Source organism: Vigna umbellata, chromosome 9 (assembly GCF_029865625.1).
Source record: "Vigna umbellata cultivar VRB3 chromosome 9, Vumbellata_1.0, whole genome shotgun sequence".
Taxonomy (NCBI): domain Eukaryota; kingdom Viridiplantae; phylum Streptophyta; class Magnoliopsida; order Fabales; family Fabaceae; genus Vigna; species Vigna umbellata.
The window spans coordinates 12416072-12488160 of NC_142173.1; the positions used below are offsets into that span (position 1 = coordinate 12416072).

Here is a 72089-nt window from a genome sequence, read left to right on the forward strand (position 1 = left end):
ACTTGATTTACCATTCACTGTATACATCTAAAGTCATTATAAAAAAAATAGGTTTAATACCCAATTTTGTCCTCAGTTTGGTTCGGAAATCTCAATTTAGTCCCTCATTTTAAAAGTGTTTGAAATGAGTCTTTTCTTTTAAAATTTCGAGTCAAATTAGTCCCTTCCGTTAAATATAAGCAGACGGAGTTAATGGAATGATGATCTGGCAGTAATTAATGATTAGGTGTCAAAACACAACTGTCTGCGTGCTTACGTGGTATTAAACCTTAAATTTATATATGAAATGGCGAAAACACCCTCACACATCCACCTTCACCTCACTTGCTACTCACTCACACTCATTCTCACTCTCTTACTCTTCTTCTTCGTCTCGTCTTCGTCACCTTCGTTTCAATCACACCTTCTTTTTCAAAATCACATTCTAGGGTTAGGGTTTCCGCATTATGATGTGAAACGATAGCACGCCTCGTCCACCATCTCCTCTGAAACCCTCCCCTTCGCCGCGATCTCCGCTCCTCCTACCATGGGAAACTGCTGCAGATCCCGGCCGCCGTGGCCCGCGAGGATGTCAAATCGAGCTTCTCCAACGCAGACCACCATGGCAAGCGCGGTTCCGGGGCTGAGGCTGTCAAACAGAAGGCGCCGATCACGGTCCTCGCTGGCGTGCCCAAGGAGAACATCGAGGACTGCTACCTCGTGGACCGCGAGCTCGTTGTGACTTACCTCTGCATCGACCGTGACACGCGCGAGCTGCTCGCTCGCAAAAGCATCTCCAAGCGAGGTTGCTCAGGAAGCTCAGGACGGCTGTCGACGTCGAGGATGTCCGCCGCGAGGTTGCCATCATGCGCCACCTTCCCGAGAGTCCCAGAATCGTGCCACTCCGCGAAGCCTGTGAGGACGACAATGTCGTTCACCTCGTTATGGAGCTCTGCGAGGGGGGTGAGCTCTTCGACCGGATTGTTGCCCGCAGCCAATTTCTGAATAAAATCCTTTCTTCCCCAATTAAAAAATCATTTCTGAATAAAATCCTTTCTGCGATTTTGTGGTTTGTTTCTGGATCTTCCTACGAGAAGACGAACTCACGAGACGAAGGTGATGAGGCGCGAGGTGGTGGCGGCATTGGGGCACTTATGCGTCACGGCTTGCACTTCTTCGTTATTCTTCATCCTCATTTCTCCTAAACCCCAAATTCAGAAGCCCTCCAAAATCCCCTTATTACCCTTTCGTCTTCTCCTGAATTCCCACCACAAAATCCAACAAAGACGACAACCACAAAACCCCAAACCACAACCGCTTCGACTTACTCAAACTCTCGGTAACCCTTACCGTCATCTCTGCCTTCCCTGCAGCGAAATCGTCCAGCTCAAAAGAAGGATGGGATGGGAAGCTGAAGCACATAATCAAACCTATTTCTGCGAGATTGAGACAGTGGTTCTGGTTGTTTTGAATTATTCGAGAGTTTTGAGGACCAATTAAAAAAAATCTAAATTTTTAATAAAACCCTATCTTCAGAACACGTCAGGACGCACACAAGCAAATTATGACACGTAACCAGTAACTGATGCCAGATCATCACCCTATTAACGCCGTTTGATTATATTTAACGGAAGGGACTAATTTGACTCGAAATTTTAAAAGAAAAGACTCATTTCAAACACTTTTAAAATAAGGGACTAAATTGAGATTTCCGAACCAAACTGAGGACAAAATTGGATATTAAACCAAAAAAATATATGTATTTCAAATTAAAAATGTAGAAATAAATATTTGATTTAAAAATCATAAAAACAGAACATACGTATAAAATTGCTATAAAAAGAATAATGTGAAATATTTAAAACTTAGTCTCAACATCTCATAATTTGGCCTTAAGATCTATAAATTTATTAAACTATTGCAAGTTTATATCAACAAATCAGAGTGGCGCAGTGGAAGCGTGGTGGGCCCATAACCCACAGGTCCTGGATCGAAACCAGGCTCTGATAAAAAGAGTAAATTTTCTTACTTTTTTTAAACTATCGAACTGTTAAACCTATTTCACCCTTACAATACCTACCTATTCTACTGTATATTATGTATATGTTTTATCTATTCAATTCTTGAATTACAATTATATATTGTATTCTTTGTTTGTGTCAAATCCTATGAAAATTATTAAGAAAAATTATAATCTCATAATTCATTTTTGTATTTATTTTAAGAACAAAATTATATCTTTTTGAGAACATAATTCTAACGGTGAGTTTTTGAGACTTGAACAAAAAAGTAGTATGTTTCAGTAAAATACATTCAGATGAAAAGCATTTTGACAATTGATTAGCCACAACCAACCTCATTATTCATCTAAAAGCTTTTAGGTAAAATAACGAGTATGAGTATTAACCAACCACCTTTCCAATTTTGCATGTAAAATGGTCTTGTTGACCAAAATTGCAGTATAATAGTATATACAATCACTGTGTAAACCAGATTATCATGTTACCCTCATTTCTTCTAAAACTTCCCCGTTTACATGTGTAAACTATCAACTATGGTAGTCCTAGAATGTCTAATGAAGTTAAGCCAATGGTCAAAATCTATGTTGATGAACCAGTAGCTTCCTTTGGTATCAGAAACAGAAAAGCAACTGGGATGAAATTGCACAAGGCACGAATTATGATGCCCAAGAGAAGATTGTCAAATGATCCTGAATCAATGTTCAACACAGAAGCCAAACCAGCACCCAAGAAAGACCCTAGTGTGGTTCCCAAGTTGTTTATTGACATGAAAAGGGCAAATAAAGTCCCTTCAATTCCTGGAGGACATAGTTGTCCAGATAAGATCAAGAAAGGCATAAACCTGCAGAACATTTTTTTTTTCAGAAAAAATGACGGTTAGAAATTGAAACTAAGTGTGTAACTCAAAAATTAGTTCAAATCATTGTGATTCCAGCAGCAAAAACATTTACACTATCAGTGTATTCTAGCAGTTGAATAGCCTTTCAGATCCTTGAAGTGTATGTCGTCTTTTGTCTAATATAAAATCTATTATTCACATTAGTCCCTTAAATGGATGGAGTTAACTAACTCTTAATTTTGTTGGCATGGGATGTTAAATGACATGTAACTTTCCACCATGTCTTTCACAGGAGTGTCAAGTTTGCAAGGACCAAACTAAATTATAATTAAAATTAATATTTAATGATCAAACAAGCTTTTCTTTTTCTTTGTCTTGAAACTAGACCTTCTTCCTCCTTCTTCATCTTCTTCTTCCTTTTTCTTCTGTATATTCTCCCATTTCTTCTTCTTTTTTCATCTTTTTAATATTCTTGTTCTTCTTAAAATCTCAATAAAACATACTCGTTTTCTTCTTGCCCCTTCCTTTTTTTTCATTAACGGGTCTTATTTTCAGACACTGATTTTGAATTTCAACACATTTAGGGACTAAACAGAAAGCCCCATATACTACTGAGGATCTGAAAGGGTATTCAAAATACTCAAATTATATGCATAAAATAACAAGTTTTTCAAGCTTATTATGTTTTTATCTTGGACGTAATTTTCACATATACAGCCATGTGCATCTTTAACTAAATAAAAAGTGAAGCAGTAACTAACTTGAATTGATTGATTCCATCCACAAGAGCTGAGCCAAAAAGCACCATAATCTTGTCTGAGATGCCAAAGGCAATATTTTTCCTAGAAACTACCACAATCTGCAGAAGACTCAAGAAGGCCAACCCAATATGGGCATACCTGTTTGTTATCAGGATGAAACCATATCAGTATGTTAAATATTCATTAGTTAGCCATCCACAAAAGAAAAATAATCCTTAGTTTCTTACATGAGGATTTTTCGTAGGGTCATATACTTTAGGAAACGATTATAGATGAAGGTTCCCAGCATAAGTCCCAACCAACCAACAACCTTTGCAGTCCCAAGGAAAGATGCTTCTAACTTTAAAACCTCCGTATCAAAGTAGAAGATGACAGTTGAAAGATCCGGAATGGTAATGTGAGCAAGGAAAAACCAAGACATAGGTCTGCCCTCAACAACATACGACAAAGATTATTAGTGACCAATGACCATGTTATAGCATATGCATGACATGAATTAGCTTCACTAGGTAAGGCCTTACACAAACGCACACATGCAGAAGAGTATAAAAATGTAAAGCATAAATATCTCACATGTTTTTACTAGTGTTCTGTTAAATTACTTGTTAGTTTGTGTAGAAAAAAATTCAGGTTACCAAGTTCAGATTACTTGGTTCATTAAATATTGTTGAGTTATTAGGTTCTCCGTTTCCTGGATTCTTTCCCATGCATTTCTGTATATAATTCAGGGTACCTTATATTAGAGATTTTAGGATAAAAATGATATCAAATGTTCAGTGTTCTTCAACAAATCATTCACCCAAACTAATTCACAGTTCTGAACCATTACAGAAAATCATTTGATGGTAACATCTCTTTGTTTCTAGAGTCAATAGGAAAAAGGATGCTAGAGATTATGTTAATAGTACTCTTCTTTCAAAGATATAAAGGTCATGATGTGAAGAAAGATGGAGATAATTATTTTAACAGGCTGCAGTTTACATAAGTAACCTTCCGTGTCTATGTAGTTAGATGGTTGCAGAAACTAGGTGAACATGTTTAATATCCGAAGTAAGGAAGAGGTAAGAGGATTCAGGTTGCAGGTTTACTCAAACTATACAGATAAATAAAACACTCAGAATTGAAAATATTCACACCAGACAAAAACTTTAAATATTACGTTAGTTACCTCCAAATCATTGGCTGTCTAAATGCACGACACAAATCATAAATAGCTTCTTTCAAAGAATGGAACCACTTTGATACCAGGAGTCCTCTTTCTTCAAAGTCCTTGAATTTCTGCTATTTACTGATCTCCCCTTTGCGTTCTTTTTGCCCTTCTTTCTTCTTCTTGTGCTGCTGTGGGACGTTTTGTTAAAGACTACCTTCATCTAGAATATTCATATGTGAATCTGTTACAGTTGAATCCTCTGTGAAATTTTCCTATTTAGTGAGTTCTCATCCACAAAACAGCATGATAATAACTGTATGCATGGTAGCACACAGAATAGAAGAAAAATAGCATCTATCGCAAATTGGATAATGCATATCCTCCTAACAAACTCCCACATATTCCTCCCAAAGCCATAGAAAACCATGATATTGACTGGAGATCTCCTCCAAAGGAGGCCCTGACCAACAAAGCATGAACTTAATCAGGCTGTAAGAAAAGCATTCAGAAATATTACATGAACAAAGATCATACTCCAGAGTCAAACGAAGGTTAGATACCAATATAAGATATAAAATATCCACCATTAAGGTTCAGAAACCCTCTAGGTCAAACCTTATCTATGGGTCTGATAACTGAACTAAGGCTAAGTTAAAGGTAAGGAACAAAAGTTACAAAATTAAATCTGTATTGGTAACAGCCTTGATTAATCCATTATATTGAAAGATTAGAAATTTGTGTGTTCACAGCAAGAGCTAACTATATATAATTCAGTTTCAGTGAGATGGGTGACATGCTAGTATAAAATCAATATAAAAGTTTCTGGCAAAAGAATATAAAATATTTCAGTGTCTATTAACTTAAACATGGTAGCAAACAATTAGAAATGATTATAAAAAACACTCACTCCCTGTTCCTTTTCAAAATTTCATTTAAGTGATCAAGAATCAACACGCACACCATTGACATTAACATGTTCACCATTGATCACACAGTATTTGATTTTGTCTTTTATCCTTGTTTTGAAGATTGAAAAAATTGCAAACAGGCTACAAATTTTGAACTACAATTCTAATGTTCTATGCATCTTTTTGTTTCTGCATTTTTGTTTATTTGTTGTTCCATATTTTTGATTTACCAATACCTCTATAGGTAGGAACACTATTCAATATGAAGTTTGTCTGCAGAAAATGAGAATCAGGAACCTGTGATACAAACATACCGGTCAAATCTTACTGCCTCGGCTATCATTGCATCAACAACAACATCCGCCATGGCTGAGCCCAAGTTTTGTGCAGTCAACAATACCATCAGGTGCCATGTTGAATCCCTCAAGGTTGAATTTAAGCCTAAAACCAACCATGGCACTAGGGAAAGCACAGTAGCAATCACTAAGTAGGGACTCCGTTTTCTTCCTTTAATTGGAATGCAATCAGAGAGTATTCTGTGTATCAGTAGCCAAATCAGATTGCAAGGAGATAGTGTAAAATTATTCAGTAAACTAACAGTTACACATATACAACGGCTAATTAAACTGCAGCTTTTAACAGTCGACACACTTCTGTAGATTGGAGAGGTACATAAAAACAATAGTAAAATTTCTGATGATGAAGTTACTCTTCACACTGAATTTAGAGGTTACTTATTCATCCATAATTTAGGATATTGCATTGTGCATCTGTGTCACATTTTTTTCCCATTTGATGTGAAGATCTGTCATTTTGAAAACCTCGAGCTTTTGCTTTAATGAAATGGAAAAAAAAAATTACAAAATCTACCATAAGATAGAGAATACATTAGTTTTATAATTACTACTTTCTATGCATGACAAACCTCCCTCTTATTGGTGTTTCTAATCAATTTGAAAAAGCAATGATCCATACCCATATAACGGTTTAATGCTCCATGGAAAAAACGCTACTGAAAACACAATTGGGAAGCTGAAGGTGACAACTTCAGATTATCTTTAAGCTGGTAGGAAATCGCTGTCCACACAAAAGACCTAAAACCCTGCATTAATTAATTGAAAGGATAAAACAAAAATGCAAGATATTAGTTACCCTTCCAGCAATCCAATATCAGCGGGTAAAATCATAAAATAATCATTTCTCAGAAAACGTAAAAAAAGCCCTGGTTCAGAGAAATTGTCCACGGAAAAAGGACAAAACAAATGAATTGACCAGTAATACCCATTTTAAGAAAACCAAAACGAAACGGTCAGAATCAGATCTTAAAGAAAAGGGGAAAGTAAACTAAAACCACCATCAAATCCACAAAAAAGTTAAAAGTTTAGATGAAAAGAAGACAAAGGGTGGAGAATAGAGACCTGGGTGAAGTAAATCAAGCAAATCAGCCAAAGAAAGACAGCCCCAAATGCAGCATTCAACTGCTTCGTCCATTGGATCATTGTCGACACAAAACCTCACTCTTCGGAACCCTTTTGCTTGTGCCTTCTTGGGTGTTCTCAGTTCTCACTACGAAGATGGTGCTGATTCATTCCAGTGCTGTGTTTCAAAGCAGGGACAAAGACAACAATTTCCGTTTTCCCTCCCAACGGTTTCAACAGGTATGTGAGTTATTCATTTTGACGGTTTTGTCCCTTCCCATTACGTTTGAAGTTCGCTTCAACGGGGTTATCTCCGTAATTTAGTTGTATGACTTACACGTTCATGAGTCGAACCAGATTTTGCCACGTTTGCAACAGGGACCCACTGGAAAGTGACAGTGACAGTTTGACTTTTTTCTAAAATGGCCTTTGATTGGCCAATATATTTGTATTGACTGTTCTTGTATTTGAAAGTCTAATTCTCATACTTTAACATACCTTTTAATTATTCATTTTTACCGAATAAATTTTATTGATTTTTTTTCTATAAGCTCATCTCAAAACAATATTTCTTCAATTAAACATATGGTAATATTATTTACTACAATAAATCTGTTCATGTAAGAATTCCGTTATTAAAAAATCAAATTCATAACGTGAAATAGTATTATTAATACTAAAAAATAAATTGAAAATTTAACTTTTGAAAAACAGAATTTTCAACCGCGCATAATATATTTAAATGTTAGAAACCTGATTGGAATTTGGGTTTTAGAAGGTTGAATTTCCAGCTATAATCAATGTCGTCCAACACAGAAAATATACTAAGAATTTGATCATGAGAAATTTTTGGTGAAATTTTTCATTTTTCTCCAAAAATTAATGAAATAAGAAATAAAAAAATTAAGGAAAAAAATAAAAACCTGACGTTAATTTCGACCAATTTTTCAATTTTAGCATTCGTTCATAATGCAAATTTGGCTCGATGGAACCGAATGAATTGGGAAAATTTTTGTTTGAAATAGATTTATTATAGAAAAAATAAATAAAATTGTACTATTAATCATACAATTGTGTGATATTTTCAGAGATATATACTTTCTTTCAAAAAGGTATTATCCACTTTATTTACCACAGTAAACATGTTTATTGTTCAATGTCAGAATCATGGAGCAGAATTTATGATCATTCTAAGATCAGACTGAATTTAATTTTCTAAAAATTGAATATTGACATGGTTTTTTACTTTTAGTTTTCACGGAAAAACACAAAGAAGGAATTTTTTAAATATAATTAGTAAACTATAAAAGAATCAATACAATTTTTTTTAATTTTTGAAAATTTTAAATGACAATGAATTTAAAATTAATTTCAATAAAAAAAATAAAACAATAAAAAATAAAAACGTTATATTAAAATAGTAATTTAAACATAATAGAAAGGAAAACCATTAAATGTTTAAATGCATTATTCATAACGGTTAGGAATAATAATATATCATTAAAAGAAGAAATAAGAACAATATATAATTTTAAATAATAAATATAAAAAAGTATGTTTAAAAATAAATAAGTGATAATTATTTTAAAATTTATTAATCTTAATTTTGAATGATTAATAATTAATATAAATTTGAAAGTAAATGAATGTTTGAACAATAATATAAGGTATGGATTTGAAATATTAAATTCATAGAATAATTTATTAATTGTGACAAATTATTAAAAACTTTACTTGTCTTATTCGAATGTACTTATTGGTCAATTTAAATGAGGTTCTTTGCCTAAACTAAAAAATAAAAGGACCGTTAAATGATTAATCCAAATTAAGTTACATAAAACTGAAATTAACATTAGACAATAAGAAAATTATTCTAAAAGTTATTTCTACCGCCACATATTTGGTCACACTAGAATAAACATGTAGTAATATTGTTAAAGCTTTAATTTCACATTATTAATGTGCTGTTTTAAATTAAATTACTTTCTCTATAATAATAATATCAATACAGTTTCAATTATATTTTTCATACAACATATACTTACAAATTAATTATTATTTTTATTTCAATCACTATTATGTGAAAAAAAATACAAGTTTTGTTTTATGCAAATATTTTGAAATTAAAATTAATTTTTTAAATAGCGAAGAATTTTACACTTTTAATTTAATATTAACGCAGCTTTTGACAGTATTTTAAAAACTATTAAACATTATTTATATGATATTTTAGAACTGACTACTTTAATATCTTTTTAACTTTTATCAAAAATATAAAATCAGTTATTTTATGAGCTACAAATGTTTCATATCACCTTTTAAAGTATCAACCTACTGAATCGAAGCATAAATAATAAATGTACTTTTATCTGACGATGACCAGTTGCACATTGATTACGATTTTTTTTTTTAGTTTCTGAACAATTTTTAAGTATGAGTTGAATATGCGTTCATTATATTTAAGAAGACACATGGATAACAGCTATCTATCATTAAATAATTAAAATAAAATATTTGGTATGATCACCTTCTTTAACTTAAGAGAAAGACTATGCACTATGTCAGTCTTCTAAATAATATATATTTAGAGAAGTTATATTATCATCACCCTAAAGTCATAAATGTTAGTCTAATTGTTTGGAAGTTCCACTTGTTTTTTAATATTATAGTTGAATTAACTCTACAATATATTTTAAATATCTATTGTATATATTATGATGCTTCTAAACTTAGAGAGAGAACATCTCTTTAACAAATTTTAATCTATCTATAAGGTCTCATGGTTCTTTTACGATCATAAGAAATTTAAAAGGAAAAAAAAAATAAAGATTATATAAGATACAAAAAAAACAGAAGAAATAGAAACTGTGATCAACAATATATCTATAATTCGATAACAACTCAGCAACTTTACAACATTTCGATAATAACACAGTTATAGTTCAACAATGCAGAATGAAGAGCTTATCAATCTCCTCATGAATAGATATTTTGTAGTCCCAACAACTCGGAACAAAGGGTTTGGAAGAAGGAGGAGGTGAGGTTTTAGTTATGAAATAATTTGATCAAACCCACAACAACCTTTTCATGAACGAGATGACAATCAATCTTGATATACTTGGTCTGCTCATGGATAATCGGACTAAAATCTATTTATATTGTTGATTAGTTATCACAGTAAAGAAGCGTTGTAAAGATATGAGAAGTTGAAAATCATGAAATATAAAGGTCAAGAACTAGAGTTCACAAGTCGTGCTTGCGCTAGATCGATGTTCTGCCTTAGAGAAACTACAAGAATCTGTTTGTTGTTTCTTGGAGCACTAGGATATAAGGGAGTTATCTAGGTAAAATAGTGAACCCAGTGATAGAGTGTATTAGGGCATGTGGTCCAATCAGAGTCGTAGAAGGCTTTAAGCTGAAAAGTATATTGTGGTGAAGAAAAATATCAAAACAAGGGTACCTATGAGGTATCTAAGAACATGAGTTACAACTTGTTGATAGGTAGAGTTGGATGTGGAAAGAAATTGACTAAGATGGTTGACAATAAGGTTATATCAAGACAGGTGGTGGTAAGATAAATGAGCTTTCCAATAAGGCAGGAAGGATTGTTTAGGAACCATAGGAATGGGCACGAGTGAACTATCAAGCAAGCCAGTTTCAACAACCAGATCAAGAACATACTTACGTTGGCTAAGTGAATGCCTTTGGAGTTGCAGATGACCTCAAGACCAAGGAAATATTTCAAATCTCCAAAGTTTTTAATACAAAAGGTGGAATGAAGGAGGTTGGTGATATGTTGAATTTCATCGCCGTTATTTCCAATGATAATGATGTAGCCGACATAGATTATGAGCATTATAATTTTTTCATTAGTGTGTTGTAGAAAAAGAGCGTGATCAAAGAGACAACATTTGTAATCATGGGAAAGTAAAAAATGTGTAACTTGGCATACCATTGACGGCGCGCTTGCTTGAGACCATGCAATAAGCGTTGTAATTTGCAAACTTGAATTTTAAAGAGGTTTTAAGAGTAGGTAGAATATTCATGTAGCCATCAACATTTGCGTGAGATTTTGTGACTCTGAGATAGCTGTCACCTTTGGTTGCCAAGACCTGTCCAATGATTTCAAAATTTTTACATTCAATTCATCAACATCAAAGGTCTTACCCAAACCGGTTAGATGATTCACTATGTGAGTGAAGCGCTTTTGAACATCAGAAATTGATTCTCTAGACTGAATTCTAAACATCTCATACTCTTGGATGAGCGTGTTCTTCCTTACACGTTTCACATCATCAATGCCCTCATGTGTGACTCTGAGGACTTCCCACATTTCCTGTGCTGTCTTACAAATAGAAATCCTATAAAACTCGTCAAGTACAACAGCAAATGAAATAATATTACGAGCCTTGATATCAAATTGAGCTCTTCTGTTTTCCTCAGCAGTCCAATTAAAATATGGTTTTTCTACTTCTACACCATCAACAATACTTTTTGGAATATAAGGACCATTTAGTACAACTTCCCAAATGCCTTTCCATTTTGACTTTCCAGAAGGCATAGTTATCACTAGTAAAAAGTGGTTATATGTTGATGGAAGCACCTTCGGCATATACTTGATTTTTATGACCGGCCATTTTCAAAAAATTTGAAAGAATATCAAAGCAAGCTCTGATACCAATTGTTGGAGTTCTAACCTTTGAACCTTGAGCCTTATGTATGTTTGATAAACCTTTTTTTGAAAATCTTTACCTTGAGTTGAGTTGAGAACATTTGATGAGGTATTGACAAAGGTTCAAGTTTGGGGTTGCTGGAAAGATTGAGAAAGGGAAAAGAAAAAGCATTGAGCTAAGTAGTGAGTACTTGAAAAGAAAAAGCAAAAGAAAAAGAAAAATGAAAAGAAAAGAAAAGAAAAGCTCAATGCAAGGGAAAGCTGGGAAAAAGAAAGAGAGTTTGTGCTTGAATAATGAAATCATAAATGTCTTTCTTAACTCAAAGATTTTGCTGACTAGAAAAACCAATTTCCTTCCTAGCCCAGCCATGTTACAAGCCATAAAAAGCCCTTGTGATGAGAACTTGCTTGTGAATTTGTTTAATTGTGGTTAAATGAAAGGCAAAGTTAATTTGTGTGACATTGTGATAGCAGAGTGAAAAAGACACCAACACCTCACTATACACTTTTTAGTTGAGTGATACACTTTTGAGTGCTTGAGTGATACACTTTTGAGTACTTGAGTGAAACACTTTCCTTGGTGAGGAGTAGTTCTTTGAATTTCTGATTACATCTTTACTTGGTTGATTAATCATTCTTAAGGATAGCATCTGTTGAATTATGTGAGCATCACATTGATTTTGATTGGGTTAAGGCATTTGCACCTCTTGACTGACATCCTTATGCTAAGTTGATAAAAGTGATTTATTGTCCTAGAAGAAAAAGGTTTTGAAAAATGTTGAATCATTGTAGTAATTGTTCTGAAAAGCTGAGTTACAATCTGTTTTGCTTGAGGACAAGCAAAGTTCTAAGTTTGGGGTTGTGATAACGTTTTAAAATACTGTTATCTGTGATGTAATTTTGACATTAACCCTTTTCTGCTAGAAACTTGCTTGGAATCGTGTTTTTCTATTAAGTTGTGTGAATAAGAGAGTTGAGGTTGAACTTAATGATTTTATGACTAAATTCCCTTGTTTTAGTAGGTTAATGAAGTGATTTGGAAGAGGAGTCAAAGTATGAAGGAGTCAGAACTCAAGGAGCGAGCAAAACTGCAGAAAAAGAGAAAAAACGTAGTGCTGAAAAAATCTGCGAGGCTTGGGCGCCCCTCAGGGGGCCTTGAGCACTAGAAGTGCACCGCACACCACCTGGGCACCCCTTTTGGGCGCTTAAGCGCCATAAAGTAGCATTCGATACCCGGGCACCCCACTTAGGGCGCTTGAGCACCAGTGACATGGGTCGGACCTTATTTCTATTTTGATTCGACTCTATTTAAAGGACCCAAACGCCCTAGGTTTTGTATCTTTGGCAGGAGGAGCGCAGCAGCACACTCTTTCACCCTCTGGAGGCCAATTTGGATGCGGGAGCTTCTATCTTCAACTTTTAGGGTTTTTCTATCTCATTCTTTTCCATTGTTTATCTAGTTTCACCATGTCTATAGTGAACTAAACTCTATTTATTGTTTGGGGATGATGTAACCTTGTGAACTCTCATGTATTTGAATTGATTCTTTATAATATAGGCTTTTTCATTAATTGTTAGAGTAATTGATTTGTTACAACGCTTTCTTTGTTTAACTCATTCAATAGCATCATTTATGAATTACATGAATGCCGGGAGGTTCCTTACAACTCAGGTTCTTGTTGAATTACTCCCAAGAGTAATATTTCTCAAGGATGAGGGTATGAGTCTTGGTCATCTTAAAGTTCTTGATCTTCACATTTAATTACTAGGAATGCTAGAAATTGCATGAACTAGTGATTAAGGACAGGCTTCTTTCGTCAAGGAATCGAGTTTAAGTGATTTAGTGAGTGACGTTAACATTAATGCATAAAGAAGAATTCTTACATACATGAGAGGGAACTTGGCGAAATCTAACCCCAACAACATACTCATCTCATATTAAACAACATTTGTTTATCATTGTGCTACTCTACTATCAATCAACTTGCATTCATATTTAATTTTCTGTTTTTGCATTTGAAACCAATGATCTTATTTTCTTTAAGTCTTAATTAATCAAGTTATCACACGAATGTCTAGTTCTGAGAGTCTCTTGGGACACGATACTTGGTCTTACCATTTTATATTACTTATGTGATTCGGTACACTTACCGATCCATCAACAACGAATGGGAAGGAAACTTCCTTCGACAAACGAACCGAAAGCAAGCAGCGAACACTTTCCTTCGATAGACGAACCGGAACAGTGCATCAAAAAATCTTCCTTCGACAAACGAACCGGAAGAAAACAACTCTGTCAACTTAAAGAGAACCGCTCCAACCTTTGACACACAAAGCGCAAGCTTCTCCTATTCACAAGACTTGACAAGAGCAGGAACTAGCACTTGAGAACTTCCTCAGATTTCACTGTATTCTCAAATTCGCAAAGTTGTCTTCTATAGTGTTTGGCAAAGAGATATTTAGCCTACTGGTCCAAAACTGAAAAGACACATTACAACTTCCAGTCATAATCGATTATTGTAAGTAATAATCGATTATGTACAAGACTTGGAACAATTAGGATATTTAACTCTTCGACCGTTCAGCACCAGTGAAGAATCATGCTGAACGCTAAAAAGCTGTAAGGAACCTAGACGAACGGCAAAAGGTGATAATGACTTGAGCTGGATGCATTTGAAGCCCGATAACAAGTTGAAACACAGACCGAACGGCAGAAGGCCATGAGGGCTCAAACCGATCGCTAGAAAGCTGTGAGGAACCGAGCCAAATGACAAAAGGGATAAGGGGTTGAACCGAACGACATCAGGATGTGTCGAACGGTCGAAGAGTTAAATATCCTAATTGTTCCAAGTCTTGCAGATAATCGATTATCACTTACAATAATCGATTATCACTAGCAATTGCAATGCGTCTTTTTAGTTTTGGACCAGTAGGCTATATATCTCTTTGCCAAACACTTTAGAAGACAACTTTGCGAATTTGAGAATATAGTGAAATCTGTGGAAGTTCTCAAGTGTTAGTTCCTGCTCTTGTCAAGTCTTGTGAATAGGAGAAGCTCGCACTTTGTGTGTCAAAGGTCGGAGCGGTTCTCTTCAAGTTTACAAAGTTGTTGTTGCTGGTTCATTTGTCAAACGAAGCTCTTCCGATTCGTTTGTCGAAGGAAGGTTTTTGCTGCACTATTTCGGTTCGTTTGTTGAAGGAAGGTGATTTTATTATTTTTATTTTCTATTCACTTTCATTGTAAATGTGAAACTGTTTTAGTGAAAAGGTTAATCACTATTCATAGTGATTAATGATTGGACGTAGAATCTTTTGATTCGAACAAGGATAAAAATCATTTGTGTGATTTTTCTACTCCTACTTTCTTTACATTTTCTACGCGTCAAATGTTTGATAAAACGTTTAATAGAAAATTAAAGGAACCATTTTTTTAAATTGATCGAACAAGTTCTTCGCTTTTAAACAATCTGTATCGTACTCTGTTTTGATATTTCCGCTGCTCAAAATCGGTACCGATTGTTTCAACAATTGGTATCAAAGCTTGCTTTGATATTCTTTTAAATTTTTTGAAACTGGCTGGTCATCAAAATCAAGTATATGTCGAAGGTGCTTCCATCAACAGACCACCACTTTTTACTAGTGATAATTATGCCTTCTGGAAAGTCAGAATGGAAATGTTTATGGGGTCTATTGACAAAGGCATCTGGGAAGTTGTACTAAATTGTCCTTATATTCCAAAAAGTATTGTTGATGGTGTAGAAGTAGAAAAACCATATTTTAACTAGGCTATTGAGGGAAAGAAAAGAGCCCAATTTGACATCAGGGCATGTAATATTATTTCATCTGTTGTTGTACTTGACGAGTTCTATAGGATTTCTATTTGTAAGACAGCACAGGAAATGTGGGAGGTCCTCAAATTCACACATGAGGGCATTGATGATGTGAAACGTACAAGGAAGAACACGCTCATCCAGGAGTATGAGATGTTTAAAATGCATCCTGGAGAATCAATTTCTGATGTTCATAAGTGCTTCACTCACATAGTGAATCATCTAACTGGTTTGGGTAAGACCTTTGATGTTGATGAATTAAATGTAAAATTTTTAAATTATTGGACAGGTCTTGGCAACCAAAGGTGACAGCTATCTCAGATGCACAAAATCTCACCCAAATGTTAATGGCAATTCTCTTTGGAAAGCTTCGTGAGCACAAGCTTGAATTGCATAGATTGACTGCTAAAGAGGATCAAGGAAGGAAGAAGACTCTTGCCTTCAAATATGAAATTTCTAAAGGAAAATGTTCAAAAAGAAATGAGGATGATGACTTTGATGATGAGGAAAACATGAGCCTCATGATAAAGAAGTTTGCCAAGTTCATGAGAGCAAAAAGAAAAGGACAAATATCATGGAGAAAGAAAAAAGAATCAAGGTTTTTCATCAAGTGTGAAATGCTATGGATGTGGAGAAAGATAACACGTGAAGACCGACTGTCCAAACAACAAGAAAAGTGAAGAAAGAAAGAAAAAGAAAACTCACAAAGAGAAGAAGGCCTACATTGCTTGGAATGATAATGACTCATGTAGCTCAAGTGTTTCAAATGAAGAAGAAACCTATGTTTGGCGGTTATTACTGATGACACTGCAAGTCAAGTAAGTTCCTCTAGCTTTGAAACTAGTGAGTTTGATTTGCAAAAAGCTTTTCTTGAATTGCTAAATGAATCTGAAAAATTAGATGCTGCTCATAAAAATTTGAAAATTGAGTTTAAGGAATTGAAAATTAAATATGAAAATGCATTAGATGAAGAAGTCATACTAAGAAATAAAGTTAGTAATCTTGAAACTAAATTGTCTGAGTTTATTGCAAATGAACAACCTGTTGAATGTTTATCTTGTAAGACTCATATGTTTGATATTGACATACTTGAGAACTTACTTGCTAAAGCAACCAAGTCTAACTCATATGCTCCAACTAGCTTTAAAAGAAATAATTTTAAAAACAAAAGCATGCATCAACATAAGAAACCACAAGTAAGAGAACTCGTAGAGTTTGGATTAGAAAAGGCACCTTTGTGAAAACTAAGATGCATGATGTTTGTTTTTTTTATTGCATGAAAAAGGGACACACTTCTAACAAATGTAGAATCAAACTTTTTGATGTTCAAAATGGGAAATATGCTTTGATTCCTATTATAAAGTAATTTGTTTCTAACCTCAAAGGACCCAAATGAGATTGTGGGGACCAAAAACTCTATTGCCTTGTTTTGCAGGATAAGCTTACAAAAGGATAAGAGAGCTCTATGGAATTCTGCTTCTGAAATTAATGCTCCAGATCAGGGAGTAACTCCATTAAGTGGTATCCAAAGCCTTGGTTTGAGCACCACGTGATTGAGCTAAGTGTTGTTTAAACTATGTTGATGCATTATGTTCTTCTTGTCTTTTTAATCTTTCATTATCTGGTTGTTATTGTGAAAATCACAACAGAATAGTTTTTAAAAGTATTTTGTCGAAACAACATTTCCTTGTTTGAGTAAATTTTCCAGTTTCCAATTCTGGTTTACCACTAATTCTTTGTTGAACATCTTGCAATCATTTCATAGTGTCTTATTCAAGTTTTCTAAATTGTTTTTTAGCCAAATTAAGTGTTCAAAAGTTATTTGACTCATTATATCTAAAATTGGTTGGTGGAGTTGCTTAATTTAACACATAATTGGATCTGGATAAGTGAATCTTAGAAACACTATTGTTTAGCATTAATCAGTTGTGATCACAAGTTCATTTCACTGATTTAAACATGTTCATGGTAAAGAATCTTGAGTTTTAACAGCCTTGTGTGTTTTCACTCACAAAACCGTTTTTTTAGATCTTTTGCTGATAACAAGTTGCTGGTTTAAATTGTTTATTTCTGAGGTCTGTATGCTACATCTATATTTCTTGAAACATGCAGGAAAAACTTTGTACATGTTTGATATCTAAAATAAACAATTCAAAAGCCACTTTTAAATCATTCTAAAAAGTTGAAAGACCAGTGCAAGCTCAATTCTAAAAAGGGGTGATCTTAAAAGAGTTTTAGAAGTCATAGATATGTCTTAGAATTTCGATTTCTTATTTTTTTTATGTTTTTCGTACTTCCAGCGTATTTAATCGATTACCATTATGATATAATCGATTATCCTGACTTGTAATCAAAAACTAATTTTGTTAAGATATAGGATAGGATAGATGGGATCTGGGATAGTACCGAACGACAACATAGGCAACCGAACGGTATCAACAAGAGACACTGAGCAGTAACAGGGGCATGTCGAATGGTTTGAACAGGGGAATATGACATTCATGGGGAGAAATTTCTATTTGACATCTTATGTCATGATCTTGTGCTACCTGGTACCCATTTGAGGGGGAGTTATATAAGGTTGTTAGATACCTTGTCATTTATCTATACTCTGGTATTTCATCATGTATTTGCCTCTCATTTTATAAAATTTCAAATTTTATAATATTTGAATTGCATCTTTCTTTTGTTGAGGGGGAGAATACTTTGAGGGGGAGTATACTTACTTTTTGCTTATGATCAAAAAAGGGGAGAAATACTTCTAGTGTAGTTAGTGCTAACCTGTTTGTAAGTTTAAATTTTGTGCAGATATTAAACAATGCTTTTAAACAGGGAATTTTTGATCATCATAAAAAAGGTGGAGATTGTTACCAATGAGGAGCATTGGTGTTTTGAAGTTAATAATTTTGATGATGTTGCAAAGCGAAGAATATGAAGACTCTTGTTGCATCAAGTTTAAAAGCATATCTGCATAATGATCAGCGAAGAAAAAGAACAAGTGTAAGATTCAGACCGAACGACAGATAAGTAGACAAAGACCGAACGGTAGCTATCAGTCAACGGGCGATATCAGTCAACGGGTGAATGCAGATGAAGACTGAACTGCTACAATCAGATGAAGGCCAAACACAGCTAAAGGCAGAACACTGTTCATGGCCGAACGCAACTAACAAGACCGAGCGGTAAGGACCGAACAGTAGACTTCATGACCTAGACCAAGCAGTCAGGACACGAGCATTCCCAAGCAGTCAGGACACGAGCGTTCCCAAGCAGTTAGGACATGAGCGTTATTGACCAACATAGGACTAAGCGGTAAAGTTATGAACAGGACCGAGCAGTGGAGGGCATGACCGAGAGCACGTAAGACATGTCGAGATATAACAGTTCGGACCGAGCAATGAAAGGCTGTGAAGAATCAAGCCGAACGCTGAAAAGTTGTAAGGAACCTAGACGAACGGCAAAAGGTGATAATGACTTGAGCCGGACACATTTGAAGCCCGAACACAAGTTGAAACACAAAAAGAACGACAGAAGGTCATGAAGGCTCAAACCGAATGGAAGAAGGCCATGAGAGCTTAAACCAAACGTTGGAAAGTTGTGAGGAACCGAGCCGAATGACAGAGGTGATAAGGGGTTGAACCGAACGACATGAGGATGTGTCGAATTAAACCGAGCGGCAGAGGGAGAAGAACTGGTGTCGAATAGTCGAAGAGTTAAATATCCTAACTGTTCCAAGTCTTGTAGATAATCGATTATCACTTACAATAATCGATTATCAGTGGCTGTTGTAATGCGTCTTTTCAGTTTCGAACTAGTAGACTATATATCTCTTTGCCAAACACTTTAGAAGACAAATTTACGAATTTGAGAATATAGTGAAATCTGAGGAAGTTCTCAAGTGCTAGTTCCTCCTCTTGTCAAGTCTTATGAATAGGAGAAGCTTGCGCTTTGTGTGTCAAAGGTCGGAGCGGTTCTCTTTAAGTTGGCAGAGTTGTTGCTTCCGGTTCGTTTGTTAGACAAGTTCTTCTGGTTCGTTTGTCGAATGAAGGTTTTTGCTGCACTCCTCCGGTTCATTTGTCGAAGGAAGGTGCTTTTGTTATTGTTATTTTCTATTCACTTTCATTGTAACTGTGAAAGTGTTTTAGTGAAAAGGTTAATCACTATTCATAGTGATTAACGATTGGACGTAGAATCTTTTGATTCGAACTAGGATAAAAATCATTTGTGTGATTTTTCTACTCCCTACATTCTTTACATTTTTTGCACATCAACTGTTTGATAAAACGTTTGAGAGAAAATTAAAGGAACCATGTTTTAAATTGACTGAACAAGCTCTTCACTTTTAAACAATTCGTATCGTACTCTGTTTTGATATTTCCACTGCGCAAAATCGGTATCGATTGTTTCAACAAATTAGGGAAACCATGTTTTTGAAAGCAAGTATTTTCAGTGTGACTAGTGTGGTGGCAAGGTGTGCATGTGACAGGAGTATGAATAGTGTGTTGAGAAGAAAGGGTTGAAACATAAGTACCACAAATTTGAGCAGTAACATGGTCGACCATAAGCTGTTGTTCTTGTTGAACAACTAGATAAAAAAGATTGATATGGGAGGATAGGTTCAAGCAAAAGAACATGAGATTTTATATTTGAAAAATGATCATCCAACCATGGAGGAGTTGCATAACACGATTTTCACGTTTCCTTTGTGAAATAAGAGATGAAACATTATAAAAACATTTTGGTTTGCAAGTGCAAGTTGGGTCTAGCCTAAAACTATCCATTTCATCCCAAAGAACCTGAAGCTTAATGAAGTACTCTATGATAGAAAGATCTTTTTGAGATAAAGTTGCAGCTTCCATCTACAAATTAGATATACGAGCAAGATCACCTTGTGAGAAACGACTTTTAAGATCATTTCAGATTTGGTTTAATCATTTTCGAGGTCCCTATTTAAGTAGAATCGTCTCAAATAGGTCCTTCAATTATATTTTTAACTCAATCAGGTCCCTATTTGTTTAAAATTGATTCAATTGCACCATTGTTGTTAATTTGAGTGAATGTTAAGAATGCACTCACGTGACATGCTGACTTTGCAAATCTAAACCATGTGACACACGGAGCAACCTCCCAAATTTATTGCTCAAGGGAGTCTTCTGGGTTGGTATTTCATCTTCTATGTCATCTTCGCAAATCATTAACAATTTGGTGTCACTCGAATGTAGAAAGAGATATTTTCACTCTTTATGGATTATATTAATAACAAACTTGATACATATGATTTGTATGCACTAGCTTGAGGGAGAGTGTTAGTATATTATCTTTGTTTTATATTTATTTTTTATCTTTAGTTAGTTTGTTATTATTTCTTATTTGTATTTTGGACTTAATCCATATTTCTTTTACTATAGATAAATAACCTTATGTGTATATTCAACATAAGGAAGACTACTTTCATAAATTTTCACCATATTCAACAATAACAAAATTATTTATATTAAAACACTTTTAATTATTAAAATAAGTCTTATTATTTTTAAACCACTATCTCTTCTAAAATTTCATTTTTTTGTTTTACATTTATAATTTTTAAGTTTTATTAACAAAAATTAATTCTTATTTATTTAATAAATAGTTAAACTATAACTAACAACATTTGAAATCCTTTAAACTAGTTTTAAACAACTTTTTTGTGTGTATTTTTTTATATTAATAATATATTTATTTTTTTAAAATTTAAAGATTAATTAAAAAATAATAAATATATTTAAATTTATAATTAAGTTTGAATAAATATTTTATATAATAAAAGGATAAATTAATTCTCTGCAAACACGTGATTACAAAATATGAGTAAGGTAAATTAATAATATTAAGTGACTAAAAACCCAATTTTTGAACACTGTTAGCATAATAAACATGGATAATTGAGTAAATTTTTCTAGTATCATTTTAAATTTATATTTATAGTAAATTTGTAACAATTTTACACTTTCTACTGATTTTTTAAAATATTTTAAATGTTCATTTTAAATTTTTATCACAAATAACTATAATGTAATATAATATTTGTCCTTTTATTTTATTTTTATTATTTTTTTATGTCAAACATTATTAATAATAACAATTTATTTTATAAATTAAATTAATTTTAATGTAATACATTATTTAAAAGCTGAAAACAAAAAAAAAAGAACACTTTTTATGAATTATTTAAATAAATTCTTTTTAGATTAAAGAAAAAACGAAAAAGCGGTTAGTATTTAGTTTTCCAAAAATCAAATTACGGCTGTTTGTCTTAAGTCATATTTCCATTACCTGAGACCAACCTTGTTTAAAAAAAATGAATGGTTGTTTTCACTGCTTCCATTCCACTTTACAGAGCTATTTCTCTGTGACACAGATAAGCGTGATTTCATTTATTAAATAAATAAGAAATTAACCTTCAAATTAGTTTCTAGATACCAATTAGACATTGTCATATCTAACATGGACCACAACAAATCTGAAGAAGGCACAGGTAGATGCTTCATTTCGGCAAAACTGAACAACATCTATATTCATCTATCATGTATATTTTTTCTACATGACTGGAACTCATTTTTCTTCCTTTTTTCTTTTGTAACAAATATACAACAACAACATCCCTTAGTTCCTTGTAACATTTTCAAAATTTCTAAATCACATGTTGGCTACTTTCACAGTGAAATATCCCCAGATAAATTGTTTTCACAAATCAGTTCCTTCACAAGAAATTGATCTCAAATCCTTCAGAACAATCTCAACAAGAAAGAAATCCACTCAAGAAGTTGTTGAGCTATGCAGGAGACTCAATCATGTCATAGCAATGCAGCAGTCCAGCGGAACATGATCCCTACTTTCAAACATTGAAGTACTTCAGAGCAGTTTGAACATCCTTATCCCCTCTGCCACTGCAGTTAACCACAACCTTAGTTCCATTTGGAAGGGTAGGGCAGAGTTTCTCTAAATATGCAAGAGCATGAGATGTCTCCAAAGCTGGAATAATACCTTCCAGCCGAGATAATCTCTTAAAGGCTGCAGATTACAGAACACCCCAACATGAGACACAGAAACAAGATACAAGGATTAAAGCAACTTCAGCTTCTGATCTTGGAAAATATAAGATAATAACTATATGCTAATAGCTCTACTGGCTCTATATAGCAGATCTGACGAACAAGGGAAACAATAAATTAAGAATTTTGTTATGGCATAATGAAAAGAATAGTTCACCAGGAATTGATACATAACAAATTAACAATGGCCACTATTAACATATTTGTTTTAGTTAAACCCTTATCCTGTGTATTTGAAGATTTGTAAAGAGTGGAAAATGACAAAATCAAAGAAAAGAAAACCATGACAAACCAAAATTTTAGTGTGACTAATTTTCTGCCAAAGATATATCACTATACATTTAACAAGGCAATAAATATACCTTCCAGTGCTTCTTCATCAGTAACACTATAGTATTCAGCACGCCCTACATCTTTCAAGAAACTATGCTCTGGTCCAACTCCAGGGTAGTCCAACCTATACAACGGAAAAGGAAAACTCGAATGAACAAAACATGGATAAAACAAAAGAAAAAAGTAGACAAATATTAACCAGATGAATTACCCTGCACTGATAGAGTGAGGCTCAATTATTTGCCCATCGTCATCCTGCAAAAGATAGCTCATAGCTCCATGCAAAACCCCAATTTCTCCTTTTGTTAATGTAGCTGCATGCTTACCACTTTCTAGGCCTAACCCTGCAGCCTCCACACCAATCAGTCTAACATCTTCATCATCGATAAATTCATGGAAAAGTCCCATAGCGTTTGAACCACCGCCAACACATGCTACCAGAATATCTGGCTTCCCACCCCACTTTTCCAATGCTTGCTTTCTTGTTTCTTTACCAATCACCGCTTGAAACTCTCTTACCATCATTGGATAGGGATGTGGCCCTGCAACAGAACCTAAAATATAATGTGTTGTCTCCACATTGGTCACCCAATCCCTTATAGCTTCTGATGTAGCATCCTTCAGTGTAGCAGTTCCTGAATGAACTTCTCTAACCTACATCACAAAATTACCTAATTAACGAGAAAAGTCATTGACAAACTAGTAGCTGCTCTATAAAAAACCAAATTTATGTTAAAAATTGACAAAAGTAGTATTAACTAGTAGGTTTAATACATCATTTGGTTCCGAGTTTTGGGGTTTTTGTTCAAAGTCGTCCTACATTTTAAAAAAGTTCAATTAGGCCCCATTTTTCCTTAAAAAATGTTCAAAATTGTCCTTTTGGCTTACGGCGTTAAAACATAACGGTGCAATTGTCACCGTGGTCAAAATTGGATAACCTGTGCACTTATTGATTGTGTGACAATGTGAAGTGAATTAACTTGGTGGAAATGTTTAAAGTTTAAGTTATTAGGTAAAAGAAAAGGGTTAGGGTTAGTGAGGGTTCGTGCAACTTCTTCCCTTTTTTGAGCATAGTGGTTGTGGGTAGATAGAAATGACTTCTTCCCAAAGTTGTTCTTCTTGTTCCAATACATGGTCGGAAAGAATTTCTCATTCCTCACATGGTGGTGGTTGAAGGGGAGGTGGGATAATCCCTCGTTGCAAATGTGGTGATTTTGTTGTAAGCAAAGGGGCCAAAACTCCACAGAATGCTGGCAGACAATTTTGGGGATGTCATCATTACAAGGTTTTATGAATACTCTTCTCACTTAATTTGGAATTTATTTGTTCATAGATTGCTGAGTTAGAACCAATTTTGGTGGCTTATTAGGTGAATAACAAGGTGGATCTTCAAGAGGGATGTACTGTAACTTTTTCAAATGGTGTAATGAAGAAAAGATTGACGAAAGAGATGGTGAAATTGTTAGAGAAAGGATAAAATTGTTAGTTGGAGTTGTGTGTGTTGTTATTGCGATGAACATTGTGACAATGTGGGTCTGTTTAGGTTGATGTTCGTAGGTGGGTCAATGTTTACATTAAGGTCTAGGTCAATGTTTATGTTCATGTAATGTGAAGGTGAAGCTCAATGTTTACGTTCAGGTGAAGGTGTTCATGTAATGTGAAGGTGAAACTCAATGTTTACTTTCTAGTGTTTATATGTAATGTTAAATTTAGTTTCCCCTTTGGTCAAAAAATGTGCAATGCAGTCCCCTTTTCAATTTAAAACTGTGTACTTTGGTCCCAAATGGATATCAACGAAAAACACATGAAAAATATCTGGCTTAGTTTCCACCATCTTTGTCCACCTCCACTCCACCATCCACCTCCTCTCCACCCTTACTTTCCACCTCCACTCCACCCTCTATTTCCACCTCAAACCCTAACCCCCAAATCCAACAAGAACATCAAGTAAGTAGGCTAGGGTTAGCAACACTTATCTCACGTATGTACGCTCTTCAAATTTCACCTTCAAGGAATCATCATGCCACAATGATCACCAGACCAGTTTCACTAGATTGTTAAACCCAAAAATGACGATAGGATTCTTAGATAAGGATAATTTGATTTAACTCATTTCATTAAACTTAGGTGACGTCATTATATATATATATATATATATATATATATATATATATATATATATATATATATATATATATATATTTTTTTTTAAATTTACACATTCAAATATATCATATGTGTCACATATTGCAAAAACTTTACATGTCATTCAGTTTTGACCACGAAGACAACTGTACCGTTATGTTTTTAACGCCGTAAGTCAAAAGGATCATTTTGAACATTTTTTAATGAAATATGAGGCTTAGCTAAACTTTTTTAAAACGTAGGACAACTTTGAACAAAAACCTCAAAACTAGGACCAAATTGCATCAGAAATCAAGACCCCCACTCGGTTTCCTGTTTTCACTTTTTTAATCACAAAACTGTCACCTTGTTTTCAATCGGATTCTTGTTCTCAAAGATTTGTGCAGGGAACACTTAAAATAACTTTCATTTTTTGTTTCCCTTGTTTCCTAAACAAAGCTTTGAAAACGTTAAAAATAAGGAGGCAGTTTTGTAACTAAAAAGTGGAAACAGATAACAAAAGTACAAATAAACACCTCCAAATGTGAACATTTTTCTCTTGGTTCCCCACCTCGTAGGGAAATACTGGTACCAAAGTTACCAACATACGCTCTTTTTCTCATAAACATTCCAATTGCCCACTGTTACTATGGGCTCATAGCCGACCGAACGGTAAAGGTGCAGAAGAGTCAGTCGACCGATGATACCTCTCAGGTCAATGAACCGATCGGTAAAATCAGCCCGACCGATGGTACCTCTCAGGTCTATGGACCGATCGGTAAAATCAGCCGTTAAGGTAATCAATAGTATTAACTGTCGGGGAGTTAATGAAAATAATTGTCATTTATTGACAATTAATATTGTCATTCATTGGTGGTTAATGAGTCAGACCTAACGGTAAGCAAAGGGTACAGGCACCCTCCCCCGCGGCTAGGACAAGGAAAAGAGAGAAGACAACACAACTGGACATCGGAGCATACAACTTTGAATGTTTTGGATTAGGGTTCTAAATCCTGCCGAAACATTTTGGCGCCCACCGTGGGGCCGAACGGCATCCCCATGAAGCCACGAAGAGCCGAACGACATCCCCATGAAGCCACGAAAAAGCAGACGCATGCTTGGAATATTATGGACATTGGTCATGAGTCTACATTCGAAAAGACTCATCATATTTGTGCCGCCCGTTGAGGTTTAGTAAAAGATGAGTGGGAAATCCCTAATATTCTAAACTTTCTCATTAATTATTTATTATTTTACCACCTATTCTAGTTATATGACAATCACATATATCTTTAAAAAATGTGATATATCATAATGTTGTCAACAATTTTGACTAATACGTCAATTTCCAGTGGAGGTCACAATACATTATTTTGGCTTGCTTCTTTCTTTTACTCCTTTATTTAGGAAAGAACCGTTAAACTTTGTTAAAAAATATTCATTTTTTTAGAACTTGAAAAGAAAACAAAAAACTTGTTTTTACTTTAAAAGGGAAAATAGCCATATCACATCATAGAAACTTACAATATTTAATAAGTTGCCTTTATGCAATAATTTGATGTGGCGTGAATGCTTTATTCAACATATCCAAGATAAGATTATGTTGATTAAGAAACTCAAGCTCAGCTGAGATTTCACATCGTTGTACCTAAAACAATTTCGCATCCTGCAATCCAGGTTCTACTAAATTTTGCTTTTCAGATATAGCAGGTGGAAGCCCGTCTAGTTCCTGGGGACAGTTGCGATGTCCCGAGAAAGAATAGATAGGTTATGAAGGGGAAGGGTCCAGAAACAGAGAGAGGAATGCTGACGCCGACGGCACCTCCGATATATTCATTGCCATCCGGTCATGGCTGCTAAAGCTCGATGAAGGCGTTTAGATGGAGAGCTCCATCAACCGGGTTACCATTCTCACAATTCGAAGATGGGAAAATTTGATGTGCTGGGGATATTGAAATTCTCCAAGTGAAGTTCCTTCACACGCATACATATTACAAACGACTCAGAGCGCGATTCCAAATTCCTTTCTCTCTTTCGTCAATGCCAGGAATCCGCTTGCAGCAGGAGGGCTCCGACGTCTCCCTATCCTAAATAATTTATTCTTTATTGAGTAACTTAATTTAATTCAATATCCGATTGAATGCTTTGATTACCCTAGTTTCGGTAGGGACCACGCAGCCGGCGACTTCGGTGGCCTCTGCATCAACAGCCGCTTGCTCATCCCAGTGCCCTCCGTGGACCTCGGAGGAACCAACCAGAACCTTTTGAACTAATGCAAGGTCACGCTCTAGTGGCCTCGTGAGAAGAGGTGGTGGTTGTCTCATGAAGCACATCCAGATGAGCGTTGTTCGTGGCAGTTCGTGACATCTCGTTCAAGCTGCAAGAGGAGGAGCACGAGTGGTGCATGGACTTCGTCCCCGATGTCTACGCCATCACCACCGACCACGTCGAGGTAGACAAGCAAACCCTCGCAATGCTCCGCTCCCTCGTCGGTACCATTCGGTTCCTCATCAGCAACATTCTCCCCTTACCCTATTCCGCAACCGGAGGCCTTGAACCTCCCCATCATTGGCTTCAAGATTGATTCAACCCTTGGAACAACCTCATCAAATCCCTGCCTCCTCTCGCAGGCTGCACAATCTCAGGCGGCGCCACTCGCGCAACTCCGACAACAACCCGGAACACAGAAAACGCCAGCATCGGAACCCTAAAAGAGTTCTTCCCAGTTCAAAACCTTAACCTTTTCAACCGGAATCCTAATCCTAATTAGGGAAACCCGGACCTGCAACAAAGCTCGAAACCAATCCCAAACCGTGAAAGACTAGAAGAGAGAGATGGACCCATCCATCACAGCGGACACAGTTCTGCCACGGCTCAACAACTGCACCAGCCGGGAAAAATTTGGTAAGAAACCTGAAACCCTAAATTTCAATTCTGGAAGAAGAAAACCCGCACTGCAAATTAGAGCGGCTACCGCCCTCGCGTAGTCACTGCGATCTTGTCTCACCATCGCTCCGTCATCGCCGTGCCACACACGCCCACTATGCCTTCGAGGGCTCTGGTACACCACCGCCGACCTCCCCATGGTGCCCAACGACTCCCAGAAGAGCGCCATCAACGGCGGCTAGAATTACTTCGACGCATCAGCTTGGGAATCACTTTTGAGTTCCGGGATATTAAAGAGGTTACAAGGCAGTAAACACGTACAACTCATCTGTGACACACCTTATTTTTTGGCCTCCAAACGTTCAACCCAAGATCGAAGCCTGAACGAACTCGCCTGCTCGGCCATCCGGATTCATAACCTAAATTATTATGATTAGCTACATTTGTTTGACAGGATCCGGTGGACAAACCACTCGTCCTTCCCTTCAATACTTCCGACAGGCTAAAATAAGCATAAGCTATCAAAGAATTCAAACCGAACAGGTTTTACTTACTTGGTCATCTGACGTGAAAGCCAATCAAGTTAATGTCAAAATAAATTTCTACGAACCAAGAGCTAAAGAGCCAAGTTGATTCTCAACCGAGCACCGAGCACCTTATCTCTTCTGTAACATCTTCCGAGTGATGTCATACAATATAATCATTTTATTTTGCAGGGCACCTATAGCTATGACACATCCTCATGAATACTTCAAATGTCCAATCAAAGATTGAACGGTCTAACAAAGACCGAATGGTCTTGCATATATTCTGATATTATCTTATAGGTCACAAGGCACTAAGGCAGTGGCACAAACATTCAATCGAAGACCGAACAGTCTCACTTGCTCGGTCGACTGGCCTCAACTCTGTAGCTTAATTTTATTAGCTATATTTTTCTCACCGTTCAAAATTTGTGTGTTGTTTTTTCTTCGATGCAGATGACAGGACTGTATACAAACTACTTGGCCAACTTTGAGCAACCGATTGGCAGCAAACATTTTTCAACTCGGTGAGGCAATCTCTTCGTGAGCTCTCACCTTGGTCTTAGGGCACGCTTCTAGAGAGCTCCTAAGACCTAAACCGAGCAGGTGAGGCAGATTTCTTTTGTGAACTCTCACCTTGGTCTTAGGGCACACTTCTAGAGAGCTCCTAAGACCTAAACTGAGCGGGTGAGGCAGATTTCTTTCGTGAACTCTCACATTGGTCTTAGGACACGCTTCTAGAGAGCTCCTAAGACCTAAAACGAGCAGGTGAGACAGATTTCTTTCGTGAACTCTCACCTTGGTCTTAGGGCACGCTTCTAGAGAGCTCCTAAGACCTAAATCGAGCGGGTGAGACAGATTTCTTTCGTGAACTCTCACCTTGGTCTTAGGGCACGCTTCTAGAGAGCTCCTAAGACCTAAACCGAGCGGGTGAGGCAGATTTCTTTCGTGAACTCTCACCTTGGTCTTAGGGCACGCTTCTAGAGAGCTCCTAAGACCTAAATCAAGTGGCAAAGCAAGCTCTTTCGTGAACTTTCGCCTTGGTCTGGGAACACTTCAAAGGAATTCTTAACGCGAAACCCGCTCGGACGATAAAGAACGCATGCTAGTATGAATTGAAACTCAGGTAAAATTATCTACTGATCGATATAACTTTACAAACCCAAAGCAATATCAAAAATTTTGCTAGGGCTTGGGGGCTTATGTTACTATGGGCTCATAGCCAACCGAACGGTAAAGGTGCAGAAGAGTCAGTCGACCGATGATACCTCTCAGGTCAATGAACCGATCAGTAAAATCAGCCCGACCGATGGTACCTCTCAGGTCTATGAACCGATCGGTAAAATCAGCCGTTAAGGTAATCAATAGTATTAAATGTCGGAGAGTTAATGAAAATAATTGTCATTTATTGACAATTAATATTGTCATTCATTGGTGGTTAATAAGTCAGACCTAACGATAAGCTCATTATAATTTATAAATATTTGTTTAGCAAAGGGTACAGGTGACTTTAACTTGAACTGAGACTTAGAGTTCTGATAACAAAATCTTGATTACAAGATTATTACACACAGTCACTGACTTGAGCGTCGGAGTGTCTTTTGCTGATACCTTCCCCCGCGGCTAGGATAAGGAAAAGAGAGAAGACAACACAACTGGACATCGAAACATACAACTTTGAATGTTTTGGATTAGGATTCTAAATCCTACCGAAACACCCACCAAACAAAAACCAAGAACAAGCAAAGAACAACCAAGAAGCCATTAACGTACACACCTCAGCACCAAGAAGCTGCATTCTGAACACATTTAGAGCCTGTCTCTCCATATCCCTTGCTCCCATATATACCACACACTCCAACCCAAACCTCGCACACACAGTAGCAGTGGCCACCCCATGCTGCCCTGCACCAGTCTCGGCAATGACCCTTTTCTTCCCCAACCTCTTCGCCAGCAAAGCCTGAGCAACAGCATTATTGATCTTGTGTGCGCCTGTGTGGTTCAGGTCCTCCCTCTTCAGATACACCTCAGGCCCTTCGCCGTCACGCGCGTAGTGGCGCGTGAGCCTCTCCGCGAAGTAAAGGGGGCTCTCGCGACCCACGTAGTCTCGCAGAATCTCCGCGAGCTCCTTCTGCGAAAGACAGAAACTTTATCGGTTTTGGGAGATACCCTTTTGCAGGTTCGGAGAAAATCGAAGTGGGGCCTGGTAACTGATATGAGAATGAGAAAGAGAGTAGAAAACCTGAAAATGTTCGTCGGAAGCGACGGAGTTGAATGCGGATTCGAGTTCAGCGAGGGCGGAAATGAGGGTTTCAGGGACGTACTTGCCACCAAACCGGCCGAACCGGCCAAATGAGTCGGGTCGCTGAGAGTGAACCGAACCGATGTGTTGGTTCGCCATTTGGAGAACTGAAATGGGAATGAGAAACCAATGAAAAAAAGAAATGCCCACTGAGAAGCAAAGTTGTGATCTATATCAAAGTTTTTGGTAACAGCTATATACATTTTTTTTGGGTAACTGCTTTTGTAATGGATAGTAAATATTTTGTTACGATTTTATTCTTACAATACAAATTATTTTATGATTTTATTTGTTTAGATTTTATAATTGTTTTTTAATTGCATTAACTACTTATAATAAAATTATAAAAGTTATTTACTTTTTAACTGATATTTTTTAAAATATAATAATATTAATTTTTTATCTTTTTATTATCATAATAAAAAACAATACACATATGTACTTATATTTCCACTAATAAAAGATTAAATTAATAAATAAAATAATAGTAAATTTACATATTAAAAAATATGAATTTATCCAAAATTTAAATATAAATAGTATTAAAAGTATATAATATATTTTTATATCAAATTTTAAATTTGAATAATAGTATTTAAGATTTCTTTACACTAAATTTTGTTGAATGAATTTTCTTGTATAAGCCAAGCTTGCGACGAGCAGGTGTATTCCAATATTTACTAAACTTTTATTTTTAATATTTTATAACATTCACTTAGTTAGAAAAGTTAACTAAATTGGCTAGTTTAGTTAAAGGTAATAACTTTTTAAGAGAATTTCAATGCTTTTTTTTTCTTTTTCAAATTGTCAATAATATTAATATATTTTAGTTTTAATTCTTTTCAACTATCTTACGTACTCTTAAAAAAATAAGAATACTTTCTTACTATAACGTGAATTTTAAAAGGACTAATGTTTCCAAAAATTTATTGAAAAAGGCTAAGTTAAACGGGCAAAAGTTGTTAAGACATGACTAAATAAATGTAAGAAAAACTAAATGAAAGGTGAGAAAAACTGTAAAAAATAATTTGATTGTACACATGGAAAAAGTTGGTGGATTGGGTTTGATTTGTGGAATATGTTTGATTGAATGGATTGATTAAGGTAATAATTTGATTGTTTTTTATATTTGATGAGGATATGCAAGAGATACTCAATAATAGCAGACTTGTGTATTCCTTGTAAGTTATAAGTGTCATGAAGAATATTTATAATCAAATTTGATTACTTGAACTTTGTAAAGAAGAACTAAATGTAATTCACTGTTAGATGAACTAAAATAAAAAACAAATGTCACATTGATTAGTTTATTACATTTATGCAAGGTTCAATAATCTTTCACATGTTCGCTCAAGTCATTCTTTCAAATAGTAGAATAATTCCTAAACAATTTCCTAACAATCATAGCAAATCTTTTTTAAAACGTTTTAAACTTTATTCAACCAGCTGTTATTCTTTTCAAATACATACATGTATTAAAGTATATGAATCAAATTACTAAATATTGAAATTAGTTTTATCTGTGTAACTGATTTAAAAAACAAGCATGTTTTTAAAAAACATAGTTATCTTTAATTTAGCCTTAGTCAATTTTTTTTTTAGTTTATATAAAAAATAGATCAAGTTGGGACTGACGGAATTTTCAATTTGGCTTGTTGGAATAGATCAGTCTAGTCTTACCATCTCTCTTTTATATATAAATGTGTATAGAAGTATAATTTTACAGTTAAATTCACTAATATAAAAAAATTGAATATACTTTTTGTTATTAAATTCACTGATATAATCATTTCATCTATTTTGTTATATGTAATCCATCAGAAATTATTTATTTATATTTTAAATTTCAATTGGAAATATTTATTCTTAAACACCCATACAAGAGACGAGTATATATTGTTTTTCATAAACTATCCTATTATTTCTTAATATTTTTACTTTTCACTTATATTTTAATTTAAAAAAAAATATTTTTTTATTTCTTACTTTTCTCCTCTAAAATGGTTATAAAGAAACTCAGATGTAATAATTAACATAACTTGGATGTCGTAACATTAATTGTTTTTGAATTCTGTGAAATATTAGAAGTTTAACATTCTTTATCAAGATGTAAGTAATGAAAGTAATTCTCATATCAAATAGAGGAATTTTACCACATTCAACAAAATCTTCTTCATACGTAAAGTGAAGGGATCCAAACCCTTGTCTTTTCATCATGTTTACACACACCACAGTTATATCAACTTTGTGAAACTTTGGTAGTTAAAGTATAATCGTAAGAATAAACATGCATTTAAGCCATGAGATTCATTGCACTGTTCAATGACAGTGCCATTTACTATGATTTTGCTTTGCTCTCTATAACATTATCATTTACAATTACTCAAACGTCTCAAGCTTGCTATGTCTAGTTTCTAAAGAAACACATACCTGGAACACCACTTCACCTACATGTATAGTATAAAGAGAATATGTTCATATGCTCATTAGTTTTGAACTAGTTCAACCAAAGCATAAGCACTCACAGATTCGGAGCAAGACCATGTATATCATATGCAGTAAGTTGGAACACTGGTGGGTCGATACACAAAGGTCCTGACATTGTGTGAATATCCTGATGGGTGATTGTAACTGAATTTGACTCCCAAGCTGCCCTCACCAAGTTGAGTGCACTGTTCATGGAAACTGCTGATTGGTCGAGCTAGACATGCGTCCCAACGATCACTCTCCGGCATTGTCTCGGCCACTGTGTATATCCCCTTTGCATCTGTGAATGCCTGATAGTTTAGAACTTCTCCAGACCTGGTGATGCAAAGAACAGCAACCTCAGCACCTACATTAGAGCACTAAAGTCAATTACCTTTTGTTAAGAAAAGGAGATAATAGTCTGATAGTACGTTAGAATAAGTTCAAATTGATATGTGGAAATTGTATTCTGATTTGTGAGCAGCAAGATTTTAAATTGCACCAGCAAAATGGTGAAAAGAACACACCCATAAAGGGAAATAGAACATGAAACTGTAAGATTCCAAGTAATGGGAGGAATATGCATATATGTACTTCAGCTTCAAAGTAATTGTAGAGGATGGCAAGATGACCAGTGAAATCTCCTTTTTTGAGTTTTTTGTATGATTGTTAAATTTCGAAATTAATCCACCACCCGAAAGAATGGAATGATACGAAAGTTGAAACTTTGAATCATCACCAAAATGGTTAAATCTGAAAATGGGATTACATAAAAAACCAGATACAGAAGTATAAGAAAGAAGGCTTGTTTCTTATAGAGACAACATTAATTAGGTTGCACAGAACCAACATCAAATGTTGTTAAGTTTATTGGACGAACTGCCATTATACATCAGTGGCATACAAAAGGATCTTCAGGATAAAACTAAGGAATTTCGGATCATCAAACTTTTGAAAATGAGAACTATCAGTCAATAGACAGGTTTTCACCCCGACAAGTATTGAACCCTTTGAGAGAACGAGTTTAAGAGACAGCTAGGAGTTTATTCCTACGAGTTTGGTCTTCATTACTATACAAATTTCTCCCAGAACAGCAAGACTAATTCTGTCATGGAGGCACTAGCTAGGACTCTAGGAATTTAGTCGAACACCCACCATCTCTTTTATCTCTCTTAACCAAAATCTTTTAAATAACACTTGAAACTACTTTAGTCCTTCCTTGTTTGTGTTGCAAGGATGTGAACGAAAATGTTAAGGAGTAAAATATGGTTCTCGTAGAAAATGTATGGCAAAGAGATGTTCAATTGATTTTTTGAGCTTTAGTTTGAGACACGTTGATAGCAACCTAATAAAGAGAGGTGGTCACAACATAAACAATGATATATCATTATCCAGTTAAGGAGCTTTGAACATAAAACATATCCACAAGCATAAATCAACTAACACAATACATGAAACAGTTTTCTGAAAGAGAGAAAAGCGTAAGAAAGAAAAATTAGAAATCATCACAATGATTAGACAGTAACAGTACAAAATAAACTTCAAGAAATGGAAATGCAAAGTGAGCAGGATGAAGAGACTCAATGAACATCTTTTTTCATTTAGTCATATCATCATTCACAATACAACATATCCACAAACATAAATCAACTAATACAATACATGAAACGGTTATCTTAAAAAGATGAAAGGGTAAGAAAGAAAAGTTAGAAATCGTCAAAATGATTAGACATTAGCAGACATTGATACAAATAAACTTAAAAAAATTGGAACTGCAAATTGAGAAGGATGAAGAGACTATTATGAAACATCTTTTTTCAATTAGTCACACCATCATTCAAAGATCAATATATCCGACTGGATCAGGAACACAAACATTCCAAGTATCAAATTCTACTTGGGATTGAAGAAAAGAAAAATAATTTCACTCCCACAAGAGGTTTATCAGGTAATGCATTCTTATGAATATCTGCAAATCCTTTGATCAAACCAATAAGCCCATTTCATTGTCCTTCTGTTAATTAATAAAAATATACAAACAAACAATTCATCAATCATCATCCTCAAATGTGAATAAACAACTTCTAGAAACATCTTCCTTGTTCCATCTCATATGCCACCATGTCAAACTGGCCAACAGTGACTACACAATACAGTATCCGCAACCAAAATTTTGACTGCAACTGTAAGGTTGTTGGGTCAGCCGCTACTGCAATTGTAACTATATATATCTGAAATTTCCTACAAAATCAAAGATCACAACAAAACTGCAACTGCTACCGCAATTTAAAAGCTTGGTATTCTTTTGCCGTATGACAATTTTACTCCACAGGGTCAAACAACCAGAAAATCAAGCAAACAATTTGAAGGGCTAAACTGTTACAACGCTAACTAACCACACCACTGATAACACACACAAGTCAAAATTTCAACCCAGTTAAACAATCGGTGGAGAGTGATATGGCTTATTTACAACAGCAAAAAGCAAACAATTTTCATCAAAAAAGGAATACATCATTCCAGAAACTCAATAAAAACGACAAAAATTGAAACGAGACGCATATTGAAGAGAGAGAGAGAGTGAGGAAAACCTTCAACCACATGATCTTCAGGTCCAAGAGAAGAATCTCCACAAACATCACAAACAACTCTTCCGTGAATTTCACCAGTCCAAGCACTCACACCCAAAACAAAAAGCAAAAGAATCAAACCCATCACCGTCTTCTGTTTTTCCATGATTGAGATAGAGAGAAACAGCAAAAAAATGACACCTTTCTCGGAGAAATGCCTTTGGGTTTACGGGTAGTTTTCTTTTAATTTGAACACTGCGTTGATATTTCCACCGACACAATAGTTGAAATACTGAATGAATAAGTCCAACGCCCGAGTTAGAGCTGTCAAATTTTTTCAAAGCCCCAAGGCCAACCCTGGCCTTTTCTACACTGAGGCCCATTTTGTTTGACCCACCTTTGAGGGGGCTTTTTCCAGAGCCCCTAGCCCCCAAAACCCCAGAAAATGGGTTGGGATTAAATTAGGGCCGGGTTAGCCCCTAGTTCCAAAACCCCATTTTTCTCTGTTGATCCTGGACATCCTGTTTTCTTGACAAACGTTTACCTTTAAGAGCTCCACAACAATCTACTGAGACGGCAGCGCATAGCAGTACAGGCGGCGGCAACACAGCACTTGACGGCAACGCACGGTGGTATAGGCGGCGACGATATCAACGATCGAGTGGTTGAAAGAAGAATCGTGAACGAGGTTAGGTTTTCTTTCAAATACTTCTTCTCGTGCTTTTAGTTTCACCGTGATGTTCTGAGAACAGTTTACTCGGGTTCCCAAATGAACACATCTTTCATCTATCATAAACTTATTCTCTACATTTCTCAATCTGGGTTAATCATCTCTCCATTACTTTTCAACCTTTTCTATATCTTTCTCTCTCTAAAAGCAATGCATTTTTTCTGATTACTTAAACATGTGGGGTTTTATTCTTGCCCCCTTATCAAAGTCTCTCCGGATTTTTTTTTTCTTTTTTCTTGAGTGATTTATTTATAATGTTACTAATTTTAAGTATTTATAGTTCTTCAATGTTGAGTGAGTTCATGGGAGAGTGGATATGATGAGTTGACTCAATTTATCTCCTTCTAATTTAGAAACTCTTTTAAAAATTTAATTATAATCCAAAAGAAATTGGATCTGAAAACGGAACATGCTTTAACAAATTCTAGAACTTCAAATTGAAAACCATCTTTGGAAGAACCAAACTGTACCTTCTTCTTCGCAGCTTCCTTAATACCAAGAACATACATAACGCTCTCATCATGTTTGCTTATCCCTTAAAAATACACCCAAAAGTATAATTCTTAAAAATATCACATAGGTTGTTTTTACTATAAAGTTGGATAAGACTGCAAAATATTTGCTTCAACATGCAACTTTTCCCACTTTTTTTGTAACTTTTTTTCTCAATTGCTGTTGTTGGGGAATTGTAATATGCAATTTTTTTGTGTGCAGAGCTTTGAAATTAAGGAAGCACTACCGGAGACAGTTGCAAGTTATGAAGGCATGTACTATAATTACTTCAGCATAGCTAGTTCAATCTATACATTAGTAGTGCTATGCAGGTGACTTTAATGAAAATGTCTGGAGATGGTATCATGTCTATTTTAGATTTTTAATGTCTTTAGTAGTAGTTGACATTAATCATTGAGAAAGAAGTTACTACATTACATGTATATATATGTTGTGTTATTTTAAAACCAAATTGCTCCTTGAATGTATTGAATGGTATTGATGCATCTTAGGGAATATTGCAAGAACTGTGGAATTTTTGCCTTCAATATAGAACCAAAATACTAATTACTCTTTACTATTTCATTATTCATTTCAATATTTCGTAGTCTTTTATAAACATTTTCTATTTTCATTATCTCTAACTTTTCTTAAATTATTGGGAACTAATTCATTTCCTTTTTCACAATATTGTACTAGTTAAACCTCGGCAAGTGGGGATAAATTTTGACTTATCATTATTTTAAATAAGTTTCTTTCTTTTCTATAAACCCTCCATCTCCAAAGACCAATGGCAAAGCGTAGAGCTGGTGAAAATTCTCTTTTTCCCTTTCACCTTTTATGTGATTTCTTAGTTTTTCCGTGTAGATGTACCTTGTGTCAAAGCATCCGTTCATGGAGATCTTGAAAGCAAAAGAAGCATGTTGCTTTATGATATTATGTTATGGCTTTCGCTTGAAAGAATATTTGGGTGGGAGCAAGTGAAGCTTATCGAGTTACTGTCTCTTTTGTCAAATTGTTATTCAATATTTTCATCAGGTTGTTTGAAAATATTGAACATTATGAAATCATGATCCTTATTTTATTTTCTTTCCACATTTGTCACCGGAAAATGTTATTTCTTAAGCTTTGCTTCTGATATCAAACCCTGCACCTCTTTAAACTAATCACTATCTTTTTGTTTATAAAAAGATGAGAAAGAAGCTTTATTGCTTAATTTATAGCAGTAATTTGTTCTTATATGATCCGGATTCGTATCTTGTTTAGCTTATAGGCAGCCTATAAGTTTTAAACGTGGAGAACCAATACACTGCTTGTTCTATTAACAGGTATTGCACTTTTGATTGCTACTCCACGGGATAAAAACATAACGGGTAAATGTTGCTAATGATCCATTTTGTTTTATCTGCCTTTTGTTTTATTTTTTGTTTTTTTTGTTTTATTGAACTCCTGAAGCCTGCATTCTGAGTATTGAATGGGTGGAATATTCTTTTTTTCTTATTAAGATAACATTCTTTTTTTGTTTGAATTTTCATATTAGGTATTATGCTTTATGTTGTTGTCTTTTCATATATGGATAAATAATTTTAATATCATGATTTTAATATGTTGTTGTCTTTTCATATTATGCTTTATGTTGTTAGCTATAATGATTTTAATAGTGATTTTGTGACCTTTAAACTTAGTTGGTTCATATTTAATAGCAGCATTTGGATCTATTTAATATACTTATGTTGTGTTGATAAAGCTTGCGGAGAAGAAACATCTCTGGATGTCAATGAGCAATGACTCTGGTGTTGTCTTGTACTGAATCTGACAAATGGAACATTGTTTATTTTTATCTTAGTAGTAATTGATGGATGAAACATGGTGATGTTTTTCTCTTGGTACTAACTGGCTGCTCCCTGATATCCATGTACCAAGAAAGAATGCAGGATTGATTTGACTAGATTTTTTATTCTTTGGTGTCTGCATAATGCCTTGTGTGAGTGATCTGTTTGGTATAATTTGATATGATGATTTTATATTTCTGTACATAAATTTTTGTAAAAAAAGACCCATGGGCTGGCCCTGACCCATAGGGCTTTGGAGGCTTTTAGCCCTGGGGGCTTTTTCAATAAAAGATTTTTTTTGTCCCAGTGTGCTTTTTTGGCCCCCACCCACATGGGCTAGGGCCAAATCTTGTTAATGGGGTTGACTTGACAGATCTATATAAGAAGCTGCGCCCACGGAATTCAAGATTTGCCACAAAGAATAAAACGACGGCAAATTTTTGTTACTCTTCTTTCCCTTCTCTTGCTAATTACTCAGTTCTCTGCTTAACTCCGATTACAGAGCCACACAGACGTGCCTTCCTTAAATGTTTCGTTTTTGGATGGTTGAAAGCTAAGCGGGTGATGCTTCAAGGAGTTCATCTTCGGTATTATCTAGTGTCCTTTACCAAAACCAGGGAATGCTGAAAGATGTGGTTGAAAGTTAAGAGTTCCCTCTCTAGTGTTAATGAAGTTGTAGCACCTCGTGTGCTAGCCTTATTAGTCCTTGATGAGATTGGATATTTAGACCACTAAATATCTGTTTTATGCTCATTTGCCCCAGGAAGCTGGAAATCTGAGCAATTGTGTGATGTCAAAACATGATGTTTGTGAAGATGGCTGATAACATAAGCACCCGGACTCAGTAAATACTTGGTATACTATACTATTGAAAGTAGCATCGGTCTTATTCAAAAAGTGCTGCAGAAAATGGAACAGAAGGGAGGTGTGCTTCTGCAAAAATAAGAACTTGGTAGGTTATAAGGGCAAGGGACCTTAGCAAAGGTCTACCATGGTAGGAATCTGATAACTGGCATGAGTGTGGCCATTAAGGTAATTAATAAGGAATTTTTTTTAAAGTTGAATTGTTTGATCAGCTTAAGCGTGAAGTTTCAGTGATGAGATTAATCAGACATCGGCATGTGGTTGAGCCTTATGAGGTAATGGCCACTAAAACCAAAATTTATTAAGTCATGGAGCATGCAAAAGGTGGTGAGCTCTTCAACAAGGTACTCAAAGGAAGGCTCAAGGTGGATGCTGCTAGGAAATATTTCAGCAACTGATTAGAGCTGTTGACTACTGCCATAGCAAGGGTGTGTTTCGTCGAGACTTAGAGCCTGAATATTTACTTTTGGATGAAAATGATAATTTGATGGTTTCAGACTTTGGGTTGAGTGCCTTGACTGAATCCAAACGCCAAGATGGATTACTCCATACTACATGTGGTACCTCTGCCTATGTAGCTCCATAAGTGATAAGCAGAAAAGGTTATGATTGGATGAAAGCGGGTATTTGGCCATGTGGGGTAATCTTGTTTGTTCTGTTGGCTGGTCATCTTCCATTCCATGATTCAAATCTGATGGAGACGTACAGGAAAATCAGTAAAGGGGTATTCAAATTTCCTAAATAGTTAGCACCAGATGTCGCCGGTTATTATCCAGAATATTGGATCCAAACCCAAAGACCAGGATATCAATTGTCAGAATTATGAAATGTTCTTGGTTTAAAGTGGGGTTGGAGAATCCTGCTATTAATGCAACCGAAAACCAAGAACCAGCTCACCTGAATGCTGATGGAATACTTGAAGCGTGCGAGAATGATGGTCCACCTATTGTAGAATCAAAACATGAATTGACCACGTCTTGTAATTTGATTTCTTTTGCTATTATCTCCTTCTCGACTGAGTTTGATTTATCTGGTATTTTTGAGGACACTGTTCCCATGAAAGAGATACGGTTCATGTCAAATAAGCCTGCTTTGAGTATAATCTCTAAGTTGGAAGAAATTTGTAAGAAGCTTTGCTCGAAAGTAAGGAAAAAAGATGGAGGCTTGTTGAAGTTGGAGGGTTCTAAGGAAGGCAGAAAAGGGTGTTTAGGTGTTGATGCTGAGACTTTTGAGATTACCCCACACCTCCACATGGTGGAACTTCGAAAGTCCAATGATGATACCATGGAGTATCAGAAGCTTTTTACACAGGATATCAGACCAGCACTTGAAGACATTGTTTGGACAAGGCAAGGAGAACAACAATAGCAAGAGAAACAACATCATGAAGTAGTTCAGGAAGGCAGAAAAGGGAGTTTAGGTATTGATGCTGGACTTTTGAGATTACCCCACACCTCCACATGGTGGAACTTCGAAAGTCCAATGATGATACCATGGAGTATCAGAAGCTTTTTACATAGGATATCAGACCAGCACTTGAAGACATTGTTTGGACAAGGCAAGGAGAACAACCGTAGCAAGAGAAACAACATCATGAAGTAGTTCAGGAAGGGCACCAACCTTCTCATGCTGCTTAGTTTCCTCATCAACACGTGAGGGCAATATGCCTTGGGGATATAGGAGTATTGACTCTCATAATCAAGCTCAATGTCGCTTTTACTTTTTCATTTTTTGAGGGGAGTATAATGTGTTGTGTAAGGGTGACTGACCAATGTTTAATTTAAAATCCACCAAGTTCTAGTTTTTTCTATCTTTTGATGGGAAAAGTTTGTTATTTTTTTTTATCAATTTGACGGTTACCGTATGATTATTTTCAAGGTTTTAAATCCTTGTTACTATTGTAGATTCATTGTGATCTTCTATGTTTCAGAAATTGCAGACAATGCAGTTACCATTGTAGCTGTTTTGATCATAAAATCTTGGTTGTTGATGTTACATTTGCAGTTGTGGATCTTTTATTGAAGTATTTTCCAGAGGACAGTATTGGTTTTTGGTTTGGTGCTTTGGACATGTAGATGAGGGTTGGGGTTTACAAAGTGGATGCTTCTGTAGATGGCTTAATCTGTTCGGTACTTTGGATCTGTTTCCTTGCTTTCATATATATAGGCCACATAAGTTGGGTGGCATTTATTGCCCTTTATTGTCATAAATGGGATTCCCTATGATGATTTATATATTGGAAGTAGTGGACTGAATTCCCTTGAGGAGAAATGAAATCTGAGGGATGTTCTTATGAAGTATTGTGCCATCTAGCATCCATTATGAGTCCTAATAGTATGTGTCTAGACAAAATTGCAAAGATTTCTACTGATTCAATTGTCAATTTGTGAAGTATTTTGTGTCATAAGCAGTTTGGTTTCATCTCTGTCATGAACTGTTATAGCATGTATAAACGGCCCCTAAGCTCGCCTTCTTTATTCTTACCATGGAAGCGTTTCGAGTCATAGATGTGCAAAATCAACTTACCGATTATGGAGGTCTACCACTAGAGTTTTCCTTGTGGGTCCTCCTCTTCTCCACTTGGTTCATATATTAATTAGGCATAGACCCTTTTTGCCATCATTACTTTTTTATCCTATTGATGTTGATCTTACTGGTAAAGACTGTCACCATAAGATTCAACAGAGAGGATTTCAGCTTCTTTGGTTCTTGATTAATGTATCAGCTAGAAAGTGGGGATTCTTACATCAAATATTACTTTCATTTTTTTCGGTGGTTGTTAAGATGTGGACTTTAAACCTAACTCAAACCTACAAAACTGACTTTCAAGGTGAGGTTTGCACTCACTTATATATTATAAATTGGCCTTATTTCTAGTCAATGTGGGACTTCCAACACCCTCCTCACATCGAGAGACATTAATGTGGGTGAAACAATATGTCCAACAAACAACTAATATTGCTAGGATAGGCTCTAACCTAACTCTGATACCATGTTAAGAGGTGGACTTCCAGAGAGGTATACGAGGTTGGTTGGAAAACTGATTTATCTCATATCAACTAGAGATAATGTCAATTTAAAGTATATAAGTGGATGCAAATCACACCTTATAAAATCGGCTTTTTAAGGTGAGGTTTGTATTCACTTATATATTATAAATTGGTCTTATCTCTAGTCAATGTGAGATTTCTAACAAGGGCATGTACTTTTGTTACGGTGTAAGGTGGGAGGTAATGTAAGGGTTGGAAAGTATATAAGAAGGAGAAGAAAGGTAGGAGGAAAGTGAGGCCGAACGGTATTGACCGTAAAGGCAGAACGGTATCCGAACGGTGGAAGGCGGTGAGGGAGAAGAAGGGCACCGAACGGTGGAAGGCGTGGAGAGGTCTAGCCGAACGGAGGAAGGTGGGAAGCGACCAGGTCGAACGGTGGACAACAGGGAGCGACCAGGCCGAACGGTGGAAGGCGGGGAGCGATCAGGTCGAACGGTGGGAAGAAGGACCAGGTCGAACGGTGGGAAGAAGGACCAGGTCGAACGGTGGGAAGAAAGACCTGATCCGAACGGTTGAAGAGTGACTATCCTAACTGGGAAAACAGTTAGGATAGGTGGGAAATATTTAGAAATAATTATAGTAAATAAAGCTATATTTCAGTATAAGGTTCAGTATAAGATAATTATAGTAAATAGAGCTATATCCTAGGAAAATATTCAGTATAAGATATTTATAGTAAATAAGGATGTATCCTAGGGAAATATTGTGAATAAGATAATTACATTAAATAAGGATATATCTTAGGGAAATATTCAGTATAGGATGAGCGGAAAATAATTAGTATAAATAAAGGTAGAGTCTAGGGTTAAGGGTATGCTTTTGATTATTGAGTTTGGTTGACAGGCATAGTCCTGTGAGGGAGGTTATGCTCCCAAGTAATTAAAGGAGGTTATGCTCCCAATTATTGTTTACTTTTGTTATTCAGATATTACCATCAATAAAAAAAATTCTTTAGTTCAATTCCATTCTTTCATTATTATTTTGCTTAGGTTGAGTGTGTGAGAGGTTGTTCTAGTTAAGTTTCATACTCAGGTACGTAACAACTTTGGTGGCTTGTGTATGCTTTTATTAGCTCTGTTTTAGTTGAAAATATAAAAGTTATGTTTGATGAATCAATTAAATATGTGAGAAAGGAAGTCGTTTCTAAACTCAAATTATGAGTCATTGATATTGATATATTGGACTTGTCCCTTCTAAATATGTTGAGAAATACTATGAAATGATTTTAATATGATCACTAAATTAGTATATTTATCATGTGCAGAAGGGCGTTGAAGAAGATTGTTCCTCTCCCTTTTCATGTTCTGTTTGCAAGCTCATAATCTGTGAACTCAGGTGGCAATGTTCAGACTTTGGGATTTTGGGTTGAGTCCAATGATCCCCTCGTTCCGTCCAATTTCCTTTGATTGCTCCATTGTTTTCACACTACACATACAGTAGGTATAATTTCAGAGAGTTAGTTATAGCAAATTAGACATGATTTTGTTAGGTACATATTGTTTCACCACAGTCCCATCAACAGCACCAGCATACCCTTCTCTACCTCTAGGGTCCTACTTTGATCTGCACAAGCCACTTCTATATTCCAAACCATCCAAATTCACCTCTCTTGTAATCAATGGCGGCAGAAGGATGTAAGTTGCATTGTTCTTATCTTCCCTTTCCATTAATATTACTTTGAAAAATCTAACCATTAAACTAAATTTGCAGCTGTGATCTCTTTGATTTGCACCAGGAGCAAGTCCCTTATGAAGTGGCATGGTCTTGGCAAAAGGAAATTGTCAGGGACAAGAGGGCACAGATTGAAAAGGAAGGAGATTGTAATGACACCCTTATTATTCTACAACACCCTCCTGTTTATACATTGGGCACTGCTAGTACTGTGGAGAACCTCAAGTTTGACATGAAAAATGCTCCTTTTAATATTTATCGCACTGAGCGTGGTGGAGAGGTTACATACCATGGCCCTGGCCAGGTGCTTGCACTAAATCACTTGTTACAGTTTAGGTTCCTATTTTGATTTATTTTGTATGGCAATTGATAACATACCTGTGCTTTGCATTACAGCTAGTTATGTACCCAATTATCAACCTCCGATCGCACAAGATGGATCTTCATTGGTACCTTAGGACTCTTGAAGAGGTTGTCATTCGTGTTCTTTCTTCAACATTTTCAATTCAGGCTTCTACAGTGGAAGGTTTAACTGGTGTTTGGGTTGGTAAACCTCTAAATCCTATTTAACACTTGTAATTTGGTATTTTTTGCTCTGCACCGCCTGCCCTATTCTGAATTATCTTGGTTATTACACATTAGCAGATAATAGTTGTTCTGCCGTGGAGTTATCTAGTTTAACTCTAAAGTATTTTCAAATATGATCCAATAAGATCTTTCTCTCTTGGCTATAACATTTGTGTCCATTTCATGTGACATTCCCTGAGGGATTTATTTGAGATGATAAGATTTTAGTTTCATACATAAATATCCAAATTAAATCAAGATTAGTAATACATTACAAATTAAATCAAAATTATGCTTGTGAGTTTGTGATGATTCAAATAATTTTTCTTTTACCTTAGTAATGCATTACAGGAAATGAGAAACTGGCAGCTGTTGGCATTAGAGTGTCTAGCTGGATAACCTATCATGGCTTGGCACTTAATGTCACAACTGATTTGTCTCCCTTCAAATGGATCATCCCATGTGGAATTCGGAACCGTCAAGTAGGAAGCATTAAGGAGTTGGTGAGAGAGGGTGTTGGTCATGGAAGAGCGGATTTGCATCATCTGAATGATGCTAGTCTTATTCATATTACACATAAATCCTTGCTTGAAGAATTTTCACAAGCATTTCAGCTCGAATACAGTTACAAAAGCAATTCTTCCTCCATGTTGTATGAAAGGAAATGAAGCTCTCTTACCAAATAAGCACAGTAAGGTTAAATTTGTATGATGGTATAATATCCCTTGTCTCTGAAATATCATCTGTTTTGCAGTAGAACACACTTGTACATACTTTCAACGTTTTACCAATTTCTTGGGATGAATAGGTAGATGATAAAAATTATGAAACTATTGAGATTGTGGCTCATGTATCTTGAGGATGGCCTTCAGATATTAAAAAAAAAAAAGAATTTTAAGTCTAATTCAACTTTATAAAACTGATTTGTAAGATAAAATGTGTATCTACATATATATTCTAAATTCATCTTATTTTTATTCGATATAGAATTTTTAATATATTTCTCTCACATCAAGGTATATATATATATATATATATATATATATATATATATATATATATATATATATATATATATATGTATATATATATATATGTATATGTATGTGTGTATGTGTGTGTGACTAGACATTAGTGGGATTAGGTATATTGAATATAGACATTAATAACATTAAGTATACTTAATAAACACAAATTTTATTAGGATAAGTTTTAATCTATGACTCATGTCAAGATATGAATTTTAAGTATTAATTTAACTTTACAAAATCAATTTGTAAGGTAAGATTTGCATTCAAATATACTCTAAATTGGTTTTTTGCCGTAGGTGAGATGGATGTTGTTCCAAGAAATATAAGTTTGGGCATTTATGAAAAAGTTATCATTAAACTAAACACCTTTTAAAAAAATTAACATTAAACAAAAACTGGAATTCATACATCTAGTCAGCCAATACATAGTTCTATTGTTTGTTCATCAACAATCATCACAATTGTCAAAAAAACCCCAACAATGTAATGAATAGTTCTCTATCTTGTTTATGAAAAAAATATTATTCATGCTTATTTTACCGACCCTTGTTAATTTGATGGTTGTTTCAAAGTTTCACAAATATAAATTTCTGGGGTCTATTTTTCTAATCTTCAGTCAACACGGAAAAGAAGGCCTTAGTACCGAGTTGATGTGGTTGATATATATTATATAGGGATGATCAAGATTGTAGTATATTTTGAGTTTGCAATTTTGCCTTTGATTTAAAGAACACGTTATCTTTTAATGGTAATTGATCTGAAATATATTGCTAAAGGTTTTTAATAAGGTGAGATACTTGTCCCAGCATGATATTTAAGCCTTTGTCACTTTATGTTTCATTTTATCAATGGTGCAATAGCTTAAATAACAAACTAAGAGATAGGTGAATTAGTTTCTTATTGCAAATTGTGTCTTTAAATATTCTCTTATAATTTAAATCCCTTACAAATAATTTAAAACAAATAAGGGAGTAAGGAAGAGAGAAAATTACACAGGTTATATGAGTTCAAATCATAATAATTATATGCCTAGTTGTTAATCTCAAATGAGAATTAAGGATCTATCGTTACAAACCAACAAACTGGTACAATCATAAAGAAAATAAACAAGTTTAAGGTTATAACACTTCTCTTGTTATTCTAAGAAATAAAACTCTTTTTCCTTAAAAGTCACAAGGGATGAACATCTCTTTCGAATCTTTCACAAAGGATGATCACCTCTTTTGAATATTCACAAAGGATGACAAGACTTTGACTTAAGCAACAACAACTGCATTCAATTACAATTTTCATGAAAGTTCTCGCTCTATGTCCACACCAAGTTCTCAAGCTACAAGTATAAGGGTTACACAAACCTATAACACACGTATCACAGCTAGGGTTGGCATCTCCATATCTGCTTAAGTGAAGATAATCCTGGCTTTGTTATATTTTTTTTACAAATCTGGTTGAATTTGGTGTTATTGGCAACGTGCATAAGAGATTGTTCTATGAATTTAAAATGGGAAGAGAATTGAAGAAGAAGGAATGACTATGGGTGAGAGAAGGAAGTTGTCGTGGAGAACTTCTCTAGTTCTAGGAAAGAAACCTAGGGTTTGCTGCTGAAAACCTAAAAAAAAAAAGGTTTGGGCTTGTCCATTTTCAAACAAAAACAAAACAATAAAAAAGGCGATTTGGACTTTTGACCCATTTTCAATTCTGAAAATAAAGGACTTGGGCATCCAATTTTGTTTTTGAAAATTATGTTTTTTTTTTAATTTAATTTGAACTTTTTTAAAAAAATCATAAAATACTTTTTAAAAAAATATTTGTGAATTGAGAACGGGTATCCAAGGAGTATACGCGGGTTGGAAAAAAATCTGCGAGTTTTTTTTATGCAGGTATCCGGCGGGTAACGGAGAGGGTAACAGATATGTTTTATGTATGCGGGTCGAGTTGCGGGTAGACACTATCTGTGCCTGACCCGACCTGTTGTCATCCCTAATCACAACATATAGCAAAACAGATAAGATTTTTGAAATTTATGTAGTTCGTATTTTAAAATGAGAGTCTCAAGCCAATTTATAGAGATCTCACTCAAGGATGCCTCTAAAAATTCGTTGTCAACTATTTAACGCAAGATAATCGATTATCCACTTATGGTAATCGATTATGTATTTAATGAATACACAACTATCAAAAATTTGCTTGAAAATTCTCATAATTGCTCGTGATAATTGATTATGATAGTTATAATCGATTATTATTAGTTGGTAATCGATTATTATGAGTCAAAATGAAGTTGTTTAATTTCAAAAAGAATTTTAAAGCATACTAAAAACAAACCACTACATGAAATCAACATTCTATACATTAAACTACTAAATTACAAGTTTTCACAAAATATAAGTTTTCATGAAGATATATTCTTGCAACATGAACATTTGAAACTTAACTTTCACATCATCAAAATTTCTAGCTTTATTTTATGCTAACGCATTTGGTTGAAATTTTCTATACTCCATTTGCTTTATTATAATATTAAGATTACATGTAAACATATTTTTAATCTATACAAATAATATAACTCTCTTAGTGGTGTTATATAGAAACTATGATTGACAATATGACAATGTTCTATTGTTAGAGCAGAGTTTCTTGAAGAATTTGTCCATATCCACATCAAGTTCTCTAATTAGGCTTAGTTAATACTTGTCATCCTTACCTTAGAAATTTCTACAGCTAAAAATTAAACACGTCTTAAAGTTATTCAAGTTGGCTTTCGAACAACTCCGTAAGAATATATAAAAAAAAAACATTAAAATTAGTCACTTTATAGGTTAAAATTATTTAAACTAAAATAAAAAGATAAAAGTTCAATGAAGTTATAATAAAAATTCTATAGAAAAATATTCTTTTTTCTTATTTTCCAAACTTGGGATCTTGTAAAAAAATTCGTCTAAATGAACCGATACTATATTATACAAAAGTTGATCAATTTCCACATGGAAAACACCCATTTCATACACCAGTTTTGGTCTGGACAGACATATAACAGTAGAGTGCATTCTGATTAGTAATAAACATTCAACCATGCAATCAGTACAGTTATTCAAGTTACTACCCATCTTATACATTCTAACAGTGCACAATGAATATGAACATTTTGGAATCTGTAAAATCTACCATCGCATTGCAATAGGCTAGATTAATAGGCAAAATGTTTCTTTCATATTCTGCATTCATATATCGGTTTTTTTTTTCAGTCTAAAAAGCCAGAAGGATACTGAATTATGTCTAAATGCATTGACCCTGTAATGCTGTGAAATTTGTCTAGGACAATGTACCAGTGCTAACTAAGATCCTATAGTATCATGTTAAACTTGTTTTTCTGAACATTCATGTCATTAAATTCTGCAAGTATATATAAAAGGAGATACATGTTAACAAGTAGTAAGGTTTTGGTTTGATAAACTAATAATTTTTTCAACAGTAACCAAATTTTGCTATCTTTAATTTTTCAGTCACTGTCTTCAGTTTTTTGATTCTCTGTTCAAGATCTATTACATTCATTCCTGATACACAATTATAGCTTTCACCTTGAGCCCCAGATAGGCTCACTCTCTCAATAGACAGCCTTGCTTCTTTTCTCCCATTTGCATCTTCAACATCTTCCTTCAAAATCAATGGGTTAACAGTATCTTTCCCAACCAGTTTTTCCTGTGGTGACATCCTTTTAGCATTTTCGTAATCTGCATTAGAGGCTGAAGAACTCTGGTTGGACAAATTTTTATATCTTGCTGGAACTTCAGCATCAATATTTTCATTATCTTTGAAACCATCTTGAGCAGAATTTCCAGAAGGAACAGTTTTCAAGCGTTTTAAAAGAAAATCAGAAGGCACATTAGCATCACTGTTACGTTTCCTAGCATTTGAAGCATCATCATTGGATTTTCCAGAATACACAGTGCCACCAAGTTTGGGAGGAAAACCGGGAGGAACATCAGCATCATTGCCATATTCAAGACGACGTGACCTTAGACTTCTCTTTCGCTGCACAATATTCTTAGCAAAATCATGTTGATTCGGTAGCACTGATTGCTTCCACCACTTTGCATAACTTGTGGTAACATCTCCCTCAAAAAGCCTAGCAGGAAAATACAACTTACCGTTAGATATTGGCCTGCAGTAATTTCTCCAAGCAAACTCTTTACTCCCATTAAATTCAGGCACACAACCTGGAATATCTTGATCCATTCCAAATTGCATAGCAACTCTATGTGGCATGTATTTCTTTATAGTATATTCAACTCCAACAAGCACAGAAACTTTCAAGCATGTAACAAAAGGGACTAGTTTTTTATCCAAATCCGTCTCTAATGGTACCAACGTTTCATTTTCTGGATAAAACACATTGAACCTATCAGCATATTGAACATAAGGGCGCCATCGAAAATGCTCCATACCCGAGTCTAGTGCCAATCTCGCATTGTCAATATTCAAGGCCTTAACCTTGTGCCACCTATACAACCAAGGGTTTTCAGGGTTCATCACCCTCGGCTGTGGTTGGAAATTCTTGAACCTCTCCCACCCCCAAATTTGCACCAAGTAAAAGGGTGAACGAAGTGTAACCTCCAATTCCAAGTTATCACCAAGTATTAGTTTTTTTGTCAAGTCAACTACTGTTTCCTTTAACAAAGACAAATCCTGATATATGCTGGCCAAAACTGTTGGTCCCAAAGCAATGGGGTTCCCTCTAGCAAGATGAATGGCAATAGGGAAAACAAGTTGATTAACACAGTCATTGGGGGAAAAACCAACCATTGTCAACCAAGTTGCTAGGAATGCTTCATGCTCTATTTCACTACCACTATCGCGAAAAATATCCATCCATGCTGATAAGGAAACCTTACCTTTATTCCTCTTCCAAGGTTCCTTTCTTGCAAGAATCAGTTTTTCCTGCACTTCTATCATTTCCTGGCTTTGAAGTGTGGTGAAGATAGGATCACCAACAACAGGGTAACCCCCCAACACCATAACATCCTCCAAGGTGATTGTTGCCTCACCCCATGGAAATAAAATGGTATTTGTCTGAGGACACCACTTCTCAGCAACCCCAATACACAAGTTCCGATCTTTCACCAGGGAACACTTGGTACTCATGATGGCTTCAAAGATACCAACTTTCTTCCACACTGATTCATACCTGTCTCGAAGGGCATCCACCCATTCAACCCATTTCCGTTTTCTGGAGCGCCACCAGCTGAAATGGACAACCAAAGGCCACTTCTTTGGTTCAAAAACAGGTGGCAGTGGCATATTCATAGAAGTTGAAAGGACCTCAGAAATTGATCCTTCGAGGGACTTTGCAAGGGGTTTCAGAAAATAGGCAGATCTCAAAGTTGGTTTACTGTCACCATCTGGTGAAACCATGAAATCTTCCCTCACCTCCATGATGCTCGACAATGATTCATCCATGTTGAAAATTAAAACCAAAAACTTTAGTTCTATTCTAGATTGTTCAATGGAATGTGAAAATGTATAAAAAGGTGCAAAAGATTAATAAAATGAACCCAGATAAACAAAAGTGGTTACTATCAATACGTTGCCTGGACCAAGAAAATGGCTCATGTAGTTGCTGTGTGCAACTTCAACCATCACCATTCTTCAAAGAGGAAAGGGTTAAACACGTCTCTTCTTCGTTTATCTGAAAATTGGAATTACTTCTTTAAAATTTGGATTAATTTAGTTTCCAAAGAAATGTATGAATTTATTTTAACTTAATTTTATTTGATGTTTCAAACGCATTTCTCAGTTAATATGAAGTAAAAATGTGTCAAACTGTGTAAACAACTCAAATGGTATCATAAATTGAAACATTAAATAAACCTAATAAAATTTAGTTAAAAAAACTAAATTCACATATAACTTAGGTCAAAGTCTTGAACTAATTTCAATTTTCATTTAAAATTAAAAGACCAAAAACATATTTAATCCAATTTAAGTGAGTCAAAAAGAAGAAAAACATCTCCAAAATAAACAAATAAATATTTGAAATGTGATTTGACCAATAATTTTTTCTATATTAATATATTTAAAAAGCAATTTCTAAAATATTTTAATATAATAATAATAACATTTAAAAATATAAATTATAATTAAAATAAATTTCAAATTAGAATAAAAATTACTTCAGAAATGAAATAAATAAAAAAGTTATATTTCAAAATAAAAATATATTAAAATAATTAATTTATTTAATTATTTATTTTAATATAACACAAAGTATAATTATTATTAAAATGCTAACTGAATTATTTTATTGTTTGTTATTTTTTTATTTTATTTTTATTATTTATTTCTATAGTACAAAAACGTATACTCAAAAATATTAAAATTAATTTATTTGTTTCATTTATTATTTATTAATATTATTTTATTATAATATACAAGTATATTAACGAAGTATTAATAATATAATTAATCAAAGTTTATAAATGCTTATAATGTATTCTAATATTTAAATTGTGTGAACGTAAATGTTAATAAAACACAATCTCTTAGATCTATTTTACTGTAATTTAAATGTAAGAAAAATAATATAGTATTAAAGTGTCATTATTCTTTTATATTGAATATAATAGTGACAAGTAGACCATTTTAAAATCTAGGTAAAATTAAAAGTAAAACAGATAATTATAAAGTATTTGTGTAATTATTTTATTTTGTCCCATAGTATATTCTTTTGGAAAAAGTTAGTTTGACCATAGAAGATTCATTTCACACTACTTTTAATAATATAATAATATATATTTTGATTTTAAATTAAAAAATAATATAATTATAATAAAAATATTATTATTTAACATGTCGTTTATGTCAAATATAAACGTAATTTGTCGTTTTGTACAGTCATAGTATCACTGCTCTATTATTTTGTAAGCGTGGTTCATCCAGGAGACTGACAAACACAGACCTCTCTCATCCTCTATTATATAAATAATTTCAACAAGTTATATATAATTGATTTAAATAATAAAAAGAAAAGAAGAAAAGTATGGTTTCCGTCAGATTTTATAGCAAAAAAACAATAACAATAAAAAAAAATAAGAAAAGAAAAATATATTTTTATTTTATGTTAGTTTTTTTAAAAAGATATTTTTATTTTATGTAAAAGAATTTTAATGATATCCTTGTTTTAATTAACCTTTTTAGTATCCAGATTTCACATCACATTTATAGTATGTTCGGATTGATTTGAGAAAAGTAATAGATGAATTTGAGGAGATTTGAGACTAATTTAATTGTTGTATTCTTTTAAGAGATTTGGAAGTGAGTGAAAATAAATTTGAAGATAGAATTTGTAAAAATTAATGTAAAATTTGACAGATGTAACATATAAAAAAATTGTGTAATTGATAAAAATTAAAAATTACTAATATATCTCTAGTTATAAAACTAATATAAAATGATAATTGTTAATATTATATTTAATTATAAAAGTATTTATAAGGAGAAAAAGAATAAAAATTAATTTTTATAAATTATATCTATGTTTATATCTATACTTTTCCATCAAGGGTAGAAAAGATTTTTCACTATAATTACTCCAAAATCTCCTTGCATTCCCAAGATGAAAAAAGGACTTCATCTCACAAATCAGCGTTATTTATTCATTGCAAATTCCTTTATGCAAACACAATTAATCTTCTAAATTTATTCTCTCATTCTTTTTAACAGTTCTTTCTTTCTTATAAAAGATTTAAAGAAATGTGAATGGATTGAAAAAAAATTGTTTTTTTTTTAAATTTTAAAATAAAAGTGGATAGATTTAAAAATGAATTTTGTAAAAAAATTTATGATTGTAATAGAATAATTTTTTTTAATAAATTAAAATATAGAAATAGTTTTCTACCCTTTATAACTATAATTATTTATTTTTATTGTTGTTAATATTATTATTATTTAATAATATTATGTATATGTACACACAAAAACCCAATGGGAATCGGTTTGTCATAATAAACACCGATTCCCCACTCCTCAAACCCAATATAATATATACACAAATATATATACTACAGTGTTTTTTACTGTACGCTCACCAATTTCACAGAGCAAAAGGAAAAATCCACACTGAAAAAATTTTATGAACACGTAAAGGGACATAATTGTAAAATTATAGAGACAAATTTCTGTGCATATGACCGACTTACTCTGTCTCCCTCTCTCTACCAACACTCAATCATTGACAACAAAACAAAAAGCAAACTCTACTCCCTTAATCAAGGAATGTGTAAAGACAATGATCATGTCTTTTATTATTTATTTATTTATTTTTTTATACAGTATAAAAGTTTGCTTTTTCTCATAATTTATCTCCCTATAAATTCTCAAATGATTATTAAATGATGTGAAACAACTTTTTTTTTTCAAGTCTACGCACAAATCGAAGTCTTTCAGGAATAAGGAGGAAATGTCAAATTCCTTGAAAAACTAAGTATGAGATTTCTACTTTTCATCGGGATCGAGAGAATCCAAAATCTAACTTATCATAGGACATGTAAGAATATCAACTAAGGTTATCGAGGATATTATACACTCAAAACATCGTAAATAATAAAAAAGATAAAACTTAAAAGAATTAAAATTAGAAAATATCAATACACACAATATCTTTTCATAAAGAATTATGTAATTTTTATTTTCAATATAAATAGAAATATGAAGGAAAAAAAGTCAATAATTATTGTACTGACAGGTCCTCCCAGTGTGACATCCCAAAAATATAGTAATAAACCATATAATTAGAAAATCACATGAAATAATAATCCAGTACAGTTTTCCAACTTAAAACAAAAACGAACGAACGCTCAAGGACGAACGTCCTTGAGTACAGTTAAATCATTAAAGAACGAACGCGCAAAGCCGCACGTCCTTACAGAAGAATTACAATTCAAGAACGAACGTAAAAATAAAACATGACCGAACGGTTTACACAGGAAAATACCGAACGGTCGAACTTAACCAAAGAAAATGGATGAGGTGGTCGAACGACCACCCTATCAAACACCTGCACTACTAGCCGAGCGTCTCACTGCTCGGTCTTCACTTCAACTTCGACCAGCTTCTCTTCGTCCAGTGCTTCTTCCAAACGCTCGTCTCCCTCTGCTCACATCCACACGGATGATCATTGCAACGACAGGACGAACGTACAAAACGAGACAACACAAGGAAAAACGCAGGGTAAGCTTATGTAATTTAACTCATGCATCAACATACAATTTCAGGTAAACAATTCAACACACATGAATACAATTCAACGCACGCATAACATAAAACTCAACACTTGACTGACCGTCCGGACTGTATGAATTCTGCGTAGTTACAGGCGTTCACGCACCCGAGTGGTGTGGTAACTGGCATCCTCATCAGCTGCCACCCGAGGTTAGTCCATCCGTCCAAAGTACCCCTAAGGACGAGGACCTCCTGCCGTTCCCACGCATGACGTACCCCCTCTACTTGAGGATGAATACTCACGGAACATCAGGATCGAACAGCCAGCATTAACTTTCCACAGTCATACTTTACAAATTCTCATATTCTCAATCAGGAGTCGTTCCAATCCGGAACGCTCGTTCAAATCCATACTATCATCCCAAATAACATTCATCATTTATTTCTCATCATTCCATAACCGTTTTCATCATTAATAGGATGACCACCAAAAGAACTGAACGTTCTGCCCCCAATAAGACCGAGGACGAACGTTGTGAGCGAGACCAAAAGACGCTCGCTCGAATCAGAGTACGAACGCTAGGATTTCAATTACGTACGGGAAGAGCTGAAAAATATATTGTTTATTGGACGAACGTTATTTATCATGAGAATCAGTTAAATGAACTGACGCTCGTGAATTCAAACTAATATTCCGAGAATAATTTAAGTGTAGAGGCCCTAGGCCGAATACATCAAATGCGAACATTTCAAGACTTCAAGGAAACGTTTTTATAAAACTTCTCATACTGAAATCCACTTCCAGTCAATGACCGAACGTAGCAAATCTAAAGTTGGACGTACGCTATTTTAATAAGACTAATTTTACAAGGATGAGTACGAACGCTCAGTATAAGATCGAGCACCATTCAGGACGAGCGCTCAATATAAGACCGAGCCCCTTTTTAGAACGAGCGCTCAGTATAAAACCGAACACCCTTTAGGACGAGCGTTCAGTATAAAACCGAACACCCTTTAGGACGAGCGTTCAGTATAAAACCGAACACCCTTTAGGACGAGCGTTCCGTATAAAACCGAACACCCTTTAGGACGAGCGTTCAGTATAAAACCGAACACTCTTTAGGACGAGCGTTCAGTATAAAACCGAACACCCTTTAGGACGAGCGTTCAGTATAAAACCGAACACCCTTTAGGACGAGCGTTCAGTATAAAACCGAACACCCTTTAGGACGAGCGCTGGTGTGAGACCGAACGCTAATTAGTACGAACGTTAGGTGTGAGACCGAACGTTAATAGCCTTAAAATAATAGACTTTGATAATTATACTAAGGGACTTTCGAAGAAGTGTTTACGAACGGTAAAATACACTATTACATATATGCATACAACAGAAGGGAGTTTATCAAAGGATATTGAGTACAACAGTGCTTGGCCGAACGCTCAAGCATAGTTTTTAGACACGAGGACGCTCGTCCTCAACAAAGGATTATCCAAACGAAAGAATCAACATTTCAACTATGTTACTAAGGAAAACCGAACGGTCAATGACCGTTCAGTACGAACGTACATATTTGTAGAAAATTCTCTTACAATCCATTTTTCATTTCCAGTTCATTTCTCATCATGCAAATCTCATAATTCCATTCGTTCATATCAAACACTCTCATATTTCATACGATCCATATCATGTAAATTCACATATTTCATTTCATCAAATCAACGAACGTTCATGTACTTCAGTCACATCCAACATCATGCATTACACGCATACAGTCAAATAACGAACGTTCATACCATTCATTCATATCATCCATCATGCATTATTTTCATGCAGTCAATTAACGAACGTTCACAGACATACAACAAACCAGTTAAATTAAATAAGCTTCCCTTACCTCTTAGATGACCGAACGTTCTCAAACGTAGAGACGCAACTCTTCAACCACAGATTCTCCTACCGTACGCTCGTTAAACCAAACTACACAAAACGAACCCCATACACCATCAGATCTACCCATCTTTAAGGATGGTGATCAACGTACGAACACAAAACTAGTTTTGCATACCAGTAAGACGAACGACAGAGGGGAAGGACGAACTTACCAGTTCAGTTTCTCCAAACGAACGTTTCCCCTGGAAGCCCTTGACGCCGTGCGTCCTTCTACGGTGCTGGAATACTGATCGGAGGAGATGAAACAGGTGTTTTCTTAGAGAGGAGTGCAGAGAACGTAGAGAGAAGGAGGAGAGAAAGAATTCTTCAAGAATGAAAATGGTGGAGCGTGTGGAGGGTGGAGAATATTTCAGAAATTCTCAGATTCAGCTTTCCACTCCGCCAGCGCACGTCCCCACTCGGCCAGCGCACGTTCCCACTCCGCCAGCGCACTCCACTACGCTTCTGACAGCCCATGCCGGACGGTCGTCCACTCTGATGTCGCCACGTGTTTTCCACTACTGGTTTCTGACTCAGCTCCACGTGCGACAGCTGGCGTCCGTTGGTGGGTGTCGGGCGCTGCTGTCGTCCATGTGCGACGCTGAGGTGGCACGTTCTGCGCTCGTCACGTGGACTCCACCAACGCTCGTTATTTTTTTTTTTGAGGCCTGACATTCCCCCCAACTACAAAAATTTTCGTCCTCGAAAATTAAGACGTACTCTCAAACAGATGGGGATACAAATCCTTCATGGCATCTTCCACTTCCCATGTAGAGTCGCCCGTCTTTTCATCCCAGACGACTTTCACCAATCTGACAACTTTATTCTTGTAGTACCTGGTGTTGCTATCTTCAATTCTAACGGGTTGCATCTCTAGCGTACGGTCTTGACGGAGACGAACGTCTTCCAACTCCAGTATGTGCGATGGATCGGCTACGTACTTCCGGAGTTGAGAAACGTGGAAGACTGGATGCAGGTTGGATAGTTGAGGCGGCAAGGACAACTCATACGCAACTGGTCCGATCTTCCTCAAGATTTGATAAGGTCCGATGAACTTGGGGGATAACTTCTTAGGTCGAATGGCTCTCCCTACACCAGTAGTCGGATGTAGTCTAAGGAAGACGTGATCTCCTGCATTGAACTCTAACGGCCTTCTTCTTTTATCAGCGTAGGACTTCTGTTTGCTCCTGGACGTGTTCAGCCTCTCTTGGATCAATTTCACCTTCTCAGTCGTCTACTGAATGAGTTCTGGTCCAGTTAAGACCTTTTCTCCTTCCTGAAACCAACACAATGGCGTTCGGCATTTCCTGCCGTACAGAGCTTCAAAGGGAGCCATTCCTATGCTGGCTTGGAAGCTGTTGTTGTAGGTGAACTCCACCAAAGGTAAGACTTCATCCCAGACGCCCATGTGATCTAGGACGCACGTCCTGAGTAAGTCTTCGAGCGTCTGAATGGTTCTCTCGGACTGACCGTCCGTCTGAGGATGATAAGCCGAACTCATTTGGAGTTTGCTACCGAGCTCGCTTTGTAACGATCGCCAAAACCGAGAGGTAAACCTTGTGTCTCGGTCTGAAACGATGCTAGATGGAACTCCATGTAGACGAACGATTTCTTTGATGTAGAGCTTAGCAAGGTTCGTAATTGACATCTTCAGGTTGACCGCTAGAAAGTGAGCGCTCTTCGTCAGACGATCCATTATTACCCATATGGAATCGTGATTCCTGACCGTTCGAGGTAAGTGAGTCACGAAGTCCATCGCAATGCCGTCCCACTTCCGTTCGGGAATCTCTAACTGCTGAAGTAGACCGCCCGGTCTCTGATGTTCAGCCTTGGCTCGTTGACACGTTAAACATGATGCCATAAAACGAGCGACATCATTCTTCATTCCTGGCCACCAGAACGACTCCCGGAGGTCTTGATACATCTTAGTCATACCAGGGTGTATGCTAAGACGACTGTGATGTCCTTCCTCAAGAATAATCCTCTTCAGCTCGCCATCATTTGGAACGCACGTCCTACCCATGTAGCGTAAGAGACCGTCCGTTCCCGTGTTGAACTCCTTGGCTTGATCTGTACCGAGTGCGTTCAAGATCTTCACCAGTTCTTCATCCTCTGATTGCTTCTCTCTGATTCGGTCCACAAGGACATTGGATATCTTAAGGTTATAACATCTGATACCGTTCGTTTCTAGGTCGAACGTCAACCTTAGGTCTCTAAAACTTTCTACCAAACTTAACTCACGGACCATCATGGACGAGACGTGAACTACCTTTCTGCTTAAAGCGTCCGCTACAACGTTCACTTTTCCCGGATGGTAAAGTAGTTCAAAGTCATAGTCCTTCAGGAATTCTAACCAACGCCTCTGCCTCATATTTAACTCCTTTTGATCAAAGAGATACTTGAGACTCTTGTGATCACTGAACACTTGAAAAGTTGATCCATACAAGTAGTGTCTCCAGATCTTCAAAGCAAAGACGATCGCTGCTAATTCCAGGTTGTGCGTCGGATAGTTCTTCTCGTGAACCTTTAGTTGCCGAGAAGCGTACGCGACCGCCCGCTTCTCTTGCATGAGCACACAACCCAAACCCTGATGAGAAGCGTCACAATATACTTCGAATGGTTTGGACGTGTCCGGAATGACCAATACTGGGGCGCTCGTTAATTTCTCCTTCAATGCTTGAAAACTCGCTTCACACCGATAGGTCCAAGCGAACGGTTGATCCTTTCTAGTCAACTGAGTCAGCGGAGCTACTATCTTGGAAAATCCTTCAATGAACCGTCTGTAGTTACCCGCGAGTCCTACAAAGCTACGAACTTCAGTAACCGAACGTGGACTTTCCCATTCTAGTACCGCTCGTACTTTGGCCGGATCCACTGAGATTCCTCCAGCTGAAACCACGTGCCCCAAGAATTGCACTTCCTTCATCCAAAATTCACATTTTGAGAACTTGACGTACAACTCTTTTTCTCTTAATACGCCTAGAACGATCCTCAAGTGATCCTCATGCTCGGCAAAGTTCTTGGAGTAGATAAGAATGTCATCAATGAAGACGACCACGAACTTGTCTAGATATGGCCTGAAGATACGATTCATGTAATCCATGAATATTGCCGGGGCGTTCGTCACACCAAACGACATCACTACATACTCGTAGTGTCCGTAGCGAGACCTGAAAGCAGTCTTCTGGATGTCTTCTTCCTTCACCCGAATTTGATGGTATCCCGATCGCAAATCAATCTTTGAAAATACGGTCGCACCACGTAGTTGATCTAGTAAGTCGTCAATCCGAGGTAACAGATACTTGTTCTTAATGGTTAACTTGTTCAGCTGCCTGTAATCAATGCAAAGACGAGAACTGCCATCCTTCTTTTTCACTAAGAGTACAAGTGCTCCCCAAGGTGATGCGCTTGGCCTGATAAACTTCTTATCCATCAACTCTTCAATCTGTTCTTTGAGTTCAGCTAACTCTGTTGGCGACATACGGTAGGGCGCGATAGAGATGGGTCCAGCGGTCGACACCAAGTCGATCGTAAATTCTACCTCGCGTGGAGGAGGTAATCCAGGCACTTCATCCGGAAATACGTCCGAGAATTCATCCACAACCGATCGTCCTCCATTCAAATTACCGAACGATCGTTCATTACTTGCTCCCTCAAACCGTTTGTCTGAATGCGTCATGATCAGAAAGCAACTGGCGCCACTCCCGATGTCTTCCCTTAGTTGACCGAGCGTCACAGATAGCTCCACTTCACGTTCATCCGGAAATACCAATTCCTTTGCACCACAGTCAATAAGAATGTGATTGGTAGCCAACTATTCCATTCCTAAGATTACTTCTAAATCCTTTAAGGGTAAACAGATGAGATTCACCTTATATCTACGCCCCTCAACTTCTATAGGACATCTAACGCACATAGTGGACGTCCTAACCTCACCAGCCGCTGGGGTTGACACCACTAAGTCGAACTGCATCTCGCGTTCGGCTAATCCCAATTTCTCAACGCACGCCTTCGAATTGAAGGAGTGTGTCGCCCCCGAATCATACAACACACAAACAGGCATTCCATGTAATAAGCCCTTGACGCCGTGCGTCCTTCTACAGTGCTGGAATACTGATCCGAGGAGATGAAACGGGTGTTTTCTTAGAGAGGAGTGCAGAGAATGTAGAGAAAAGGAGGAGAGAAAGAATTCTTCAGGAATGAAAATGGTGGAGCGTGTGGAGGGTGGAGAATATTTCAGAAATTCTCAGATTCAGCTTTCCACTCCGCCAGCGCACGTCCCCACTCGGCCAGCGCACGTTCCCACTCGGCCAGCGCACTCCACTACGCTTCTGACAGCCCATGTCGGACGGTCGTCCACTCTGATGTCGCCACGTGTTTTCCACTACTGGTTTCTGACTCAGCTCCACGTGCGACAGCTGGCGTCCGTTGGTGGGTGTCGGGCGCTGCTGTCGTCCATGTGCGACGCTGAGGTGGCGCGTTCTACGCTCACCACGTGGACTCCACCAACGCTCGTCATTTTTTTTTTGAGGCCTGACACCCAGCATAGACCGAGCGAGCGTTAACACAATGCCGCCCACCAAGATGGCAATCAGGACCGAGCGTCCAGCCATTCAAAGACCGAACGTCCAGCCATTCAAAGACCGAACGTCCGCCCAAGATGGCAATCAGGACCGAGCGTCCAGCCATTCAAGAATCGAACGTCCGCCCAAGATGTGACGTCCGCCCAAGATGACAATCAGGACCGAGCGTCCAGCCATTCAAGAACCGAACGTCCGCCCAAAGATGTGACGTCCGCCCAAGATGGCAATCAGGACCGAGCGTCCAGCCATTCAAGAACCGAACGTCCGCCTAAAGATGGGACGTCCGCCCACTAAGGCCGAGCGTTCACCCTGGTTGAACGTCCACCCAGGTGAGCAAACAAGACCGAACGCCAACCCAGGACGACCACTGAGACCGAGCGTTCAGTATGACCGAACAACATAATCGACTGGTTCCCATCCTTGCCGACCATCGTTCTGACCGGACGTCACTGGCTGAATACCCTTCAAACCGTCCAGCCTGGCCGACCATCGTTCTGACCGGCCATCACACAGTTAAATAAACCACACAGTTAAATGCTAATGACACATTAAAGCCCTTAATGAAGATTAAGGTATTATTGGGCCGTTTCCAGGCCCCCAAAAGGTAAAAGCCCATTACAATTAGTATAAATAAAGGTCCCATGTATGATTTCTAGACAGATTGCCTAGAACACAATATATGCATGCATTACATATCGTTCTGTCATATTACTGACTTGAGCGTCGGAGTGCCTTTGGCAGGTACCCGACCACCGGGCTTGGAGGGGAGAACGATCACCAGGAGTGCATAAGAAGAAACACTTCCCAGCGCGTCCAACTCTCGGCAAAGAGGGGACCGTTCGTCCAGTCTTGGTCCGACCTTCTTCAGCTTGTGGGATTCAGTAACGACCGTCCGGTTTTCGCCCGCCTCCAGTACGTCTAGCGCACGAACCGCTCGATCTGCCTCAGCTGATGAAAGCGTCCACCCGATCCATGTCAGCTTCACCGTTCGCCTGCCCGCCTTTACCGCTCGTGTTCGTCCGCCTGATCAAGTTTGTGTTTAAACAGGATCTCGCGGAAAATGTCGAAACAATTATCAAATCTAAATAAATATTTCGTAAATATTTTTTAATTAAAAGATATAAAAATGGTTTCTGTTTACTTTTAGAAAAAAAATATTTTAAAAATAATATTAATTTCGCTCACTTGATTAAAGAGAAGCGTATAAGATGTTGTAGGAGTATTAATATTTTTTCAACACATAATGAACTTCCAAATCTAATATTTGTAGGGGTATTAATATTTTTATAAATATTTTTCTTTGGTAATGTTTTTAATAACTATTGTAACAACTGTTTTATTTTTTAAAATAAATGTTTTCCTTTCTTTTTTTAAATTCGATCGGTCACAACATTAAATATCTATAATTTTTATTCATTTTAATAAAATATCTAATATTTTATTTTTCTCTTTATTACAATAACATCATTATTAGTAAACTCGTTGATTTAATCTCCATTATGATCTCGACTAATGTAGATTGAGATTAGAAAAACCTACGAAACTAAAAGAAAATTTTTATAAAAGAAGTTTACAGAACTAAAATATCTACAAAATTTCTATGGACTAAGACTAACCCATGAGTCTTTTTTTTTTCAGAAAACAAAATGTCCATTTTGAATAAAAAAAAATATAATTAATTCTTAATTATTTACAAATTTAAGTGTTTTTAATTTTTCAAATAACTATATACAAACATTTTTATAAGATTAAATAAACTTTGTAAAAGATTTAAATAAATTATTATTTTATATAGAAAATATATGCGGTAATACAAGAGGTTGAAATCTTTGACTAACTAAACATATTTATTTTCTTTTACTAACTAAATATACTTTTAAAGTATATAAGATAGTTATTTAATTTTGTTGTACAATAACTAAATATATTTTTAAATTATATAAGATAGTCATTTAATTTTTCAAATAATTATATACAAACATTTTTATAAGATTAAATAAACTTTGTAAAAGATTTAAATAAATTATTTTTTATATAGGAAATATATGGAGCAATACAAGAGGTTGATATCTTTCACTAACTAAACATATTTACTTTATTTTACTAATTAAACATTTATTTTAATGATTTTTTTATCAAAATTAACAATAAATTATTTATAATATTAAGTGGTTTATGATGTATCATTTCTGAATATTCATTAAATTTATTACTCTTAAAGTGAATACTTAAAGATTATATGTATTTTTTATGCTGGTTGTTATTAACTCAATTGTTCAACATGCATGTAGTTTATTAGTTTTTCATTTTTTTACTCTTGTAATTTTTTAAATCATAAATATATATTTAATTATTCTTTATGTTGATTGATTCACTTTCAAAATATATGTTTTACCATCATGCATACAAAATGTGAATAAAAAAAATAAAAAATGTTATTTTTTACTCAAAATTTTAAAATATAATTTTGTTGATTTTTTTTATATTATGTTTTAACATTAAACTTCTATCTTTATGCTTAAATTTTTAATCATGTTGATTTTCTTCTTTATAAAATTAAAAAGAAATTAAAAAATATTAAAATGTTATAAAAATTTACATAATATATAAAAAATCAATTATTTATCATAATATAAAAAATTCACTTCTTATTAAAGAAATTAAAAACTAGTTAAGACAAAGAAAACTCATTTTATTTATTTAGTATGAATTTTTTTTACCAAGACTACATTTGGTTAGAGAATATGTTAGAACTAATAATTCGAGTTTTTTTTATTACAAAAATTAGCAATTAATAAAATTATTAAACATTTGACATGATCGAATGGTGATATTGTTGTGTACAAACAAAGTCCCATATCAGATAAAAAATAAGAGATGAATGATGAGTCAATATTTTATTGACTTCACTTAGCTTATTGTACTGGATTTAATCAAGGAATTGTATTTGAATGTACAACATTATCCTATTTTTCCTAATTGTGCTAAATTTGATCGGAAATTCTTATTTTAACTAATTTGAATTCTTTGAGCTAATTATTTTGCAAGAAAAATTTGGAAATAGAAATTAGGACATTTGGTAGGATACTCATTCACACACTGTGTTATTTAATTGAAAGAAGCTATACTGTATTGATTTATTTTGTGTTGAATAAAAGAAAGATGTACAGATCCTAGAGACTTGAAGAAAAATTGCAGTTTGGTTTGGCTAAAAGAAAGCACTTTCAACTCATTTTATTCTGGAGAAGCAACTTAATTCCTTGATTTATCTCCTAGCATGTCACGGCCACATGAAGAGTTCTTGATTGGTTGCAAAATGCATTTCAAGGTTGAATCAAATTGGCAACTTTTATTAAAGTGTAATGCAAATTCTAGAAGAATCTAGAAGCTCCTAAGATAGAAGAATTGAAATGTAATACAAGTTCTAGAATATTCTAGAAAAACCTAAGATAGGAAGAAAAATCAAGAATATTCTACATAGGTAAAAATCTAGAACATTCCACATAAGTTGTTGCTAGTATGTTCTAGAATAATCTATGGGTCTATAAATACCCATGAACTCTACCATTTGATGCAAGATGTAGCCAACATCTATCATTTGTATGAACCAACATCTACTACAACTAAAGACAACTACAACACTTCTTCCAACTACTACTTCTACATTCAACTATCTCTACATTTTCTCTATCCCATCAACTACTCCTTTCACAACCTTCAAATACTAACAGTGGTACCAGAGCTACGTTCGGTCATCTACTGGGCGTAGATAAAATTTTCAACTACCTCAAATAAAACTATAACTCATTCTACTACTTCCAAATATATTCTCAACACATGGCTACTACTAATCAAACATCATCAATTCCAGTACCTATTTTCAAAGGAGAAAATTATGATTTTTGGAGTGTCAAAATGAAGACATTCTTCCGCTCTCAAGATTTATGGGATATCATAGAAGAGGGATTCAATATTCCAGAAGACACCTCTACTCTTACTGCAGCTCAAAAGAAGGAGTTGAAAGAAAACAAGCAGAAGGATTCAAGGGCTTTATTTGTTCTTCAACAAGCAGTTGATGAGACAATTTTTCCAAGGATAATTGGTGCCACAAGTGCAAAACAAGCTTGGAATACAATACAAGAGGAGTTTCAAGGAAGTGACGAGGTACGCAATATTAAACTTCATTCTCTAAGACGAGAGTTTGAATTATTAAGAATGAAAGAATCTGAGACCATTAAAAACTACTATTCTAGAATAAAAGAAATAGTTAGTCAGATGAGAGCCTATGGGGAAAATATTCTTGACAAAAAGATCGTTGAGAAAATTTTAATTTCTATTCCCCAAAAGTATGATGCAATCGCAACCGCGATTGAACAAACAAAAGATTTGGCTACATTGTCAGTCACACAACTAATGGGCTCTCTTGAAGCTTATGAACAAAGATTGAAAAGGCATGAAGAAGACTCAGTTGAAAATGCCTTTCAATCAAAACTAAAATTACGGTCTCAGAATAAAGAATATGAAGGAAATAAAAGTAGAGAAGAAATTTCTAGAAATAAAGAAAATCCTAGAAGCTTCTCTAAGACTCGTCAAGAAAAATATCCTCCATGTGGCATATGTAAAAAGACAAGTCACTTGGAAAAAGATTGTTGGCATCATGGAAAACCTCAATGCCACTATTGCAAGAAATTTGGTCACGTAGAAAAGTATTGTCGTAATAAAAATAAGCATCAAGCAAACTTTGCGGAAGAAGATAATCAAGAGAAACTCTTATTCTACGCCAATCAAGAATCTTCTGGTAGAGAAGGAAGTTGGTACTTGGATAGTGGATGCAGCAATCACATGGCGAAAGATCAAAGCATCTTCAAAGACATTGATAAATCTGTCAATGTCAAAGTTCGGCTAGGAAATGGCACTACAGTGGAGTCTCGAGGCAAAGGAACTGTCATGGTGGAGACAAAGAAAGGTACGAAATTCATCAAGGATGTTTTACTAGTTCCAAATCTTAAAGAAAATCTTTTAAGTATTGGCCAAATGATGGAGAATGGATATTCTCTTCATTTTGAGAAAGATACATGCAAAATTTATGACAATAAAATGATAGAAATTGGCCAAGTAAAAATGGAGAAGAGAAATAGAAGCTTTCCTATAAGCTTCAAACCTGGAACTAATATTGCCATGAAGGTAGAAGTTGATGACTCATGGCTTTGGCATAGGAGATTTGGCCACTTCGACACACATGCCTTAAAGCTTCTATATACGAAAAACATGATGAGAGATCTTCCATGCTTGAAGGAGAATAATGAATCATGTGAAGGATGTCTCCTCGGAAAACAACATCGATTACCATTCTCGACAGACCAAGCATGGAGAGCAAAAAACTTATTGGAGTTGATTCATACCGATGTTTGCGGACCGATGAGAACACCTTCACATCATAACAACAGGTATTTCATCCTCTTCATTGATGACTTCTCTAGAATGACATGGGTCTATTTCTTAAAGGCAAAGTCAGAAGTTTTTGGAGTATTCAAGAAATTCAAGGCCCTTGTTGAGAAGCAAAGTGGAAAACAGCTAAAAGTACTTAGAAGTGATCGTGGCAAGGAGTACACATCTCACGAGTTTGACAAATTCTGTGAAGATGAAGGCATAGAGCGACAACTTACAGTCGCATATACTCCACAACAAAATGGCGTGTCAGAGAGAAAGAATCGCACAGTTATGGAGATGGCAAGATCAATGCTGAAAGAGAAAAGTATGCCTAACACTTTTTGGGCTGAAGCAGTTTACACTGCAGTTTATATTCTAAACAGATGTCCAACTAAAGCAATCCAAGACAAGACTCCTATTGAAGCTTGGAGTGGGAGAAAGCCATCGGCTAAACACCTACGAGTATTTGGGTCTATTTGCTACATACATGTTCCTGATCAAAGGAGGCACAAGCTTGAAGACAAAACTATACGAGGAATATTCTTGGGATATAGCACACAATCAAAAGGATATCGAGTCTACAACCTACAAACGAAAAAGCTCATCATCAGTCGCGATGTTGAAGTTGATGAAAATGCTTCTTGGAATTGGGAAGAAGAAAAAGTTGTTAAAAGCAACATTCTACTTCCAGTGCAACAATCTCAAGAAGAAACTCAAGAAGAGGAAGAAAATTCAGGTACGCTTTCTCCACCTCCACAACAAGATTCTTCACCTGAATCTAGTCCAAGAAGAGTAAGATCTTTGGTAGACATATATGAAACTTGCAATATGGCCGTGATTGAGCCTAACTGTTATGAAGAAGCATCAAAGCATGAACTATGGTCAAGGAAATGGAGAAAGAAGATCAAATTGAAGATATGTTACCAAGACCAAGATTTGAACTACAGCGCATAATGCTTGAAGTTACCGAATTTGCATTAAGGAGGAGTATTAAAGTGTAATGCAAATTCTAGAAGAATCTAGAAGCTCCTAAGATAGAAGAATTGAAATGTAATACAAGTTCTAGAATATTCTAGAAAAACCTAAGATAGGAAGAAAAATCAAGAATATTCTACATAGGTAAAAATCTAGAACATTCCACATAAGTTGTTGCTAGTATGTTCTAGAATAATCTATGGGTCTATAAATACCCATGAACTCTACCATTTGATGCAAGATGTAGCCAACATCTATCATTTGTATGAACCAACATCTACTACAACTAAAGACAACTACAACACTTCTTCCAACTACTACTTCTACATTCAACTATCTCTACATTTTCTCTATCCCATCAACTACTCCTTTCACAACCTTCAAATACTAACAACATTCATATGCTTTCACGTGAATTGAAGGAACAAGTCCTTTCTTTCTTGAATTTTAAGAAGCATTGGTTGGCTTGGAATGACATTGGAAGCTCACGGTCATAGCTAGCAAAAGCATGAAGCAACACATGATTTCTTTCTTCTAAAATTACTGCACAATGATATGTAAGGAACAAGTGTACTGCATGCAAGAAAGTAAGAAATCAAAAACGTTGAAAGAAGGAGACATCTCGGCAATTGCTTCCAGCCTTGAGAACCAAACAAGCACGTGTAAGAGACAAGGGCAGCACATTCACGTGGCCATCCGATTTCCACCGTTCATGCAATGTCTAGCAAGTCATTCCATTGAAGAATTTTTAATAAACACTTGGCTAGCAAACAAGAACACTCTCGGCAGCCAACATCTAAGTGGAAGTCTTGTCTCCTTTATTTTATTAGTACATGCTGCACATGGGGAGTAAGCTTTTCAGAATTTCAAAGGGTGTGTAGTGAATTGGTGTGCACATGCCACGGTTTCACAAGGTGTTTTGATTCAAGAAAAGTGTAAGACAATTTGACTTGGAACAAACTCACGTGGCTGCACAAAGTGGAGGGCCTTCCTTGTTTTGTTTTGATTAGTGAAAGAATTTGGTGGAGGTCCACATTTCAAAGCACCTCACGGTAGTCAGCAAAGGAATATAACTTTCCTTGTAGAAGTGGAAGCACATAAGACAAAAGGAGGGACCACCAATTGGAGAAACATCTCACGGTTTTTCCAACTGCACATTTGAATGGGAATTAATTTTCCTTAACCAACACAAAGCATACAGCCGCTGCCACAAAATAGTCCAGCCATTCACACACTAAGGAAGTGCTACGGTATACACACAAGGAAAGCATCCAGCCTTCACACCTTCATACGTTCCAGCTGCACCACTCTTCACACACGGTCCAGTAAAGGAGCTTCATCCAGCAAAGGAGCTTCATCCAGAAAAATTCACGTTCCAAACTGCACCACTTCTTTGTCCAGCAGATAAGGCAGCTAGTGGAGGTGGGTCATCTAATCCTAAGTGCTCAAAGCATTATCTTCAGTGCTCCATGCATTAATCCTTAGTGTTATAGCCATTAATCCTGAGGGCTCCATCCACTGAAGAGATAATCATCATTCTGCAAATTGAGTGGAGACTCCATATAGCAGAGGAAAGTGCACGGTCAAAAGGTTTTTTTAGTTTTCACATTTTCTGGTTCTAAGTTGTGGACGGTAGGCAGAGAGAAAATTCTGAGTGAGGAAGACACATTTTGAGTGGAGGGTGTGGAGGGCCGTGAGTCTGGGAGAAGGAGGCCGTGAGCTCCATGGGGAGTTGAAGGAAGGAACAAACCGCTACTGCTGGAATGGAAGATGGCTTGAAGATCTTGTTCTCTTCTCATGTGGTTTTGTACAACCTTTTCATTTAAAGTTTTTATTCATCTCTGTTATATTCAGCTGTGTATTTTATGAACTGTAATTTATATTATGTTGTGCTAATTGTTATTGTAATTTGAAGCCTTGTAATTTCATTTTGAAGTACTTCATTTCTTTTTCATTTGTGCTATAAAAGTCACGGCTGTGTAGTGTTATTTATGCTTCTTTCATTTTGTTTTTCTTTGATGAATTTGGTTGGATGTTCTCCTTGTTTAAAGCTTAAATGTTCACGGTTGTTCTAGAGGGGAGAATAAAGTCTTGTTTCATGTTATTTTGTTGTTGTAAAAGTGAAAAGAAAGCAAAGAAAAAGTGATAAAAACGTTGAAAGGAGAAGAAGTAGATGACTTGTTTTGAATGTGTAGCTGATGAAGCTCTCGGTTAAAAATTTATTTCCAGCATCTTTGTTTTGTTTTGAACTCTTCTTGTTTCTTGAATGATGATTAATTATTGAGAAGAATAGTGTTATGTACGTGCAAAGCTTTCTTTCTTGTAAGAAATCAAATCATTTTCTTCTAAAAATTTCATTAGCATTTAGTATAACATATGGGTTATTTTCTTGTATTGATTTTATCTTTGCATATGTTGTTTGGAAAAGAAGTATCTTGGCTGGAATGTTGTGCATGAAGGTGATGGGAGAACACAAATTAGTTTGCTTTTCAAGAAGTATTAATTAAGAAGGTAGGAAGAGCACGTGTAAGCATGATTCACATGTTTCCTTTGTAAAATCAAGTTGATATGGATGAAAGAAGGCCACGGTTTTGAATGTCAAATCTTTAAGTTTTCCTTTCAATAAAACCAATCAAACATGTCACGGAAATTCCAGAATTTTTAGAAGCAATCTCACTTTAAAAATTTAATTTCCGTAACTGTATGTTTTCTACGCCTTTCCTGTTTCTGTATTTTAATTCAAATCTTGGTCAATTGTGCATTTTGTAATGTTTTGTTGTTTTTAATTGTGAAACCAAGCTTTTTAATTTGCAATTCAAACCTTGAACATATACTTTTAAAACCTTGTGTATTTTCTATCTAAGATTTAAGTGTTAAAATTTCACTGTGTAGCTCTGTATGAATTGTTATCTGTTACAGTAATTAGTTTGATGTTTTCATGCAATTCAATGTTTTTAATTTTATTCTGTTGTGTTTAATTTTTAATTTTGTCATTTGCATTTCACAACAAAAATTTAATTGTTTATACAAAAACAACCATCAATGAACATGAGTTTATATACACATAATATACCTCCATTGATAAGAGGTCTTTTTGGAGTGGTACCAAAAGTAAATCCGTGAGGGCTTGGCCTAAAGCGGACAATATCTTACCAGTGTGGAGTCTACGTGTATGTTTGTGTTGTCCCTTCCTACAAATGATATCAGAGTTAGGTTCAGGTCTGGTGACTAGGCTCATACGAGTACGACCCTCCATGTTTAGGTGACCAATACATGAAGATTGTCATATATGAGTATGGCATAAAATATAAAACTATATATTTTATTTAATATATGAAAACTCAAAAAGTATGAAATGTTATTATATATTTTATTTAATAACATAATAATAAGTATGATATAAAAATATTGATTTAAATTTAATAAAATTACAACATATAAAACTATCTAATGAAATATATAATTTTATGTGTATAGAAATGATATTGTTTCTAAAAATTAATTAAAGTTTTTGTAGTGGGGCTAAACTCACTTAATCCTAACCCAAACCCACTTGAGAGGGAGCTTTGGAGGTTGAGACNGTTGTACTGGCATGGTATGAAGAAAGATATTAAGGAGTTTGTGCAAAATTGTTTAATTTTTCAACAGGCTAAGCATGATACTACACTACCCTCCGGGCTGCTAGCACCCTTGCCAATTCTAGATCAAATATGGCAAGATGTGGCTATGGATTTCATCACTGGCCTTCCTTCTTCTAATGGGTACACTGTCATTATGGTGGTCATTGATAGGCTTTCCAAGTATGCTCATTTGGCTAGTTTAAAATCTGACTTTAATAGCTA

General features: G+C 35.4%; 4 protein-coding genes, 1 non-coding gene and 2 pseudogenes across 7 annotated transcripts; 3 read left to right on the top strand and 4 right to left on the bottom strand.

The window, feature by feature from the left end:
- Positions 1 to 2381: 2381 nt before the first annotated feature.
- Positions 2382 to 7321, bottom strand: LOC148192574 (putative folate-biopterin transporter 4; annotated as a pseudogene). Its single transcript, XR_015782030.1, has 7 exons — positions 7076 to 7321; positions 6633 to 6759; positions 5972 to 6193; positions 4768 to 5209; positions 3827 to 4024; positions 3600 to 3737; positions 2382 to 2841 (listed from the first exon to the last, which is right to left on the bottom strand). The product of XR_015782030.1 is annotated as a putative folate-biopterin transporter 4 (transcript).
- Positions 7322 to 22106: 14785 nt separating this feature from the next.
- Positions 22107 to 31089, bottom strand: LOC124822636 (tryptophan synthase beta chain 2, chloroplastic). The gene is made up of 5 exons (XM_088098153.1): positions 30781 to 31089; positions 30316 to 30669; positions 23216 to 23658; positions 23034 to 23128; positions 22107 to 22630 (listed from the first exon to the last, which is right to left on the bottom strand). Exons 1-5 carry the CDS (start codon positions 30937 to 30939, stop codon positions 22455 to 22457), a joined length of 1227 nt encoding a protein of 408 aa, XP_087954279.1. The 5' UTR covers positions 30940 to 31089; the 3' UTR covers positions 22107 to 22454.
- Positions 31090 to 33102: 2013 nt separating this feature from the next.
- On the bottom strand, positions 33103 to 36151 carry LOC148192575 (Pollen Ole e 1 allergen and extensin family protein). Its single transcript, XM_088098155.1, has 2 exons — positions 35898 to 36151; positions 33103 to 33673 (listed from the first exon to the last, which is right to left on the bottom strand). The coding sequence occupies exons 1-2, from the start codon at positions 36040 to 36042 to the stop codon at positions 33390 to 33392; spliced, it is 429 nt and encodes a 142-aa protein (XP_087954281.1). The 5' UTR covers positions 36043 to 36151; the 3' UTR covers positions 33103 to 33389.
- A 364-nt stretch (positions 36152 to 36515) lies between these two features.
- On the top strand, positions 36516 to 41789 carry LOC148192577 (CBL-interacting protein kinase 18-like; annotated as a pseudogene). Its single transcript, XR_015781896.1, has 5 exons — positions 36516 to 36564; positions 37321 to 37369; positions 38427 to 38471; positions 39433 to 41183; positions 41372 to 41789. The product of XR_015781896.1 is annotated as a CBL-interacting protein kinase 18-like (transcript).
- On the top strand, positions 36516 to 45929 carry LOC148192576 (octanoyltransferase LIP2p, chloroplastic-like). The gene is made up of 7 exons (XM_088098154.1): positions 36516 to 36564; positions 37321 to 37369; positions 38427 to 38471; positions 44109 to 44478; positions 44555 to 44819; positions 44912 to 45062; positions 45434 to 45929. The coding sequence occupies exons 4-7, from the start codon at positions 44321 to 44323 to the stop codon at positions 45748 to 45750; spliced, it is 891 nt and encodes a 296-aa protein (XP_087954280.1). The 5' UTR covers positions 36516 to 36564; positions 37321 to 37369; positions 38427 to 38471; positions 44109 to 44320; the 3' UTR covers positions 45751 to 45929.
- LOC148192578 (small nucleolar RNA R21) lies at positions 42009 to 42081 on the top strand. The gene has a single exon (XR_015782438.1). It is a non-coding gene; the product is annotated as a small nucleolar RNA R21 (small nucleolar RNA).
- Positions 45930 to 49529: 3600 nt separating the features above from the next.
- LOC148192579 (uncharacterized) lies at positions 49530 to 51776 on the bottom strand. The gene has a single exon (XM_088099095.1). The coding sequence runs from the start codon at positions 51568 to 51570 to the stop codon at positions 49579 to 49581; it is 1992 nt and encodes a 663-aa protein (XP_087955221.1). The 5' UTR covers positions 51571 to 51776; the 3' UTR covers positions 49530 to 49578.
- Positions 51777 to 72089: the final 20313 nt, after the last annotated feature.

Coding starts and splice junctions, on each gene's coding strand:
- LOC124822636 (XM_088098153.1), bottom strand. CDS start 30,939: ATGGCGAACCAACACATCGGTTCGGTTCACTCTCAGCGACCCGACTCA. Junction 30,670..30,780: donor CTTCCGACGAACATTTTCAG/GTTTTCTACTCT, acceptor TGTCTTTCGCAG/AAGGAGCTCGCGGAGATTCT. Junction 23,659..30,315: donor TGCAGCTTCTTGGTGCTGAG/GTGTGTACGTTA, acceptor TTTGTGATGTAG/GTTAGAGAAGTTCATTCAGG.
- LOC148192576 (XM_088098154.1), top strand. CDS start 44,321: ATGATTTTGTTAGGTACATATTGTTTCACCACAGTCCCATCAACAGCA. Junction 44,820..44,911: donor CATACCATGGCCCTGGCCAG/GTGCTTGCACTA, acceptor TTTGCATTACAG/CTAGTTATGTACCCAATTAT. Junction 45,063..45,433: donor TTTAACTGGTGTTTGGGTTG/GTAAACCTCTAA, acceptor AATGCATTACAG/GAAATGAGAAACTGGCAGCT.
- LOC148192579 (XM_088099095.1), bottom strand. CDS start 51,570: ATGGATGAATCATTGTCGAGCATCATGGAGGTGAGGGAAGATTTCATG.
- LOC148192575 (XM_088098155.1), bottom strand. CDS start 36,042: ATGGAAAAACAGAAGACGGTGATGGGTTTGATTCTTTTGCTTTTTGTT. Junction 33,674..35,897: donor TGAAGATCATGTGGTTGAAG/GTTTTCCTCACT, acceptor GCTCTAATGTAG/GTGCTGAGGTTGCTGTTCTT.